The sequence below is a fragment of the Lissotriton vulgaris genome, chromosome 9 (assembly GCF_964263255.1).
Source record: "Lissotriton vulgaris chromosome 9, aLisVul1.2, whole genome shotgun sequence".
NCBI classification, from domain to species: domain Eukaryota; kingdom Metazoa; phylum Chordata; class Amphibia; order Caudata; family Salamandridae; genus Lissotriton; species Lissotriton vulgaris.
In genome coordinates, this window is record NC_141697.1 from 426,360,962 (window position 1) to 426,433,050 (window position 72,089).

Here is a 72,089-nt window from a genome sequence, read left to right on the forward strand (position 1 = left end):
GAGTGAAAACACTGTACAAAAAAGTACATAATACTGTAATCAAGTTACATAGATATGAACTACAAAATCAGTTAGAGCGTCTAGTTTTATTCCATCTAATCACCCACACCCAGCCTTAGAAACGTTGCTATTGCAACCACAGTCAGGCCTTCCACTGAGGTTTTTAAAATTCGGAAGGCCTCGCTACTGGACCTAGTGCCCAGATTAGAGCAAACAGGTTTCAACCAAATCTGTCTCGGTTTAATGTATGCTTGGCATACAAAACGAATGTGAGGCAATGTTTCAATCATATCTGGACAGAAAGGACACGTTCTACTATTTGTATTCCTCCATTTGGAGATAAAAGAATGTGTAGGCAAAGATCCCGCCCTGAACTGATGGAATAATTTCCTATCCCGTGTTGACATGATCAGGTCCCAGTACCCCTCATACTTGGGCTCGTATTATGTTTCAAGAAAAGCTTTGGACAAGAGGCCACTGCAACAAGATGCAAAACATTTCATATTAGTTAAGTTCCAGTAAGCTGCCTTTAGCTCCAATTTGCTAGGGAATGCACTTCCCGCTGGGGCGGACCATCAATGAGCCATACTCAGACCACATAATAGGTGTTTAATACCACTAAACCACCCAATTTTCCAGTTGACATCCAAGTCCCTCACTTCTAACAGGGCCTGAGCGTAATGTGTGAGCTCTGCAGTCACCCAAAGCCTCCTCCAATAAGCTAAAAGCCTGTAATGTGCCACATCTCTCACTGAATGACATCCCAATGGGCCAAATCCAGAAGAAGAGGTACTAAGGGAGTGGATTGGGGGAGGCCCATTAGGGACCTTAAGAATTTGTTCTGCCCCACCACTAGAGTTTCCAAATTGGCATGTCCCCACAACTCCACCCCATACAGGATTGATGCACCAATTTGTGCATTGTAGATCTGGAGCACAGGAGCTATAGGTTTAGTATGAGAGCGCCTGTGCTCCTTAAGCAATGCACCAGAAAGTTGTGCGTGTTTTACAGGCAGACAGTCTAATTGCGGCTTCCAGGTCAACTTTCTATCAATTAATACCCCAAGGTACGCAAAGGTCTCTGTTTGCTCAAGTAACCCTTCATTCATTCTGACATCGCCAATGACTTTTTTATAATTATGCAAGACCATATACTTCGTTTTGTTGACATTTACCATAAGGTCGAGGTCTGCACAAAACTCTTCGCATCTTGAGAGGGCACATTGAAGTCCCTGTCTCTTCTTCGAGAGGATGAGAGTGTCATCGGTGAGCATTAGCAATGGGGTTTTGACCCCAGCTAAAATCGGAGCATCTGTGGGGAAATCTTCAAAATAGTTAACTACCCCATTAATGTACATGGAAAAGAGGGTCGGTGCTAGGACACATCCCTGTCTTACACCCTTTTCGACAAGAATTTTTCCATAATACCATCTGCTGGGTCCCATCTATCCTGAGAAAAGTTAATGATGTGTAACTTAACCACATGAGCTAAACGTTCAGGCGGCATACCAGCTTTAGCAGGGTGTGCCACAGCTTAGGGCGTGGAACCAAATCAAAAGCTGACTTCAAATCTACGAAGGCAGCATAAATGGTGCCTCTCCCCAAAGTTACCGTCTGCCAATATATAAGAATAAACTTTAAAATCTGATCCACTGTGCTAATGCATTGCCGGAACCCCGCTTGCAAGTCAGAAAGGATGTGGCAATCCTCCATCCATGCCTGAATTCTGTATAACAACACCCGGGCAGAAACGTTTTGGATGCAGTCAATCAGGCTTATGGGCCTGTAATTACCTGCTAACGAACGATAACCTTTTTTGTGAATCGGAATATTTACTGCTCCTGCCCAAGAGCCGGGCAGCGATGCCCCTTTAGAGATGGCATTCAACAAAAATTGGATATACAGTGCCCAGGAATCAAGGTCTTGTAACAACAAGTCCGCAGGGATGCAATCTAGCCCGGGAGCCCTGCTTTCGGAACTTGGAGGAGAGCCTTTTCCACTTCTTTTTTGGTTATGTGCATAGCGGGGATAGGGGACAGCATTACAAAAAGGTCTTGAGCTACTGGACCACATGCAAACTGGTCTTTGAAATGGAGAATCCAATCTTCAGGCGCCACATAATTCATTGGACTTTTGCTTAGGTCCCCACTCCCCCACTTCACCAAGTGCCAGAAAGCAGTTAAATGTTTCCTGCTACATGAATTAAGTAGGTCAGCCCAATGTGCTTCATCCCAGTCCTTTTTAGCCTGGGATTGGGCTTCCTTATAGGCCGACCTTTTTACAATAATCAAGCCACCATCCTTGCTCCTGATGGCAGCCACTAAAGATCTGTAAGGTGCGCAGCAGGAAGAGTTGTACCATGTAGCAGATTTCTGGCATGGTTGTATAGCTAATTATTTGGGTTTGGCGATAAAACCTTTTTGTTAAGACCGTTAAAAAGCTGTTCGTGAACCTGTACTGGAGGAGAATTCATCATGTTCAGCATCAAGCTGAAGGGAAGCTATGGCATTAGTTACTAGTATGCTCATTTGGCTCAAATGTTCAACCTTATTCGCCATATTTGACCATTTAAGGCGCCGTGTGTCATTTGCTGTGAAAGTTTCCACACATTCCACAGATGGTATTACTCCTCCTTCCTGATTTGGGTACTGGTCCCGCAAGGAAAAAAGCAAAGGATTGTGGTCACTTTCTGAGCAAGAGTGTACCTTCATGTCTATCAGGTAGGTCCAAAGCTCCTTGTTAATACGAATATAGTCTATGCGACTAGTACGTTGGCCACTAACATAGGTCGGCGACCCATTTTATCTGATATAGTACGAGATACTGATAAAACCTAATGATAAGAATATCCCTGGAGTCAATATAAATTTCCTCTATCCTGTACTGCAAACACTGCCTAACCAAAAGCAAATTAAAACTATTGTGGGTAGGTAAATTATATTCATAGAATCCATGGGGATGGGGTATAGCTCGATAGTCACCCACCCCAGTAGACAGTGTTGGAGGGTTCGACGGGCGCGGACGGGCCCGCCCCAGGCCTGGGCTTCGCCCTGGCAGCGCCCGGGCGTGCCCATGCGCATCCCACGCTGCGGAAGCCGTGCTTCGCTTAAAAGCACCTCCTGGCGCAATAGCGTGACGTGGATGGCGCTCCCCGGTGGTGCCGCTAGGGACTCCGGGATGTGTAGTCCCGGCATGAGGAGGGTGGCCAAATGACTCTCTCGGCAGTGGTCGGTGAGAAAGCAGCGTCTCCGCTGGGCAGGACAACACAATGCACCCGAAAATCACCTCTAGTAAGTGGCACAAGGTTCCAAAGACTCCTGCACTGCGGGAGCCCAGCTTCGCTTAAAAGCACCTCCTAGTGCAATACCGTGACGTGGATTGCGCTCCCGGTGGTGCCGCTGGGGACTCTGGGATGTGCAGTCCCGGCACGAGGAGGGTGGCCAAATGACTCTCTCAGCGGTGGTCGGCGAGAAAGAGGCGTCTCCACTGGGCAGGACTAGGCAATGCGCCCGAAAATCAACTCCAGTAAGTGGCACAAGGTTCCAAAGACTATTTAAAATACCATTTTATGTTTCTGCTTCTCACACTGCGAGAAAGCAGTGGGGCGACACCCCTCCGCCCTAATGGAGGAGCCACCCTTTCAATTTTGAAACATTACAATTCTTACTTCTTTTTGCTCACAGAATCCCTGCAGTTTTTGCAGGCCATTGACATGGCCTATGTTCAATTTTTTTCTGCAGAAAGAGAGCGATGCAACTATCCCCAGTTGGGATGACCATGCATCCTTAAGGATGATGATACTGAAGTACACATTCAGGGAAAATGTTTCCTAAAAAAATTAATTCTTAATTTGCATCTGTACTGCAGAAGAAACACAGACTAACTGCAAACAGAATAATTCAAGGCTCCGAAGGAGGTGAAACCGGTGTGACCGAATACAGTGGCGGCTCACCAAGGGATTGCTGCGGGGCAATGGGGCAGGGGAGGGGCAGGGTGAGGGGGGTGGTAGTGGAGACCAACATACGACGGACAGGAGTAAGGTAAGTAATTAAATTAAAAAAACTATTTACCTTGCCTGAGCTGCATCGAGTGGTGATGCAGCGCACGCAAGGTAAATAGTTGTATTTATTTATTTACTTACCGTACTCTTGTCTGTCGTATGTCGGACTCCACCACCCCCCGCCACCCTGCCCCTCCTAGCCCTGCCCCACTGCCACACAGCATTCCCTCGGCGAGCCGCCACTGCCCGAATACTAGTTTGAACTTTGAAATACACCGGGCCCTATTCACAAAGGTAAATTGAGTTGAAAGTCTAACTTTACCACTTTCAGTATTCATAAAGGGCATTCACAAGTAGTAAAGTTAGACTTATTTCACAGTTTTGGGCTTAATAAAACTGAGGCCCAAAACTTACATTGATCTGAGACAAAAGTTTAACTTTACTACTCCTAAATGCCCATTGTGAATACCGAAAGCCACAAAGTAAGAGTTTTGTCTCAGTTCACCTTTGTAAATTAGGCCCACCCAGTTTAACTACCTTCACCAGACCTACATGACCCCAGGGCCCACTGCCCACATGTTTAGTAACTTATTAACATAGGACTTTGAACCGAGTAATGATGAGGAGGAGAACTGTATTATTGCTGGGTAATTCTGTAATTTTATATGTACTTTACTGTAACCAACATTTGTTGTCGAAAAACACGAATAAAGAGAAGTGTAAAAGCAGAGCAATACCTCGTTTTACTTTTTAAATGCAGTTTCTGAAAGAATATTCTAAGTCTTTGCAAAATATACTATTAGACATTTATTGAAAAGGCTTGCAGTATTAGCAACCTGTACTTGCTATTCTCTTTAAAGCCATCCACGTACTGCCACCTGCTGGTAAAATGAATAGCAGCCAAGCCAATTGTCTTTCTTTTTGCTTTTGATTCTGTATTTCTTCAATGGTGCTCACTTACAAACGCAAATCTGATAAAATGTCTTTAGCCCACTCATTTTACCACTAACCATGACACTAAATAAGCCTTCGGATTCAATCACATTAATTATATACTTTTGGTGCTTAGTTCTCAATGGTGACCAGAATAATGGTCCAGATACTTACTGGTGATATTCATTGCTCCCAATTCATGTCTTCCTTGGCATATTCCTCACCATATAATTAATCGTTTCCTCCTGCAGTACTGCTTTGCATATTCAAGCAAGCTTTTAAAAACTGCCATCAACATTGCTATATCCCCTACCTTTGACCTATCACTTCCCTAAAATAGGAGGAAACCTGATATTAACTTCCCGTAATATACCACAAAACCTCATGTTTACCAACATTGTAAAGATCTTATTGATCAGTAGAATTACATGTGGGGAGAGGGGAACTAGTACTGTAATGAGAAAGACCTGACAGAGTAATGAGCAGTACATGTAAGTAACCGGACTTCCTCGTCCGTCTTCTTTTTCCCTATCTCATGAAGAAGTGCCCAAGCATAAGGAATCTGAAGCATTGACTATGCAACACCCTGTGCTTTAATCAATAATGACATCATGGTTCTGGTACAGGGACACAGTCCTAAGAGCAGCACAGAAACATGTCCTTCTCTGTTACGAAGATCACACAATAATGGTGTTTCTGGATTACACACAAGAAGTTCAGGCAAAACATCACCTATTGACAAAGCAAAGCTGGAAATGTGAAAATGCTATATTACTTACCGGTAATCTTCATTACTCCGGGTCCCGTTGTCCCCGTCCCATTCATTACTATGTGGATATAACCATCTCCGGACAGAAAAAAAGAGCAGAGGCATGCTGGGACCCTAATACTGCCCCTCCCACCTGGAATACATAAGCAGTACTTACCCAGCATCCGTATGTACAACCAAGCCCAGACAGGAAGGCTGGCCGTCCGGGAGGGAGGGAACGCGTATGAATGGGACAAGGACAATGGGACCTGGAGTAATGAAGATTATCGGTAAGTAATAGAGCATTTCCCCCAGGTCCCTTCTGTCCTCGACCCATTCATTACTATGTGGAGAATACCAAAGCAGAAAGCCGGCCAACTGAAACCACAAGCACACACAGGAAACCACACCAAACGCAGCAACCCAAGAGAGCATCGAGAAGGACGGAAGGGAGACGCAGGAAGCAACCGGCCAGTAACCCAGAACAGGACAGCAAGGCCAAAAACAAGGACCGGAGACAACCAAGAAAAAAACAGAAGGCCAGGGCCACACAAAGGAGGCCGCCAACCACAAAAAACAGGAGACAGAGCAACCAGACCAAAAGGACACGGTCAAGGGTTGACAAGCCTGCCCACCCCAGAACCAACAGGAAGGCAAACATGACCCAGCACCCGCCCAGACACCGAGCAAAACCCGACCGCCCCGGAGACGGCCGAAGAAAGAAGCCCAGCTAGGCAACAGGCCCAAACCCCCAGACCATCAAGGAAGGAGGAAGGCACAGGCCAGAAACCGGCCCACCCCACCAAACCTAACAACACGACAAGGCACAGAGGAGGAAGCCAACAAAACCCTGCAGAGGAGGTCAGGTCTGGGGAAGAAAACACAGCACCACCAGGGTCACCAAATGACAACCAACAAGCACCGCAACACAGAGGGAAGCGCCCCAGCAAGAGCCCGGGAGCAGAACAGGAGGCCGACCCCAACCAAACCAAAAAGAACAGGGAGGGAGATAAATACCAAACACCAGAAGGCCAAAAGCCCCGCAAGGAAGAAGACCGCTAACCGAACAGGGTGGCCGAAAACCCATAACAGGCTGAGCAGAGGAAGCAACCCGAACCGAACTGGAACCGCAACACAGAGACCAGACAACAACAGAAACCAACCAGGCGGTGGACCGCAAAGGCCCCCAACACCCAGGGAAGCACTCAGCAAGGGCCGGAGCAACAGAAAAGGCCCCAGGGAACACAGCACCCAGACCAGAAACGCACCAGGCCCTACCCCAGCCAACGCCGAGGAACCAAGAGACAGCAAAAACCAGGGCAACAAACGCACAAGGAACCAGGAAGCCAGGACCGGAGCAAAAAAAAACACCGGGGCAGGAGGGCCCACAGGCCCCACCAGCACCGAAAGGAGCGTACGCAGAGCCCAGTGCAAAGAAAAGGGTAGGGAGGGCGACAGAGACCCCCAGCACTCCACCACCGGACCAACCACAAGGTCGGAAGAAAAGAAACCCAGGAAGCCAACCAAATGGAAACCGGAAGCAGAGCCTGGACAACCTGCAGCCAGGAGAGAAGACGCCACAGGCAAGAGGCACCCCACAGAACCGCACCCCTACCAAAGAGGGGGGGGTGAGGGGGGCACCAAAACAGACACACACCAGGAACAGAGCCCGGGGAAGCAAGGGAAAAACAAGAGCGAGCCAGGACACCGGAACCAGGAAAAACCAGGAACACCCAGCAAAACACGCCCCGGAGCCCAGGAAGACAAGGAGGCCCAGCCAGAGGACACACCAAGCCATCAGGAAGCCGGCATACCAGGAGCAACAGGAGGCAACCCCGGACACACCAACCCAGAAGCACTGAACACAGGGACCCCACACTGGAGGCACGAACCCCAGGGTACCAAAACGCAAACCGCCACCGGAAACACACCCCGGTGGGGGGGGGCGCAAAAGGAAAGGGAGCCGAGAAGCCAACAGCCACCGGTACCCCCAGGAGGCCCCAACCAGGAAAAAAACCAGGCCCGCCAAGCGGAACCACAGACACCAGGCGAGAGCAAGCCTGGCTGAGGAAACAGGAAGCAGGGAAGCTGCAGAAGCAGGGGAACAAAAGGCCACACCAAGGAAAACCCCACAAGCCAGGAACAGCCAGAGCCAGGAGCAACCAAAGACAACAGCACCCAGCCTGGAAGAGGCAAGAAGCAGAAGACACCACCCAGCCATCACCCCCAAAGCAACCCAAGCACACAGGAGGACCCGGAACATACACCGGAAGCTTCAGATAGGTGCAAGGAGAACACAACAGCCGCAAAGGAGACAACAACAGGGAAAGAAGCCTCCCAGCAACCCCCATCCCCAGAACCAAAGGAAGGCTAGACCCCAGAAAGGAAGTGGACACCGAACCCCAACGGACTGGAGGAGCAACCCCGAAGAGAGGCCGCAGAAGCATGGAAGCATAGGCACCCAAAAGAGAGCCAAACTGTCAAACGGGGACCGGAAGAAATAAGAGAACCCACGACAAAGCGGAAGTACCGAAAAATAAATTACAACCCAAATGGAGCTATACTTACAAATAGCCCTAATGCCAATTACCAACCTGTCAGTTGGCAGTGTAGAAGGTCCAATCGTTTATTATAAAAAAAAAAAAACTCTGCCAGAGGAGCTTCTCGCGACCTAACCCCACGAGGTCCGCCGAGAAGACTGCTGGCACATTATCAACAGATCACATATATACTGTTACATTTCGAAACCGTTACCTAAGAAGGAAAAATACAAGTTGGTACAGGTTGGAGCAGGGGAAAGACCATATATGGAAGACAAAGCTTCCTTAGTTTAGCCCAGCTTGTTATAGCAAGGTCGAGAGGGTGACTCCCTTCTGCTAGCTTCGAGAGAGTCCGCACAGCGCCTCCTGGAATGTGCTTATCCAGCCTACCCCCACCTACAACCTTGACAGGCCTAAGGTGCAGAAGCAGCAGTATGCTACAGTTGTACTATTTCTCAGGAGAACGGCTTTAGCTGAGTGTAGTGGTAGGTTTTCACTAATGCTGTAAGCAGACTAGGCCACAAAATGGCACCGGTCGAGTCAAGCTGTATAAGCTATGATTAGATGCAAAAGACGTGTAATATGGCGTTTACTAATCCCTAAGTCATTGCATATTGCGTGCTTTAGTGTTTGAATCCCTATATTGGCCTAATAGGTGCATCACGCTAATTTCTAAAATGACTACATGTTTTACTAGGCCTAAATCGAATTCTTTTAGCGTGATGTAGCTAACTAAAGGAAGTACTAATCCTGGAAGACTTCCTCATCAATGGCCATTAACTCACGAATCTCCTGTTGGAGCATCTGAGTCTTAGAAGGAACAGGAGAAGGGACGAACATGGCTGTCACTTTGGTAGCACAATAGGAGCAACAAGCCGGACCACATTGCATACAAAGGCAGCAAGTAAAGAGGATACCGGCTGCTCCAGCTACTATCATCAATAGTTTCCAACCCCAAGTCGACAGAAGCCCCCAGAACCAGCTAGAGAGTGACCAGGACCCATCTCAGTGTGCATTTCTGCCGCAATGCGATGCAATTTCTGAATAGCTAAATGAACCGTGGGGGCGGAGTCTGGAATATACACACAGCAGAAGCTGCCGATCACTCAACATGCTCCTCCTCGATCAGCCAAGATAACGTCAAGAACCATCCGGTTCTGGAGCGAAACGAGTCTCGTGGCCTGAAGCACTACAGTGATATTGGTCATAATCTTGGTGGTGATATTAATGACATTCTTTACTATTCTGGACAATCGTCTTATTTTTCTACTATTGAATATTGGCCCCCAGAAAGGGACCAATCTTTTACTAAAGTCTGTAAACTGTTGCAAGGAGGTGTCAGTTTGGTCAATCTCAGTCATTCCGAGCTGTCTTCGCTGTCTATTGGAAACTACTTTTGTGCTATGAAGTTGGTGCGTTTTATGGTAGTCTGATGGTGCTATGTATACAGGGGGTACAAGAAAGACAGATAGCACTGCCCCGCCCATCTCCGCGTTAACCAAGTGTAAGCATTTTCCCCACAAACAAAGTACACATTTGGTGGTGTCAACAATGGAGGGCTACTGAAGATTTTCATTCTAGTAAGTATAATTGCAGATACTATTTCCAACTTGAACCTGTCCAATTCCCTGTACACAAAAATTGGAGGAGGTATTCAAAATAGGGACGGGCATAATGCGCTCACTAGTGACATTCCTGGTGACAAAATGTTGAAAATACTGGGAATGATTAAAATTAGCTAAATCATAAAGTTCGTCCCTCAACCAAGTGCTATTTTCATTAGTAGTGCTCAAATTCATACAAGCATCTGGGTCCAATGATCCCTCCCCCCCATTTCCTGCTGGATCGAATCCCTGGTGTGTTTCAATGTAAGCTAGAATCATATTATAGTATTTTTCTGAATACTGTTCGGGGTTTTTCACATAATGGTTATACATAGCAGAGAACATTTGAAACCATGCTTCACAGCTACCTAGGTAGGACAAGGGAAGAGAAAGAAATAAGTTGTGTTTATGCATAACTGATGGCAAGAGCCCACAAACCCAACAATCGGTCATATTAATAGTACTATGGGTTTGGTGGAGCATTTCCACAAATACATTCTGTGCATAGGTCTGGCGGTGTCTTCCTTTATGTGGTGCTAAGTTGAACATCAGGTGTTCAGGCGGAGCAACGGTAGAGGGCATCATAGCTTGCATAGGATACTTGTAATCTTAATATATGAATATACTCATAAAGATGGCTAATATAACTGTTATCACTAACACAAAGGATATTTTTACACGCATGGTCCAAGCAGAAAACATTGGCTCATAAAATGCAAATATCGTGGTGCAATGGGACGCTCTTCTTCAGGTATAATACGACCAAAAGGGTACATTCCTAACTAAAAGTCCAAAACTAAACTCGGGCGCAGCAGTCCGTCCTGCCAGAGGGTTCTTTTCCCTGTGTCCGTCAGAGTCTCACAGGCAGACTCCTATCGTTCATCTCAAGAAAACAAAACGTTGTTGCCAAGGGAATCCGATGTACAACCTGGCCGTTTACATGTGTCAGTCTTTCTTTCTGAACAGAGCACAACAACAAAGTTCCAGCTCTCAACGGGTTCAGACCAGTGTCTCGCTCAGTACCTCGGACTCAAAATCTAGCAAACCCTTTCTATTCCTTATCTCCTAGCAGTGGTGTCTGAGGCACCATGATGTTTTCTTGGCCGTAGGTTGTACCGCACATGACCCGGGACTTCGTGATCAGAAAATAGCAAAGAAGGTACTTTTCCTTCATCGGAGCCTCTGCTCACTGGGATATCAATGACAGGATTAAGGGCAATTGCGGATTCAACTGGGACCGGTTCGCCCGATCCCGTCACTCCTTCTTCTTGCCTTTGCTCTGTTTCGCAGGCGTCAGAAAAAGGAACAAATGCAGTTTCCTGGGTCAAAATTCCACCGGAGTGCTGCTGATCATAAGGAAGCGGGAGTGGCAGTTGTTTAAGATGGGATACATGGATCCAGTGCTTCTTCCCATCCACCTTTACAGCCGTCCGCGTAGCAAGCAGGACTTGGTGAGGTTCAGACCACCTCGGGCGAGGCTGGTGTCCCGCTCGTACTTCTTGACTAGCACCCACTGGCCGGGTTCCAATCGATGTCCGGGGCCCTCTGGGGGAGGCTGCAGTACAGATGCTACCTGCTAATGAATAGAACAGAGCTCTTTAGTCAAGGTATATAAGTAATCGATCAACATAGGATATTCAACATCAGTGAAACACTGTGGTCTAGGGACCCCCCCCATATGTTAGCTGGTCGCCCAAAGATGACCTCATAGGGGGAGAGGCCAGAACGTGAATGAGGGGTAACTAAAAATTACATGAGAGCCAAGGGTAGGGTATCAGGCCACTTCAAGCCAGTACTCTCTTGAATTTTAGCCATTTTAAGCTTCAATATCCCATTGTACTTTTCCACTAGTCCTACTGACTGGGGGTGTCGGGCTGCATGGAATTTCTGTTGTATTTGTAGCCCATCACAGATGTGTCTAACAAGGGCCCCATGAAAGTGTCCCCCGTTGTCTGACCAAATCAAACGGGGCAACCCATATCTAGGGATAAATTCCTTGATAAGAGCCTTTGCTGTAGCCAAGGCGGTGTTTTCCTTAGTTGGGTAGGCCTCAACCCATTTACTAAAGGCACAAACTACCACCAAAACATACTTTAAGTTGTTGACGCGTTCCATGTGGATATAATCCATCTGGAGTACTTCAAACGGTAAAGTTGGGGGTGCAAAACTTCCACTCAAAACACTTTCTGCCTTCCCCGGATTGTGTTGCAAACAGACCATACAGTATTGGACAAAACGGACAGCCGTCCTTTGTATGTTAGGGTTATTCCATACTGGGTCTAACAAAGGACAAATTCCTTTAGCTCCAACATGGCTGGACTGTGGGCCATGGTTACAACGGCTTGTACCAAAGCATTGGGTAACAGCCATCTTTGCTTCTCTGTCAAATCAATCCAACAGTTATTTTCATCTAATCTTCCCACTTCCTTCTCCCATCGCTCTAATTCGACTGGAGTGGCTTCCTTTTGTAGCTCTTTCACGCTCTCTATGGTATCATCAAAAAATCAGATTCCTCCACCCATCTTGCAGAAGACGTTACATAGTCGATATTGTGGACTGAGACGTTTGCTTCGCGACCTGATCAGCAAAAGCATTCCCCTCGCCTACTTCATCCACCACTGCCTTATGGGCACTGCATTTTATTATGGCTAGCTTTTTGGGCAAGGTTAGGGCATCAAGTAATCGTAACACCAAGGGACCATTCTGTATTTTCTGACCATGAGAGGTGAGGAAACCCCGCTCCCTCCACAGCCGCCCAAAGCTATGGGCTACGCCAAAGGCGTATTGGCTGTCTGTGTAGATGTTAACCTCCAGTCCTTTGCTTAATTCACAGGCTCGTAATAACGCCACCAGTTCAGCAGCCTGGGCTGATCGATGGGGAACTCGAGATGTTTCAACTACCGTTTTTAGTGTGGTGATTGCATATGCAGCTATTGTTGTGCCATCTGCTAACTTGAAGCAAGACCCATCCACACATAACTCCCCTTGAGGTTCAGATAGAGGAATGTCAGTGAGGTCAATCCTACCCTTCGTTTCTTCTTCAGTTCGGAATATGCAATCATGTACATCATTTGCAATTTCGCTCGAAGGGAGTGGTAGCAATGTGGCAGGGTTTAAGGGGCACATCGCATAATTGTAATATGTGGAGCAAATAGTGTCAATTCATAACCAGTGAGGTGCGCACTCGTAAGATGCTGTGTCTTAGTTTTATTTAACAATGCATCCACCGCATGTGGCATCATCACTGTTAGGTTGGAATTTAGAACGAGTCCCTCCGACTGCCGGATGGCCACTGCAACAGCCGCAGTGGCCCTCAGACAGCTAGGAAGTGCTCTGGCAACATTATCCAATGTGGCCGAAAAATAAGCACAAGGTCTTTGCTTACCACCAAATCCTTGTGTTAACACTGAAAGCAAGCAACCGTCGACCTCATGCACATATAGTACAAAAGGTTTACGGTAATCAGGAGTACCCAAGACGGGTGCAGAACAAAGAGTAGATTTCAAAGAGTCAAAAGAATGCTGACATTCATCCGTCCAAGGGAGGGGTTCCTGCACATCTTTAGTGGTTAAATGCAACAAAGATTTAGCAAGAAGAGAAAAATTAGGTATCTATTGGCGACAGTAAGAGGTGATGCCAAGAAAAGCACGAACTTCACGTCGGGTGCAAGGGACATTCATGTTAGAGATGGTAGTAATACGCTCAGGAGTCAAACGCCTACCCTCCTTCGACAGTAGATGACCTAAGTAGGTCACCTCCTGTCAACAGTATTGGAACTTAGACAGGGACACCTTATTACCCTTTGCCGCCAGATGGTGTAGTAATTTAACAGTAGCATCCTTACAGCCTTCCTCAGTGTCGGACGCTATCAACAAGTCGTCCACATACTGCAAGAGCACGTTGCCTTCGGGCAAGACTAAATCGTCTAACAGAGCCTTAAGGGCCTGACTATAGATGCTCGGACTCTCAGTATAGCCTTGAGGTGCACAACAGAATCTGAAGCTTTGGCCAGATAACGAGATGCCGAAGATCTGCCTGCTATCAGGATGGATAGGGATACTGAAGAAGGCGTTCTTCAGATCAATGACCGAAAAATATTGGGCAGTAGGTGGGATCATCGTAAGTATAGTGGTGATATCGGTCTCCACAGGGTACTGCGGGACTACAATCTTATTAACCGCCCGCAGGTCTATCACAAAACGATTTGCATCAATATTCCCCTGTGATCCAGAATCAGAGGATTTCTTCAAAATCGGGAGAATCGGACTGTTACAAATATTGGCAGCCATCTTCTCAACTACCCCTTTATCAATGATTGAGAGTAAGGCTTGCTCGCCAGCCGGCGAAATTTTTTACTGGGGTATACGAGGTAATTTCACACCAGGTTTCAACTTAATATGGACGGGCGGGATGTCTAACTTACCGATATCCGCATCCCCTGTTGCCCATAGTGCGGCAGGGATGGTATAAAACTCAGGTGGAAGGGGTTCATTTTTAGCAAAACATTGTTTCATACTGTCAGTGTGGGGTGTATCGTTAAATAAACACCATCGGGGGGAGCAATAGATTTTTGCATTCAGCTTTTTCAACATATCCAGACCCAATAAATTCTCACCACAATGTGAAGTCAATAGGAAAGGCGAGTCAATAGTTGCAGGACCAATAGTGAAGGGGAGGGGTTTAGAGATGAGGCTTATCACCGGAAATCCTGAAAATCCCACAGATACATTATTTTGCCCGGACAGAGCCGCCCCTGGAACTAACGATCGAGCAACAGAACTATTCATTGCTCCTGTGTCAATTAGAAAATTATCAGAAGTCCCCATCAATTCCCCTCTCAAATAGGGTCCTTGTTGATTGACTGGGATCAAATCTTGGCCCCTACTCTGTCCCTGGCAGTCCTATGGGTGAACATACCCATCCTGATCTCCAAATGCGTAATCCTCATCATGGTATTGTCTACCTTGAGGGTTATCAAAACGGTTCCGTTCAGACTTGCCTTGAGCCGCCTCTTCCCTATGCTTATCACTCCGGCCTGGGCCACCTCGCCCCCGTCCTTGTCCCCGAACCGCTCCGTTCTGGGCAAGCAATAACGGACACTGAGCTTTCCAATGTCCTTCCTGTTTACAATTAGCACACTGATTTAACCCTAACGGCTGGACCGCGCCTGCGCCTTTGCCTGTTCCCACACCTCTAGATACGGGCCCTCAGACTCCTCTCCCTCCTCCTTGTCCTCGAACAACTTGCTGTAACAATACTCGAGTCTTAAGATCCTTGGCCTTTTTCTCCACTTTATCCTTGCTCTCATTCTCTCTCTGTTCATAATATTGGGTCATGCTTAATATCACAAAAGGAGTAGAGGTAGTCCAGGTACTCTCGGCTGCTTGTAACCGGGCAGAAATTTCAGGTATCAAGTTGGTCACAAATCGGTTTACAAACAGCCGAACCCTGCCTTCAGTGGCTAGGTCCTGTCCGCTAAAATCAATGAAAGTTCCTTCAAACCGTGTGAAAAAATCAGAAACGCTTTAGTCTTTCTTTTGTCTACAAGCTGTCAATTTATCCCAATCAACTTTACGGGGGGAATCAGTATGTGCATGTAAGCAATTATCTTTGCTGGAAGAGTAGTAATTTCATTTCTAGGCTTATCTCCGGGTTTGCGATCTCGGTCCCAGTCTTTCAACTCGTTCCAAGTTCCCCCTAGTTCTGCTGCATGATCAGTGTCATGAACCTGTCACCATATGTCGACTGGGACCAATAACCCGAAAAATAGTTCAACATCTGCTAAAGTCATTATAGCCGCGACTGCAGCTTCGGTTAGTTCTTTGTTGTAAGCGGTGGGGTTCTTACGGGGGTCAGGCAGCTGTGACTTTAAAGCAAGGACCTCACTTCACTTCCACGGAGTATACACCCATTGTTCCTGGACCCGCGCGTCTACTCGAGTTCTTGTAACCTGGTTATTATCATCACGCATTTCAGGCACTTCGGGATGAAAAATGGGATGCACTTCTTTCATGGGATGCTGAAAATCCCAATTGGGACATTTTACAAACGTTCTGCCTCAGTATTTTACTAAGGTTTCTACCTTTTTATACACTTCCACCGGACTGAGATCGAACTTGTGAGCTCGATCCAAGATGTCGTACAATATTTGCAGTGCTGCTCCTGAAAGCATTGTTCCCAGGCATCAATAAGATAGCGGGACATTTGGTGCAAAGCATGTTGCTGCATAACTGGTTCGAGATCCTTTATGGTACTCCAAAAGTCAGCTATTGTACTTACCTCTTTCCGCATCCATTTAACTGCCTGATCTGCTATAGCCTCTCTCTCGCTATAGCCCAAAGAAGCTCTTGTAAATAATCGTTGAGCGTTCAGTCCTTCAGGATCCCCTAATGGAATACGCTCCCTGTCCTCGGGGGTTGCACTAGCTGATTGAGACGTCCATATGGGACTTGGGGCTGCTAAAACTATACGGGAAGTTTCCGGGGGTTGCCGTGTGTCAGGGATAAGGGTAGCCGTGTCCCTCCATGAGGTAGGAGTGGCACGAGTAGTACCTAAGGAAATGAGAGACACGTCTGCCTCCGGGGCGGAGGCAAGAAAAGCGGTGGCAGGTTGGAGAGGCACAGCGGGATATATGCGTTGAGGCGCATACGGTGGGGGAGGCCGCACATTCAATAAATCCTCTATCTCATCTTCCACTTCATTTCGAGTCACATAACTTTTATCTACTTGTAACCTAAACTGCCTGTCTACATATTTGATGTTTTGCTCAGTCTGATTTTTATCATAAGCAATGGCTTTATGAGTTATAGTCTGTCCTTGCTGTATCTTCATTAATTTCTCAGAGCGTATGCGTCTCCGCTTTGCCTCTTTCTGCCACTTATTAAGAGTATCAAACATAGATTGTCTGCTATGTTTAGCAAACAGACGATCTTGCAGATACTGGATCTTTTTCTAATCAAAAGATCCCGTCTTTGGCCACTGTAGTTCTACATTATCTTTAGTGTACTTATTCCATAAGGTATTAAATAGGAGAGGTCCAATACCATGTTTCCAATACATATCATGGCTGGGGGTTCCCTCTGGAGGGGCTGGTTGGCTTTTATCCAATCTTGTACCGCCCTGGCCAATACAGCCAAAGCATAACTTACTAAGACACGGCATTGCCCCCCTTTCTAGAATTTAACTACTTCTAGCTGAAAAGAAAAGGGTCATTTACAACACTCTCATACACATGGCCATGGTTACACTCAGATTCAATCTCACACAGATAAAGTGCTACAGTTTTTACATTGACATAGAAAACCGAACAAACTTATTTCAGACAAAAAGGTGGAGCCCGTCATTCCCACCTATGGAGAACTCTTTCCAAACCAAAAAGACCCAAAAGCAAAATCAAACAATCTTGTCCTTAGACTGCCTAGAGATAGCCACACAGGTCTCTTTAAACCACAGACCGACCTACGGACCATCTGGCAACATTCATGGTTCACCTCCCGGACTATTCTGGCTAAGCCTGCTTTTTCAAGCACCGCTCCAGATCTGTACGAGTGCTACCCAATCTCAGCTACCAGCGTTTCCGAGAGCAGTCCGGCCGGGTGTGAACTTCTTCCACAAGTTACACCAAGGCGTCTGGTCTTAATCTCTAGTGTTCTCCAAAATTCAAAACAGGAGCGTCTGCCCGTGCAGTCTCAATACTGCCCGGTCAGACCCCCCTACCGAGTTCTCCGTGGCTTGAAGCCACCAAATTCCAAATTTAAATCCAAAGGATATCCAACACAAAACAAGACGAATGACTCACCTGATGCACTCAGGTTCGATTGTGCGTTCTTCACTGCCAACTCCTGTAGACCAACGTGGTCCGTTCTCGGGTTACACCCGTAGGACTCCGGCGTGGGGTCACTAGCAGTTGGGGCTCTCTCGATCGGGAGAGCGGAGCAACCCCCAAACTTTTCGTTCGGTCCTTCCCCCCCGATCAAGATCACCCTTCCCAATGTCCCGATCCTTTCTGATTACAGAGGGACGACCCCAACGCGGAGTCCCGGCGGAGTCGCCAACTGAAGTACCGAAAAATAAATTACAACCCAAATGGAGCTATACTTACAAATAGCCCTAATGCCAATTAGCAATAATCAGTCAGTTGGCAGTGTAGAAGGTCCAATCGTTTATTATAACAAACAAACTTTGCCAGAGGAGCTTCTCGCGACCTAACCCCACGAGGTCCGCCGAGAAGACTGCTGGCACATTATCAACAGATCACATATATACTGTTACATTTTCGAAACGGTTACCTAAGAAGGAAAAATACAAGTTGGTACAGGTTGGTGCAGGGGAAAGACCATATATGGAAGACAAAGCTTCCTTAGTTTAGCCCAGCTCGTTATAGCAAGGCCGAGAGGGTGACTCCCTTCTGCTAGCTCCAAGAGAGTCCGCACAGCGCCTCCTGGAATGTGATTATCCAGCCTACCCCCATCTACAACCTTGACAGGCCTAACGTGCAGAAGCAGCAGTTTGCTACAGTTGTACTATTTCTCAGGGGAACGGCTTTAGCTGAGTGTAATGGTAGGTTTTCACTAATGCTGTAAGCAGACTAGGCCACAAAATGGCACCAGTCGAGTCAAGCTGCATAAGCTATGATTAGATGCAAAAGACGTGTAATATGGCGTTTACTAATCCCTAAGTCGTTGCATATTGCGTGCTTATTAGTGTTTGAATCCCTATATTGGCCTAATAGGTGCATCACGCTAATTACTAAAATGACTACATGTTTTACTAAGCCTATATCGAATTCTGGTTCCTCACAGCCTACTAGGGTACACAACCCAGCCAAACCGTACGCCAGCAGAGGCACAGAGCCCACCCAGGCAATAACCCCCGGCAAGGTAGAGCCGACCTAGCACACTCTAGGGTAGACCACAGCACCAGCACCAACATCACCCCGAGGAGCAGGACTGCGCAGGAACATCAGAAAAGCGGGCAGAACCAGACAGGACCAGGACCCCAAGAGAGGGCAAGAACAATCGAGCCGACGTCCAAGGGAGGACCACGAACCCCAGATACACCACCCAGTGAGGCTACGTACCGCAGATGCAAAGCAGCGAAGAACAACAAAGCCCACAGGCACCCAACGGAGCAAAACACAGGAGCCCAGGAGGGAAAGGGCCAAGGGGACAAGCCGGCATAGTCCCGCTGCAAACGGCAGTGGAAGTGCAGGGCAGCCCGAGGTAGCCCAGGAGTAGAAGGCTGCCGAGGCAGAGAGCCAGACAGGTGCCAGGCCCCTGCAGGAGAGACAAGTCCAAAAGACAGCACACACGGAGTCACAACACCAGCAACACAGCACACACCGGCACAGCAGCCCAGCCACCCGGAACACCCAGAAGGGCAGGAGCCATGGACGAGGAACATCCCAAACAGGCAAGAACACCAGCCCCGCAGACAGGACACAAGGGCAGAAGCGGGGAAGCAAAGCAGAGGCAGAACACACACAGCGCAAGCAGGAGGCCCTAGGCACAAACCCCGCTGAAAACGGAATACGAGCCGGCGGACGGGCACCTCACACAAAAAAGAGGCACCACTAGGCCAGGAACCAAGACCGAGCCACACAACACCGGGTATCCGGCAACCCCACAGCCCAGCAGGAGAGAGGGGGCTAGGAAGAAAGAGGACCAGAGGCCAGAAACACAGGAATCCGGGCGACGCAGCTGATATTCGAACCCCAGCAGAGCTGGCGACAGCACGAGCCGCAAGACTACCCCCACCCCCAACATACGCAGAGGTAGCCAAAAGGAGAGCCACAGCGCTGCAGACACAAACCCCTGCAGCAAGAAACTCAACAGAGGAACGACAATAATTGGAGCCGTAGATTGAATCACAACACAGAAAAAGGACTCAGACACCCAACAGCCGGGCAGAAGGCGGAGCAAGAGACCACGGACCCCAACACCACGCAAGCAGTCCAGCAGCTCAGCACCAAGGAACAGCGCAGCCCATAGGCAAAGGCACAAGCCCCCCCCCCCCACTGCACCGGAGGAGCCGGCACCCAAGGCACCTAACAATGCGAAGAGCGAACCACCTACACAGCCCCAGACTTACGGGGAAGCTGCTAGCGTTCCGGACGGGATGTAGCTCAGCGGAAGAGCGCATGTCATGTAAGCATGAGGTCCCGGGTTCAAACCCCTGCATTCCCAGGATCCGCCGCAGCCCATCCAGGAATAGACAGAAGGCCAACCTGAAAGAAAAACAGACAAGAAGGTGAAGCACAGAGCCACGATGCGCCCAACCGCTAGCAGGGAGATTAACTCTTGACACTGCCGAACACCACACACAGCAGCAGCAGGAATGAAACTCAAAGACGCGTCATCGAGACAGCCAAGAACCAGTGAGTGACAGGGGTGTAACACAAACCACAGCAAAACCTGAGGCGCGAGGAAAACCAACCCCCATCGTGCAATATCTATACACTCTACAGTTTTTTAAGGAAAAACAGACATTTCCTACGTACGCGGCCCAGTCAACCCTGGGAGACCTCTGAGCCTGATGCTGCCGGCCTCGCAGGGCTCGTAAGACCTTGAGGAGAAACCCAGCAATGACACGTGGAAACACCCCAAGTTCCGTATGTACCCGCATGAGCGCGCGCGGCTCCGCACCAACTGACAGCTCGAGGAGCAAAACCGCTATGCTGGACTCACCCGGGGCAGGGGCCGGACACCACCAGCAGCAAGGCCCCCACCCCAACAGCAGGAAGGCACGGCACACAGGCGAGGCGGCACATCTCTCAACTCACCCAGCAACAGGAGACGAGCCCCCAACCCGGAAGCACTCCAGGAGCCGCACCAGCTGCAAAGAGCCCGCAGACAAGCAGCACACCTGCCTTCATTGTCACGACCCCCCGCCCACCCAGCCACGCAGCCGGGCGGGGGGAGGAAGAAAGGAACACCACTCCAGCCCAGCAGGAGGAGCAGAACAGCACACCACGTCCATTCTGTCGACAGACAGAAAAAAAGAACAGACGGAATGCTGGGTAAGTACTGCTTATGTACTCCTGGTGGGAGGGGCAGTATTAGGGTCCCAGCATGCCTCTGCTCTTTTTTTCTGTCGGGAGATGGTTATCTCCACATAGTAATGAATGGGACGAGGACATAAGGAACCTGGGGGTAATGAAATATACAATACATGATACTCTTCCCAGCAAAACTGTGAATAATTTAGGAAAGGAAATCAACATATGACTTCTGAGGACATTGCAAGGCCTAACAGTAGCCCATTCCACAACAAATATTGAACTCTAGATGGATCTCGGGAAGTAGAGGAAATCTCATTCAATTGTCAAAACTATGCCAGCATTGTGAATAATCGGGCATTGACCGCCCGAAGCAGGGGGCTAATTCAGAAGAATATTCCTTGGCTTGTCAAGCTAGCCTCTCAAGCACCAAATCACCATATGGAGACATGTCAAGCAGGAGTTATGAAAGGGATGAAGCCCTAAGGGGAGGGGGGGGGCAACAAAAAGGATGCAGGTCAGTCTGGTCGATGAGTGAAGAAACAGAGGTACCAGCATGAAAATACCAAGGACACATTTGCCAGACTTTTCAGAATCTTCTGCAATACTCTTGGAATCAAAGGCATTGGGGTACATGCATAAAGCATTCGCCTGAACAATTCAAGACACTGAGGATCCATTATGAATGAAATGAAAATAGATTTCTAAAGCGCATGGCTGCCCTTGAGCGTCCCAGCGCTAAATGTACACTCAGACGGAACTCCTCTGATCAACACCCTGAGATGTTAGTCGTTATGGGGGAAAAGAAAAGTTTTCAGAGTTTTTCGAAATCTGGCCAAGCTGGGTTCTTTCCTCATTGCTGTTGGGAGGGAGTTCCACAGCTGGCCAGCATTTATTGAGAGACGACGTCCCCCAGTCCTTGCTCTTTTTGCTCTCGGGATTACCACCAGGTTCTCCTCGCCAGAGCGGAGCGTTCTTGATGATTTCTAGGGGCGGATCAGGTCTTTTAGGATCGGAGGACCTGTCCCTTGGAGGACTCTGAACATGGTACAGAGCGCTTTGAATTTCACTCTCGCTCTTATGGGCAGCCAATGGAGCGCTTTCAAGGCCGGTTTAGCTGATGCTCTTCTGGGTGTATTAGTCAGCAGTCTGGCAGCTGCATTCTGTGCCCTCTGGAGCACGTTCAGGGTGTACTCTGGCGCTGCTAGGAAGAGGGCGTTGTTGTAATCTAGTCTTGACAGAATAAGGCCCTGTACTAGTAATTTTCTGGATTCTGGGGGAAGAAGAGGCATGGCTTTCCGTATTAAACGGAGCAGACCGTAACAGCTCCCTGCAGTTTTTTTCGCCTGAGTGTGCATCGACAGTTCCGGTTCTAACCAGACGCCAAGACTTTTTATGCATTCTTTCGGGGTCGGGGGCTCCCCTAGACAAGAAGGCCACATACATTTAGGGAGGGAGGTACAGAGATTTCCCAGAAGCATCACCTCTGTTTTAGAGCCATTAAGCTTGAGTCTCGAGTCTGCCATCCATGCCATGATGTTGGTAAGGCAGGCGGCAAACTTTTCTCCGTGGCTCTCTGCGAGCGATAGCGAAACAATCAATTGGGTGTCATCCGCATACGTTGCGAGTTTCACTCCAAAGGGTGCAACCTCCCCCTCCAGTGGGGCCATATAGACGTTAAAAAGCGTAGGGCTCAGCGATGAGCCCTGCGGGACACCACACTAAGGGGGGTGGGCACTGATCTTCTATTGCCCTCGCACACTTGATACGTTCGCTCACTCAAGAAAGACGTCAGCCAGGTGATCGCCAACTCTCTTACTCCCAGCTCTTCCAGCCGGTGGATCAAGATCTTGTGATCCACCGTGTCAAATGCGGCACTCAGATCCAGGAGGACCAGAGCTGCTGATCCTCCTGAATCTAAGATGCACCTGCCCTCTTCTACCATAGCAATCAGCGCCGAGTCAGTGCCCTGACCGGGCCGAAAGCCAGTTTGGGAGTGCCGCAGCAGCTCGTTGGTTTCCAAGAAGGACGAGAGCTGCCGGTTGACCCATTTCTCTGCGATTTTTCCCATCCCTGGCAGTAATGAGATTGGCCGAAAGTTGGAAAAATCGGCGGGGTCAAGCCCAGCTTTTTTCAATAGGGCTTTTACTATGGCCCGCTTCCAACTGGGGGGGACCTGGCCAGAGGCGAAGGAAGCGTTAAGTAAATCTACTGCCGGTCCCGCTATGACATCCATAAAATGCTTTAGGATGTGCATAGGCATGGGGTCCATCGGTGAGCCACTTTTTTGCGCGGCCAGCTCTTTACAAAAAGCTTCCCTGGTAATCGGGACAAAATTGTCCAGCACAGCTCTGTCGGCGGCCAAGCAGATCTCCCCTGAGACCAGTCTCTGTCGGGGCTTGGGGAGGCCGGCTATGATGTTTTGGATTTTATGGTCGAAAAACTGGGCCAGAAGATTGCAGCGATCCGAGCTCCCCTCTGGGAATCCTGAGGGCACTGGAACTTTGAGCAGCTCTTTGAGAATTTTATAAGTTTCACTCGAGGAATTGGCTGACGATTTTATCCTGTCTTCAAGGTAGGCCGCTTTGGTGGAATTGCGTGCCACTTTATAAGTTCCCATGGCTGCCCTGTACTCTTCTTTGGTATTTACTGCCCAGTTTTTTCGCCAGTCCCGTTCTTTCTTTTTACGCATTTTCCTCAGGAGACCTAACTCGGGGGTGAACCATGAGGATTTAGGGCCCCCAGTCTTCCTATTAGCTATTTTCAGGGGAAGTACAGCATCGAAAGCCATACCGAGCCAGTCGCAAAAGGCATCGTCGGCTTCTAACGGGTCCCTACTAAGTACCGGGATGGTCTGTGTCAACTTGCAGGTTAGATCATTGATAGGGAGTTTCGACCATACCCTCACTTGTACTCGTGCTGTGGCTGCCGAAGGGGGTGGGGGAGCTGAGGCAAAACCCACTTGAAAAGGGATCAGGAAATGGTCGGTCCACGGGAGAAGCAGGGGCGGCGACGTGGAGAGAAGGGGAATGTTGGAAAACACCGTGTCCAATAAATGGCCCTTGACATGAGTGGGCTCCTGGTTATGTAGGATAATGTTCCCCAGCCCAAGTTCAGATCTTAGATCGTTCGCTACTTTATCCTCCGGTGAATCGAAATGGAGATTCAGATCTCCGAGCAGGAGGAAATTGGGTGCCGATGCTATCAGCATTGGGGCCTTTTCAAGCAGAGAATTTGCGAATTGTTTGATATTGCCCGGAGGCCGGTAGATCAGCAACCCCGACAACGAGTCGTTGGGGGACAGTTGGATCTTAAAGCTGCAACTTTCCGCATCCGAAATGGACCCTTCATCGGCCCTACATGCCAATGTATCCTTATATATGATAGCCAGCCCACCCCCTCTACCCAACGGTCTGTGCAAACAAAAGATGCAGAATCCGAGGGGAAGGGCGTTCACCACGTCGAAATCAGAACTGTCCGATGTCCAAGTTTCCGACAGGAACAGAATATCTAACTTGTGATCTAAAATCAGGTGGTGGATATGTAAGGAATGCCTCGGTAGGGATCTACAATTCAGGAGAGCCAGCCGTAATGGTTCCCTGGGAGGGGGAGCATTCAGAGCCTCTTTGCTCCTATTGATGCAGAGGTTGCAGACTTTGAAAAGCGCATCCAACCTCAGTCCCCTTGGACAAAGGCAGGAGGCTTTGGGACATAGATGCATAAGTTGTTCTTGCGAGTATGTTAAGGGTACTCGCACTGCATTGGGCAGCGTATCTGGCCCTAGGTCCGTACTTGCCCGGACGGGCCCAGACGGGCTTGCCTCTGGCGCGCCATCGGCGCGCCCGCTGCGCCCGCCCGCTGCGCGGGCGAGTGAGTGCGGCCATTTATGAAGCGCGAGGGCCTGTGTTCGTCCTCGCACTAGAGCGCTAAGTGCCCTCTTCCCCTACCCAAGATGGCGGTTCCTTCCGGTTTTCCCTTGTCGGTAGCCCGAGGTATATAGGAGCCCAGTAACGGCTCGAAAATGCCCCCAACAGCCTATTTAGTCATACGCTATGCTAAGCAGTGTATTAAAAGAGTAAACACAAATTTATAACAAACTTCAAATTAAGAGTTTAAAAAGCGTGATCGGCTCAGCAATGCCGTGTGGTGTTCGGCTTAACTCCCTGTGTGTGTCAGGGGAGCCGCCTTGGTGTACAGGGTGCGCGCGAGGCTCCTGCCTTGATTTATAGCGCGAGGGCCTGTGTTCGCCCTCGCACTAGTGCGCTAAGTGCCCTCTTCCCCTACCCAAGATGGCGGTCCTTCCGGTTTTCCCTTGTCGGTAGCCCGAGGTAAATAGAAGCCCAGTAACGGCTCGAAAATGCCCCCAACAGCCTATTTAGTCATACGCTATGCTAAGCAGTGTATTAAAAGAGTAAACACATTATCCATACCCTTGGCAATCAAATCTGACCATAACAATTGGGTGAGGGAGTATTTTTTTAAACAGATATATTCAAGGGCTTCTGAATCTCTGACCAATTTCCTAAAAAATCTGGGAATGCAGACAAAGGGTCAATAAGAATGTAAAAATCCGAGTCAAACGGTTTGCTGCCCCATTCTCCCACCCTGGAAAAAAGATTGCTCTCAGACATTAACCGATTCTCCTTTGTCCATAAAGAGATTCCCTAAACTGCAACAGAGAGGAGTGGGGAGCCTATATCCTGCGATGGTTGGCATATGACTTTGTAAGCGGATTGCCGGTCTGCATCAGGACTGCCTGGTGTCTCAGGAGTGGTGCAAAATTAAGTGCTAATAGATTTTTTTTTTGCTGTTTTTTTATGGCATGAACGTGCCCCAAGGGCATCTGAGAGCTTTGCATGAGAACCAGTTACATTACACAAGGTCAGATACAATTTTTAGGCATGCAGAGATTAAATGGTTTGCCCAGAATCACAGGATGATAAGGTAACACCGGTACTTGAACTGGCCTCACCAGTTCCAAAGTCGGCAGCTCTGGCTGTAACACCACATCCTCTCCCATTATTCACCACCCCTCATTTTTTTCAGTTGAAAGAATGCTGTAAGACTGCTTTCTCCCACAAACCCTGAGGTGTCCTGTCTGCTATGGTTGCTCCCTAACCCAGACTGCTTGCATCCATTATTGGATGCATCCATTGTTGGAACTTTGGGTGGAGGAAGAAACAAAGCATAACACTGTTTAGGTTGGCTGGTACCAACCATAAATATAGGGACTGTCTTTTGAATCCATCTTTAGAATATGAGTATCGAAATCTTTGAACATTGGACTCCAGTGAGACTATAGGTGCTGCACCAGAGGTGCCAGGTGCATTCTGAATCAAGGAAGATGTGTCAGGGTTGATGCCATCTCTCCCTGCAATCTTAGTCAGTCTTGAGCTACCACCTCTGATTTTGACAGAAAGGATGAGAATTGTGAACCAAACGTTTTCTATCCTTGAAGTGCAAGAAAAACATGACCAAAATCTGTTTGAAAAGTGACTCTAATTAACTTAAGTTCCTGTCTTGGCACCAGCTAGGACTTCTTTAGATTGATGACAAAATCCAGCATCTGTCAGAATGAAGGAGACCCTCTGAATCTCTTCACATCCTTTATGAACAGAAGCAAAAGAGCTTAACTGATGCTACATACAGTATGGGAACAGTTTAATCCTCTCGGAACGGGAATGAATTATTCCCACCAGAGGAACCAATGTTTTCGTGAAAACTCTTGGAGCTGGCAAAAGACCATAGGGTGGTTCCTAGAACTAGTAGTGTTGAGCTTGAACATAGAACTGTAAATACTTCTGAACACTAGTGTGTATTGAAATATGAAGGTAAGCATATAACAGACTTGGAGAAGAAAGGAAATTGCCCTGGTTCATGAAGTGAAGAGTAACTTGCAAAGACATCATCTTGAATGCCTGGTATTAAATGAAAAATGTCCCCTTTTTCAAGTCCAACACTGGCCTAAAGGTCCCTTACTTCTTCTGTAGCAACAAGGCAATTGAATAGCACGCTGTTTCCTCCTCCTTTATAGCTGGCATCACCACTCCTTTCTCTATACGTTCCTGAATGACTTACCATAGAGCTTTCTGTTGAGGAGGCAAGATGGCGTCCAGGACGAACGTATGAGCAAGCTGCTCCAGCCGGACCTCGCGGGGGAGTGATGCTGCTCGAGCGAGGGCGCTAAGGAAACAGAATTGCTGGGCAGAATTGTTGGCCGCTTGTAGCTTACCGGAAAAACAGGAGAGACTCATCTTCTGTAGAGCTTGAATGCCGTTGCTGCGAGTGTTAACGGCAGCGGGAACCAGCGCACAGCCCAGCGCGAAGATCTTGCGGCGGAGTCGGTGGGCATTCCTGTGGAGGTGGCTCACCTGGCTCACCCGACCAGCAGTTAGTGGAGTGCCTGTGGGCGTTGGAAGACAGCGTGCGCCGGTCGGAGGAATGGCGCCGAAAGGCCGTAGAGGACGCGGACAGGGTAACGCTGCCACAGAGGTACAGGATGGGTCTGAGCCTGCTCCTGCTGTTATTATGCAAACGGCTTCTCGTTCAGTGAAAGGAGGCAAGTTTGCGGAGATAGGACCCGCGTCTGCTGCTGGGAGAGATAAAAACGCTGGTGAGGTAAATCATGCAAATAATGTAAAGAAAATACCTGAACTGTTTTTTGCCTCAAAGCTTAAAGAATCACAGCAACAGAAGCAGCATAGTGCTGTTAAGGATGTAACGTTCTAGTGGTCCGAGGGTCTCGGCTGAGCCCCGGAACCACGTCCACACATTGTTGCACCTTCAGGCCAGGCGTGGCCTGAAGGATATAAATAAATGGTCGGAGGTCGCTCGAGACTTCCGGTCCGACCAGAGCAGCCTTGTGTCCGTGTCTCATGATTTGCATTGAGCAGCACAAGGCCCCTATGCATGCCTAGCCCCTGCCCCATCAACAAAGTGCACCCAAGCTAGAGCAACCTACACTGGCGACGAGGGTGGGATAGCCCTGTCCCTACCTGAACACGACGTCTGCTACAGGCTCGAGAGCGGAGCATCGAGCGGGACACGGGTCCTTCCCAGGACCGACGGCGAACCTGTCCCCATCCAGGACCGCACAGGAGGCGATCAGAAGCTCCAAGCCCAAGCCCGGTAAGCAGCGGGGGAACCAAAGCTGCATTAGGCACCGGGAGGAAGGAGAAAACGAGCGCGAAGCCCGAGAACGCTGCGGAGGCCGCCGCAGAGCCCCGCGCATGCGCACAAGCAAGCCGGCACCACGAAGAGCCGAGCACACGCAGACACCGCGTGTGAGTCCCAGCGCAGGCCCAACAACTACAGGAAGCATCGGCAGAGCCGCCGATAGGCAGAGGAAGGTCGCGCCCTCACAACAGGCATAAACGGCAGACAACCGAGAAAAAAAAATAAAAAAAATAAAACAAGCAGTGGCAAAGCCAAACGCCATCACGAGGGATAGGCACACAAGCCAACAAGCATTGGCAACAAACTTGAAATCAAACAAGTGAGACGTCGACACAGCGTGCAACACCACGCGCCACCAACCAAATGTCCAACAATCCAGACAACAATGCAGTGCAGCAACAAGCCGCAGCACCGGGCAACAATGCCGTGCAACAACAGGCTACCACAGCACAGCTTCCACCCCTGCAACATGCGCAACACGCTCAAGTACAAGCATTGCCACCCTTCAGTGGACTAGCGGACCCCTCAACTGCCGCGCCCAGGTGGGCTGTATGGCTAGGGAGACTAAACAACTACTTCATAGCCACGAGGGAGAAGGACAACGAAGTAAAACGCTCCCTGCTAATTCACTTCGGAGGTGAGGAGATATACAAGGTGTTCAAGCATCTCCCGGACACCGGAGAATCTGATGACTATGACGCAGCAGTCCAAGCTCTCAACGCGCATTTTGATCCTCAACTAAACCCACATTACGAAAGGTTCAAGTTTCGACAGTCTCGACAACGAGAGGGCGAAACCATGGATGCATTCCACGCTCGCCTGCGGGAACTCGTCAGCACGTGCACCGAAGACGATCAGAACAAGGAAGTCACCGCCCAACTGATTCAAGGATGCAGAAACAAACCACTGAGGACGCTGATCCTCAGACAACCCAAGATCACGTTAGAAGAGATCCTCCTACTGGCAAGATCTCATGAATTGTCCGATGTACGATCATCTGCGATGGAGGCAGCACTCAACACCAGCACAAGCCCTGGAGTGACGGTGAAGACGGAAAGAGTCGATGCGATCAGAACATCCTCAAGAAGCGGAAGAGGCCGATGGCCAACCCGAACACAGAGAAGATCACAGTGTGGATACTGTGGACGAGAAGCACATGACGCAGAAAGCTGTCCCGCACGTGGAAAAACCTGTTCAAACTGTGGGATCCCGAATCACTTCTCTAGCGTGTGCCGAGGGAGAGCCAGAGGACGAGGATCGTCCAGCAAGAAGTCACTGTCTGGAGCAGTCCGACAACTAGAAATAGAGGAGAGACAATCGCCACGAGACATGAGGCCACAATACCGACGATACGACAGACTCGATGATTCATCTGAAGAGAAAGACGACGAATGCTACCTCGTCTCGTTCACGAGTGACCTAAAGCGGCGGCGAAGACCACAACCGAAGTGCAACATCCTAATAGACGGTTCCCCAGCCGTCGGAGTAATTGACACTGGCGCAACAGTCAACGTCATGGGAATCCAGCATTACAAGAACTTAAACCCAAAGCCAAGACTAGTCCCGTCAAAGGTCCGCATATTCACATATGGCGGGAAGGAGCCACTTCCGCTGCGAGGCAAAATGGTAGTCCAAGTGAAGGCAGAAGAACATGAAGTAACCACAACATTCCACGTAGTAGACAGAGAGGCATACCTCCTTGTCGGCAGCCACACGGCGGAAGACCTACAGCTCATCGCGTTCGCCAACGCTGTCAAGAGCACTCAAGTTGACGAACTGTTACTGCAATTCCCAACTTTATTTCAAGGATTAGGCATGATCAAGAGACCGCCAATTAAACTACATATCGATAAGACAGTACAGCCCATCGCTCTCCGGCACAGGCGGATACCATTCCATCTCAGAACAGCAGTGGAGGATGAGCTAGAGAAGCTAGAACAACAAGACGTGATTGAGAAAGTCACTGGCCCTACCCCGTGGGTTTCACCGATGGTGATCGCCGAAAAACCCCGCCAACCAGGAAAAATCCGCATCTGCATAGACATGCGCATGCCTAACAAGGCCATCAAACGTGAACGACACCTCACACTGACAGTAGATGACATTTTAGCAGACCTCAACGGAGCCCAGTGGTTCTCTAAACTTGATCTTAACGCCGGATACCACCAACTCCGGCTGGCAGAAGAAAGCAGATATATAACGACATTCTCCATGCATCTTGGGCTGCGGAGGTATAAACGATTAAATTTTGGCATCTCGTCAGCTGCCGAAATATTTCAGAACACGATCAAAGAGGTGCTATCCGGACTACAAGGGGTACTAAATGTCAGCGATGACATCCTCATCCATTCTAAAACCAGCGAGGAACACCACCAAAGGTTACGTGCAACACTGAAACGACTTTCAGAGCACGGTGTCACATTACACCGAGAGAAATGCAAGTTCTTCCAAAAGACAGTGGAATTCTTTGGATACATCTTTGATAACCAAGGAGTGAAAGTAGATCCACGCAAGTCCCATGCCATCAAGCATGCACCAGCCCCGTTAACAGCGTCTGAGGTGAGGAGCTTCCTAGGGATGGCGCAGTACTGTGCACGTTTCATTCCTGGCCTCGCAACACTCGCAGAGCCACTCCGTGCCCTAACCAAGAAGGATGCACAGTGGAAGTGGGGTTCCGAAGAGGAACAAGCGTTTGCAAAAATCAAGGCAGCCCTGTTGGACACAACGACCCTTGCATACTTTGACACAGCCAGAAAAACTGAAATCCTAGTCGATGCCAGCCCAGTAGGGCTTGGGGCCCTACTCACTCAAGAAGCAGAGCCGGGAGTATGGGCACCCTTAGCATTTGCCAGCAAGGCGCTGACAGCCACCGAAGCTCGCTACTCACAAATCGAGAGGGAGGCACTGGCAGTAAAGTGGGCCTGCAACCACTTCCATCTGTATGTGGCCGGGTGCCCTTTCCGACTAGTCACCGATCACCAGCCGTTAATACCTCTTTTCAGAGGAACCGCCCCACATCCGCCTCCGAGAATCGAGAGGTGGGCAATTCAAGTACAACAGTACCACATGGACCTGGTTTACCGGCCAGGAGAAAAGAATCCAGCGGATTTCCTATCCCGTCATCCAGCAGCGGAGACCATGGACTCAGGAGAAGAAGAAATGCTGTTTGAAGAAGAAATCAACCTCCTAGCACAGAGCGCGTGCCCCCAAGCCATGTCAATCCCATTGATATTGGAACACTACCGCCAAGACAAGGTACTACAGAAGGTGACAAACACCATCCAATCTGGAACGTGGCAAGGATTTCTGAAGGACAACCATGACTGGCCAGAAATCGATCGCACCAGATTAGGACACATATGGAAGATCCACAACGAGCTTAGCGTGGCTGAAAATGGACTAGTCCTCAGGGGACGCCGCATAGTGATACCCCTAAGTCTGCAAGAGCCCGCCACCACGCTAGCACATGCGGGGCACCAAGGTATACGAAGGATGAAGAGTCGAATGAGGGAAAAAGTGTGGTTCTCAGAAATGGACATCAGCATTGACACCCTAGTAACGAACTGCCGAGCATGCCAACTCACCAGCAACCAAGAAACTCCGGCACCCATCGTCACTGAAGAACATGCCCCAACACCATGGTCATGGGTTAGCATGGACTTTGGGAGCTTCCCCGATGGGCGTACAACAGTCGTGCTCATAGACTCATTTTCCAAGTATCCTATTGTGGAGCTAGCGGAATCCACCAGTTTCAAGAATGTCCAGCCCATCCTAGACAAAGTGTTCGCCATGTTTGGACGCCCTCAGATACTCAAAACGGACAATGGGCCCCCATTTCAGGGAGGTGAATTTCATGACTTCCTGAAGAACCTAGGAATCAGACATTATCGCATAACACCGCAATGGCCGCAGGCGAATGGTGAAGCCGAGAGATTTATGCGGACCATCAACAAAGTGCTGAGAATAGCCGGAATAGAGGAGAGTGACCCAGAAAAAGCGTTACAACACTTCCTCGGTGAATACAGAAGTACACCACACAGCACAACACAAAGAACACCGTGGTCATTGATGTTTGCAGGAAACCGACAGGATAGTCTCCCGATGACTGATGGGTGGACAGCAGAGCAGTACAAACCCGAAGAAATCCAAAGGAGGAGGAGAGTAAACAACGACAGAGCAAATAGAAAGAGGAGAACACGTAGCCGAACACTAGCGCCAGGTGACACAGTGTTGCTGAGAACTCGGCGGCCGGGAGGCAAATTCAGAACACCATATGAACCCGACCCCTGGGTCATCAAGACCACGAAAGGCACCGCAATCACCGCACAGAGAAATGGAGAAGAAGTAACCCGCAATATATCCTGGTTCAAGCGGATCCCTGCAACGTCAACAGCAGATGAAGGAGGCCTTGAAAGCTACATGGACATTACGCTCACTGATCAACACGAGAATCATACCCAAGCAGCACAACATGAAGGGGATAAGACTCCAGCGACTGCAACATCACCAGTGCAATCCCCGATGCAAGCAATAGCCCCAGCGAGAGGAAGAAACATGTACCATCTGAGGCCAAACCCCAGGCCCAGTCAGAAACTGGCGGACTTTGCGTATGATTCATGAGCAGCGTTGAACTTTGAGAAACAAGAACTAATTTGGGAAGGGATGTAACGTTCTAGTGGTCCGAGGGTCTCGGCTGAGCCCCGGAACCACTTCCACACATTGTTGCACCTTCAGGCCAGGCGTGGCCTGAAGGATATAAATAAATGGTCGGAGGTCGCTCGAGACTTCCGGTCCGACCAGAGCAGCCTTGTGTCCGTGTCTCATGATTTGCATTGAGCAGCACGAGGCCCCTATGCATGCCTAGCCCCTGCCCCATCAACAAAGTGCACCCAAGCTAGAGTAACCTACAAAGACTACGGAGGAAGGTTCCAGTGGTTCTGTCTTGCCCGTAGTGGCGGTAGCGAATGGGGAGGACACACCTGGGGATGTACCTGTGCAAAGTGGAGGCTCTACACTACAGGAGTCACAGAGCTGTGAGGTGTTGGATGTACAGGGGGAAATACTCATGGCTGAGGGAAACGCAATTGACATTAATATGGAGGAGATTAACAAGGCAAACTTGCAGAAGAATGCAGAAACAAAGATGAAGGATTCCGCTACAGGCTCAGCTCTAGTTTCAAAACCAATATTAATACAAGGACCTGTGATACCCGTGGCTATTAAGGAGGGCGCACCTAGCGGCGGGAGCATTAACAGTCAAGGAGGGGTACCTCATGCTACTGAATCAGACTCTGCTGATTTCTATTCTTCAGAGGATTTGGCGCAGCAATATGCAACATATATGAGCATGGAGGATGCAAGTATCCACAGCAGCTTTGATCAGGAGGATCAGGGCCTTGACCCTGGTACTGTTCGAAGACTCCAAATAAATCAGTGTGGGGAAGTGAAGCTGGGAGATATAGAAGGTGTCGAAAATAAAGGAGTGGCCCTTCCTGGAACAGAGATTGAGCCAAACCCAGAGGCAGAAGAAATATCTCTAGGCTTGATATATCAGACTATGATGCGGCATAGGGATGAAAATCGAGAAGATAGCTTAAGACTACAGAATTACTGCAGGAAACTACAGAACTCTGCTAGACGCTTGGTAAAGTCACATTCGGAGTTCGTGGAAAGAGTTAACGAAGCAGAAGTACGCATATCCACCTTAGAAGATGAATTAGCGCAACAGAAGAAGGCGATCGAGACCTAAATGGCTACCAAAGAGGACATAAACTGGAAACTGGTGGATTTGGAATACCGATCCCGCAGAAACAATTTGAGATTTTTGCAAATCCCCAAGGGGAAGGAGGGGTCGGATCCTCGTGGGTTTATAGTAGAGCTTTTAAAAAAAGCATTCCCCGAAACAACAAGATGGGACTGGGATTGGGAGGTGGAACGGGCACATCGTTTTCCTTTTTCTATCAGAGCCAATCAAAGAGATCAGAAGCCAAGAGCCATATTAGTTGCGTTTAACTGTTTTTTGGTTCGTGAGGAGATCTTTTTGAAAGCTCGACCTGATAAGATAAGATGTGGATTGGACTGTGAATTTTTTGTTCGCCCTGATCTATGCAAGCATGCAGTTGACCTACGGTGGCAGTTTAAACAGTTAATTTCTGAATTTCAAACCAAGGGTGCGCAGGCTTACTTGATGTTCCCTGCTAAGATGAAAGTAATTTTCAGGGAGCGCACACATTTCTTTGTAACTGCTGCTTCCGCTAAGGAATTTTTGGCTACAATATAATGCAAGAAGGTAGCAGCCTACTAAATGGTATTTGAGGTATTAAGTATTAAGTGTGCTCTGCCCTACTTTTTTTTAGTATTTTTTTTTTTTAGGCGTACCTCTCTAGAGTAGCACCTGTTTTTCTCTTGTTTTTGTCTTAGATTGTGTGGGATATAAGATGCTATTTAAATCCCCCGTGGGTGAAGGTTGGGGGTTGGGGGCAAGCTCACATCAACAAAACCATAAGTCCTAAAGCCTCGATTAAGGGTGGGGGAGGGGGAGGGGAAGGGGTTGTGGGGCACGAGGGGGTGTGGGAAAAAGGGGAAAAAGTGTTCACAGCAAATAACGCAAATAATGAGGAAATTACTATGTAGCAGAAACTATCAGTTGGAATCGAGATTTTTAAGAATATTTTTTGGATTTGAAAAGTTAATGGCCTTGAGGAAATGTTTGCTTTTTGAAATTACGATTAAAAATGGCAACTAAAGGATTAAGAATTTGCTCAATGAACGTGTCTGGCCTTAATAATTTCATTAAGAGACAAAAGGTGGCAGCTGAATTACGTTACTTCTCTCCAGAAATACTTTGCATACAAGATACACATATTCCATGGTCAAAAAGGGAGGTGTTAAAAGAATTGGGATACTCATTAGTGGTAGCGACAGGACAATCGAATATGAAGGAAAGGATTTGACACTTTGCTCAGTGTATGGAGCTAATGTGGACGATCCGGAAGTGCTAAATGAGGTAAATCTGGAATTGGCCACTTAACCACAACCAGTGGTGCTATGCGTAGATATTAATATAAAAATGAGGAACAGCGCACTGCAGGAGGGATCTGACAAATATAAGGGCTGCAAACCAAAAGTATTTAAGGCTTTGCATGATTCAGTGAGTGACCAAGGGCTAATGGACGTGTGGAGGTATTTGAGGACACAGGATAAGGGGTTCACATTCTATTCTCATCCCCACAAGAAATTGGTCATACTGGACTATTTCTTTGCCCCAGTGTCATTATTGGTTTGAGCAACTGTCTGTATTTTGCCTAGGATCGCATCTGATCATGCACCCATCGTATTTGAGATACAAGGAGGCTCAAATAGGCCTAAGTGCTTAAGTTTCACGTATGATCTGAAATTGGGGTTGAATAACGAATTTAAGGTGCACATGGAAAGATGGATTCAGTCTTTTTTTCAGTGTAATAAAGGGACGGCCACGGTGGGTATAATATGGGACACCTTCAAAGCAGGCTTCCGCGGTGAATGTATGAGCTTTAGTTTTTGGCAGCAAAAGAAATTTAATAAAAAAGAGCTTGCTATGCTATATGGGCATTTAATTCAGTCTGAAACTTTATTAACCAATGGTGTAGTTAGAGGCCTGAATGATGTATCAGATCTGGAGAATAAGGTGGCAATAGATACAGCAAAGGTGTTGGGTTTCTGGAGCTCAGAGAACGCAAGAAAATATTTAACATCAAGAATGGAGAAACACGAGTACCGGGAAAAAATTGGAAAGAGGTTGGCTGTTCAGCTGCGGATGAAGGAGTCAGCTAGAAATATCCAGGCAATGAAAGATGCCGCGGGAGTCTCATATTCGGATCCTCACCATATTCTTGAGATTTTTCAGCAGTATTATTCTGAACTATATGCACAACAAAATGGGATAGGTCAGGGCTTGGATTGGCTAGAAATATTGGAAGATGGCTTAAAAAGACTAGATCCTATAGTAGCTCCGGAATTGGAATCCCCAATAACTGAGGAGGAGTTGGAAACAGCAGTAAAGGGTCTCGCTTTCGGTAAGACTGCAGGCCCTGATAGAATACCTAGTGAGATTTACAGACAGTTTTATAATATTATTTAGAATGAGCTGCTTGTCGTTATGCAGTTGGCCCAGAAGGGCTTTTCTCCTCGCTCATGGTCAGACGCTACGATAGCGGTGTTTTGCAAGAAGGGGTAGCAGCCGGATTTAGTAGGGTCTTATCGCCCAATATCATTGCTAAATGCTGACAACAAAATGTATTCTAAAATTCTGGCCAATCGATTATCTGAATGCATGAAGTATTTAGTTTCTCAACAACAGCATGGTTTTATACCAAAAAGGGGAACCGTTGAACATGTTAATAAGGTTATCACGTAATCGATATGGCAGCTGTGAATAAAAATGATTTAGCGCTTATCGTACTCGACGCTGAAAAAGCAGTTGATCGAGTTCAGTGGAGCTATATGTGGAGACTTATGGATAAAATGGGATTTGGAAAAATTTTATTGTTGCATTACAGTTTCTTTATCTAACTCCTACGGCGAAGATCTCTGCTATGGGCTTATTGCCGGATTCCTTGAGCATTACACAGGGAACTCGACAAGGATGTCCGTGTTCCCCTCTTTTATTTGCCTTATATATTAATCCTTTTATTGAGCAACTCACTCGAAGCACCTTGATCCCACCTTATGGAGTGTCTGAGTATAGTTTTTCTGTTTTCGCATACGTGGATGATATCGCGGTGGCGCCAACTAATCCAGGTACTGCCATTGAAGAAATTGAGCGGCTGGCGAAGGAATTTGGCAGGGTAGCAGGGTATAAATTAAACGAGGCAAAGACGCAGATTTTGTGCTCGGAATCATTTTTATGGCAGGATGTAAGAGCGGTGAAAGAGGTTACATAGTTAGGTATCCAGCTAAAGGCAAACATGACTGAATAAGTGGATGGTAATTGGAAAGTATTGATGGCCAAAATTAAGAACTCTTTGGATAGGTGGGGACGACTACATCTGACTATTATTGGGCGTTCTAATGTTGTAATATGAATGTGTTACCAAAGGCTCTCTATTTGTTTAGGTCAATACCTCTAGAAATACCTAAAGATAGGATACTGGCCTTGCAGTCGATGTGTGGTAAATTCATTTGGAGTCCAGGTAGACCTAGACGGGCAATGAAATACATGACTTTACCGTACGCTAGGGAAGGGATGGGGGTGCCTGATTTTTTTTTGTATTATGTCACCTGTTTTTTGTTGAAGATGAGAGTATTGATTACGGGGGAGTCTGTGGCAGATGCTACCTATGTCCCCTCTATCTTTGAAATGCAGTTGGGCCCATTTGCGAAACAATCATTATTTATTGAGACAGATGGGAGCTACTACAAACGGACCCGCTTCAAGGTATTGGGGGGGCTTTTAAGGTTTGGAAATGGTTCGCTTCCTCAATGGCTATAGGGAAAATTTCTTATTATACACCTTTTTATGCTTTTAGTCTTCAGCCTGGGATCTTCTCTGATGATATGGCAGCTCAGTGGCAGAGGAATGGGGTGAGATTGCTAGGAGATATGTACAAGGAGGATGGGACGTGTAAATCATTTGAGGAGTTAAAGGACCAATATTGTTTTTCTAGTAGGAATTTTTTTTTTTTTTTAATTTTTACAAGTTCAGGATTATTTATTTCGACGAAGGGTGGTCTTTCAGAAAAATAAAGCTGTGGAAGGAATTAGGAAACAGGTTAAAATAGGAACATTATATCAATTATTGCTCACCGAGAGAAGTGATGATTTAGAAAAAGTTAGGCTGAAATGGGTGAGCGCATTGGAAGACCTGCGTAGTACGATCCATTTCCACCTATTCCCGTACTACTATCAGTGATCCGCACGAACCACAGTCGAAGACCCATACGAATTAGCATCGGAAATCAAACCGTACGAATTGTAAACCTGCTGTATAACCATACAAGTACGATCCAGTTCGGGAACCTAGTACGCGATTTGTACGGGCCAATGTAGTCGTGCATGAAGAATGATTTGTACGGAAAATATCGGCCTTTCAGCAAGCCGCATCAACACATACGAACCGTTTACCCCTCGATCAAGCCTACACGAACCCCCCACCCCCAACGGCCCATATAAGTCACCCGCACCTACAAGTACGACACGCATACACCCCGATCAAGCCTACGCAAGCCCCCCACCCCCCAACGGCCCGTATAAGTCACCCGCACCTACTAGTACGACCTGCACACACCCCGATCAAGTATACGCGAAGCCCCCAACGGCCCGAATAAGTCACCCGCACCTACAAGTACGACCCGCACGCACCCCAATCAAGCCTACGAGAAGCCCCCACCCCCCCAACGGCCCGTATAAGTCACCCGCACCTACAAGTACGACACGCACACACCCCGATCAAGCCTACGCGAAGCCCCCCAACCCCCAACGGCCCGTATAAGTCACCTGCAGATACAAGTCCGACACGCACACACCCCGATCAAGCCTACGTGAACCCCTCATCCCCCAACGGCCCGTATAAGTCACCCACACCTACAAGTACAACCCGCACACACCCCGATCAAGCAAATGCAAACACCCCAACGGCCCGTATAAGTCACCCGCACCAACAAGTACGACATGCACACCCCCCGATCAAGCCTACACGAACCCCCCCACCCCCCAACGGCCCGTATAAGTCACCCGCACCTACTAGTACGACCTGCACACACCCCGATCAAGCATACGCGAAGACCCCAATGGCCCGAATAAGTCACCCACACCTACAAGTACGACCCGCACGCACCCCAATCAAGCCTACGAGAAGCCCCCCACCCCCCCAACGGCCCGTATAAGTCTCCCGCACCTACAAGTACGACACGCACACACCCCGATCAAGCCTACGCGAAGCCCCCCAACCCCCAACGGCCCGTATAAGTCACCTGTTGATACAAGTCCGACACCCACACACCCCGATCAAGCCTACGTGAACCCCTTATCCCCCAACGGCCCGTATAAGTCACCCGCACCTACAAGTACAACCCGCTTACACCCCGATCAAGCAAACGCAAACACCCCAACCCCCAACGGCCCGTATAAGTCAAGCGCACCAACAAGTACCACCCGCACACCCCCCCGATCAAGCGAACGCGAACCTCACCACCCCCAATGGCCCGTATAAGTAACCCGCACCTACAAGTGCTATACGCACACACCCCGATCAAGCCTACGCGAAGCCCCCCACCCCCCAACGGCCCGTATAAGTCACCCGCACCTACAAGTATGACACGCACACACCACGATCAAGCCTACGCGAACCCACCCAGCCCCCAACGGCCCGTATAAGTCACCCGAACCAACAAGTATGAACCGCAAGCACCCCGATCAAGCGAACGTGAACCCCTCTACCCCCCAACGGCCCGTATAAGTCACCCGCACCAAGAAGTACGACCCGCACACCCCCCGATAAAGCGAACGCGAACCCCCACCCCCCAACACTCCGTAAAAGTCACCCGCACCTACAAGTACGACACGCACACACCCCGATCAAGCCTACGCGAAGACCCCCACCCCCAATGGCCTGTATAAGTCACCTACACGTACAAGTACGACACGCACACACCCCGATCAAGCCTATGCGAACCCCCCACCCCACAGCGGCCCGTATAAGTCACCCGCACCTACAAGTACGACCCGCACATACCCCGATCAAGCGAACGCGAACCCCCCAACCCCCAACGGCCTGTATAAGTCACCCGCACCAACAAGTACAACCCGCACCCCCCCCCCCAATCAAGCAAACGCGAACCCCCCCACCCCCCACGGCCCGTATAAGTCACCCGCACCTACAAGTACTATATGCACACACCCCAATCAAGCCTACGCGAAGCCCCCCACCCCCCAACAGCCCATATAAGTCAGCCGCACGTACAAGTACGACCCGCACACATAACGCAAACCCCTAAACCAGCACGAGGAGGTTGCAAACGAGTCGTACAACACCACAAAACATGTCTCCTGTGTACACACCATTGGGAAACAATGTCCTGGCCACATACAAACAGGCAAACAGAGGGCCCAAGTAACACCCACCCCATATAACACACACACCACTAGTTCAAAATAAGCCACACCCACAAATGGACCAATAAAAGGGTCCACACATACAACCCAACATCCTTTGCAACATATCTATTTGCAAAAAGAAGACCCTGCCAGCACATCAACAACTGTACCCATTAACCTACACACATACACCCTATCTCATCTACACCCACACCACCCCCTTCACTATCAGACTCACACACCCTCATCCATACACACCATCACCCCCTCAATCACATACACCCCACACCATGACCACACCAAAGAATCCAAAGTTCACTAACCCGGAGATGGAGATCCTTACAGATGAAATCATCAGAGTCGAGCCACAGCTGTTTGGCGCATTGGTCAGACAGACCAGCATAGCAGAAAGAACACGCCTGTGGGGGAGGATCGTGGACAGGGTCAATGTTGTTGCACCCATCAAGCGCACCAGGCAGGAATGCCAGGCCAGGTGGTATGATCTGCGGAGGATGGTCAAGAAGAATATGGACCATGACTACGCCTGTGCACAAGACACTGAAGGTGAAGGCCCCTGCAGACCTCCACAATTCCATCCCTGGGAGGAGAAAGTCATGACCCTGCTACCACCGGTGGGAGTGCACGGAATACAAAGAGCTGTTGAGCCTGGTGAGTTTGCAAACAACTCATGTAATATGGGGGGACTCCCAACAGTGCCCAACAGTATGGGGGTGGGTAGCCATGAGTCCCAGCAGTGCCCAACAGTATGGGTGTGGATGGCCATGAGTCCCAGCAGTGCCCAACAGTATGGGTTAGTTGCAAGGGGGAGGCTGAAAGAGTGGAAGGTGTGGGGTAGGAGGCTGCCCTCATCCCATATGTCCCAGGTACACACCGAAGCACCATGCTCAATGTCCAGGGAGTGTGAAATTACTGACAAGATAGTAGACAATGGGCCCTGGTGTAGGCAGCACAAGGCCCTCCTGTGATCATTGCAAACACAAACACTGCGACAAAGTCAGACATCCTGTGCAGGAACCCACAACCACGATCATGGCAGCATGCTTCATGCGGGCACAGCCAAACCACGAAGGATGGACGCTTGCAAATCACACTCAAACTACTAGCATGGCCTGTCTCACACACACCCCTTACATAAATGTATCCCCTGGGGACAGGCAATGGAGTGCAACACTGTCACAATTGTCATGTAGCACAACAAAACAATCACTCATATGATAACGCATCCAACTTTAACATGCACAGTGATGATTCACAAGTCCATTGTGCCTCTCACACAATGCACTTGACCCATCTTATGAACGTTGTGGATGCACTTAAGTAGCACCATGGACATGGGTATTAAGAAGGTGATGCGTCTTGGAGAAGTGCCACGTTCTAAAGCCATGAGCTAGAAGTGGGTGTACAGGTCCAGGGGGTTTGGAATTGGTTGGCCATCATTGAACAGCAACACCTATCAAAAGTAGCTGAATTGTATCTTAAAAATTACGCTCTGTCTCTTACATGAACATGCTGCATCTAAACCCCTGTGCATGCTTGACGCAGGCATAAGGATTGACACTGTAACGTGAATATTGCGTCAAACAGAGCACTGCTTTTTCTGTGTTGTGCTGGCAACACAAGCCACAGCAATGGCTGTGTCAGTCATTTTCAAGAGAATGGACCATGAAAAATACCCCTGAGTACATGTTAATTTGATCCCACCACATACACATACACAAGTGAACAATGACAACAATATAAAGCAGGTGGAACTGTGATGCTGACAATGGATAACAAAAAAATATGTTTCATGATAGTGCATTAACAGTGTCTGTCTCTCACACCCACAAGGCAACGTGTGGAAACCACCCCCAACCAGGGGGAGAAGGATCCCAGTCCCAGTCTCAGCAGGACCCTGACCTCATCACACCGTGGATGACCCCAACCAACCTGGCCCCTCTGGATCCCAAACCCCTGTAGCAACTGGATCAGATACATCTGTGCCAACCACCAGACCCATTCCCACCACATCCCAGCAGACAGGTCAGAGCCCTGCCCATAATCCACCAGAGAGCCAGTCTGAAAATAAGGGGCACCCTTTGCCAGGCACCCTGGAGGTGGTAGACAACATCCACCCTGCCAACAGTAGGGGGTCCCGTCTATCCAATGTGCCCACAAGCACAGGCCGTGCGCGTGGGGGTCAGGGTGGTGGGAGTGGCGCAAGGCGGAGGCGAGACGCTGGCCAGTCAGCTGCAGGGCCCGGTATGACTGAACTGAGTACTATCCTGGAGGCATACCGGCGAAACACTAGGGAGGTCAGCCAGGTAGTGGAGGCCCTCAACGAACTGAAACAACAGCAGGCCGAGCAACATGCCAGGCAAGTACGACATCATGGACGGGTGAAGGCAACACTGGATGAGCTCTTGACGTGCATCGGGATATGAGCCAACCACTCCGTCAGATTGCTGGCAACATGCAGCACCCTCCCTGTGTCAAAAGGCCACAAACGTCAAGGCAAAGTTCAACACCAGCCACAGGGAGGGAGGAGGAGGAGGAGGAGGAGAACTGTCTGACGGAACGTCCAATGCATCTTCAAGGCCTGCACGTGAGGGTCCCCAAGGAAGAAGGGTCGTCCACGGCTAAGACGTTGAGAGGCAGTGGGCCATGCACAACTCCCAGGACACCTGACCTGGCATATTGCCCTTGGGTGCAATAGCATCACCTATTTGACTCTCCCACATGGACTTGCTGGTCACAGTCTGCCCAATGATGCCACGCACTGTGGCCTGGACTCTGCTGACTGAAACTGTAAGGCATCTCATCTCCAGCAGTGAACTTTGGATTCCCCCCCTTTCTGTACAGCACCTACTCACGTTTCCTGCACAAGATCACCAAATAAATATAAGAAACATCATACGCATTGGTGTAGTAATCTTGTACCCAGAGTCTAAAACATATGTGTGTGGAAATGTATGAAATGCCAGAGTATTTAACAAACTGCAGCCATCCACACACTTGGATCTGAGTCTGGGTGACGACACACATAGGTCACAATATTCAAACAACTAGATACATGGATGGCAATACACACCTGTGATGGTTACTAAATGCTGGAGGGGGGTTTGGCTCACAATACTGTAATTACAGACAGGCACAGGAGAGTCACTTGGAGGTCTATAGATCAGGGTTAAAAAGGTAGGTGTCCATGGAGGGAGTACCTACATCTGTGTCCTAAGGTATGAGAACTATCATCAGCATGCTGCTGTACTGTGGATGTGATGAATGGCGCACAGGCGAAGGGTGGCAGGACAGACTGTGGGCAATGGGCTGTAGCACTCTCTACAAGCTCACCTGATTACGTGACCGCCCCCTATGCAGCTACAAAAACCAAACTCCTGTGACAGGTGCAACGCATCCAGAACACCTTGCCACGTCTGATAATTCTCTTCACCAGAACAGCCACATCACACCACACCCAAGAGAGGTGGTTTTGGTGTGTGTTCCCGGTGGCTTATTGACTGTCTGTGATGGCTATGTTGAAGTGGTGTGCCGAGGTTGCGTACTGCCACGTTACTGTAAGGAAGGCCAGGTGTGCTGCTGTGGTGTTGACAAGGTAACACAGTACAATATTGTGCTGCTGGAAGGTGTGTGCGTGCTGTACGAGGCACATGACCTGGTGGTACGTGGACACACTGTCATGTGGGGCAGCACATTCTTGCCAGTATGTGTTGCACACACAGGCAGAGAAGCTGTTATGGGTGAGTTGGAGGTATTGTGATACCAGGTGGATGATTGTCTGGTGTTCTCTGTGTGTAGGGTGGCTGGAGCATGCTCTACAAATGGATGGAAAGAGGAGTATCCTTTAGGCGTGTGTGGTTCAGGATAGGCCACTCTGTGCTGCATTGTGGCTGTGGATGCAGCAGGAGGAATGAATGAACACATGACGACAGAAGGGGTGAGACAACATACAATAAAAGCACATACCACAAGGGCATTTGCAAGCCACAAAGCGACATGTGTATGTGAATGAAGGAGTGTCTGGTTGACTCAGGGTCACTGCAAGCAAAATGGCAGAGTAATCACCAAAGATCATGGTCACAGGATCAGGCCCCTTAGGGCCAAGTGGGGCACAGGACACACAGTGTCAGCAGGTGTAGTCTGCACTTAGTGGGTAGCAAGCTAAACAGCACCTACACAGCCATCTACCTCACACACAATATTGTACTTTTGTCTTTACCAACCCCATGCATGTTGTCACTGTACACGTAACCACATATGAACAATGAACTTACATTAGGCCATATTGAATACATGCACATTAGAAAGACATGTGCGTTTACAGCAAGGAGGCAGAATGTTCTGTGGGAATCACACGTCATACACAACATGATGAATTACCTTGGGAGGCCATGCAGCATTATCCAATGTACATGGTCAGTGGCATTGCCCTGAAGACAAAAACAGTCATGCAATGATGTCACCTGTAATGCAGCAGAAAGATTCTCCACACGACTGCCAGGGACTGGCCGTACCTTTCATCATCAGAGTGGTGCGATGCTCAAAGGGTTCCACCTCCAAATAGCCCCTTGGTCTGAGTACAAATGACAGACACAAAAGGGTGATCAGGCGAGGGAAGGAGAGGATGGGAACTGCAGGGATGGAGATCTGAAACAGAGGCAAACAAGCATTAGGATTACATTCTTATGTCACTGATTGAACAAATACCTCATTAGATACACTGTACCAGTCACACCTGTGAAGTATAACCACTGTACCCAATTTGAGATCCCAGAAAATGCTATGACATAAGATCAGATGCTTGAACACGGACACATAAAACCTAGGACAGTCTGTCACCTATTTGATTCTTGTGTAACGCTCACAAGTCTGCTACCATGCAATGAGATCCATGTGGACAAAAACTAAGTCACAGTGTATGATGATGTGTCCCAAACCAAGAAATCAAAATGTATGGCAGTGCTACTTACGCAAAGTGTAATATCTGTATTTGGCCCTGTGTATCCGTAATGGCCATGAAGGCAAACTTGACATCACCCACAACAGCTGTAAGCATCACATATGATGAGGAAGCTAATGACCTAAATACAATGAAGCCCCTCTGTAGCCAGTTTTTTCCTCTTGCAACTGAGACTCACTATGCTAAACATGACAAGCAGGTGGAAATAAGTCAACAGCAAGTAATGAGGAGCCAAGCCATATAAAGAACCCTACCGTCACCATGAAATGCTGCACGGGACAAGAGAATCATGTGAATAACCTCACTCCACTGGTGCCATGAAATAATTTACATGTGCTTCAGCCCACCATTGTGATGTCATCAGCGCAACATACCTGGCATCATGTAAATGGAAACTGAACTTGAACTCACTTTGAAGGCTGGCGTAGCAGTATTCTCAACCTGCACTGAGGTAACGACATGACAGTGACATGACATACTGGCACAAGGGGCAATGCATCCATGCAAACAGACTCACAGGACAGTTGCCTTAACATGTGGAACATACACCGGGCCACACCTACACAACATGGTTTTTGGGAAACCAAACTGTACTGGCCCACAAGGTTGAGGGGATGATCCAGACACATCCTGCTGCACACAGTAAGGCTGCAATCCCCCACAGAGTCCGTGGTTGTGATCTCCCACGCAATGTCAAACCATGGTGTATGCAATGTTTCAGTGCCAATATTTACACACATTGATGCATGCACCAGAGTCAAAACCAACGACAGATGGCTGTCAGATGGGGTGACTATCCTGTCATGGGACTGGGGCTACATGTAATTGGAAACATGATGTTGTTGCATGTATCCATGGTCCAACAACATGCGCATGAACATGTACCACACAATTGAAACCATACCAACGCAAAACAGCCTTATATGAGTCCTTACCCAAATTGACATTTCCACATGTCAGTGCATGCTCCGTTGATTCGGATGACATTGCTATCATCATGAGCAATATCAGGCTGACCAAGATGACACCAACGGACAACGGGCAGGGCGGCCTGGGAATGAGAGGCACACAAGGGGTCAAATTCCGTATAATGTCATTCAGACATGGTCATGTTGAATAGACTGATGTTGAACTACACTTGTACATTCCAAGTTCACACCTAGCACATATGTGTGTGGCATTACATCTGCACCTGTATGACACTGCACAACAAACATCAAAGTGACATTGCATACAGTCAGCTGGACACACAGCATGCTACCCATGCAACTCAATGGTATATGCTTGAACAAAATGCACCTATGACTCACCATTATGAAAAGAAGTTGCGGATGAGGTGACTCCGGATATCATCTTCAACCTCCTCGTCACTGGCATCCTGGCCAAGGCCTTCATCCTCAACGGGCGGATGTTCCAGATCATCAGGATCTAGGATGAGTGGCACGGCCTTCTCCACTGCCATGTTGTGTAGCATGCAGCACACCATGAAGATGTTGCACACCTTGAGTGGGGTGTATTGGAGGGCTCCGCCTGTCTTGTCGAGGCACCTGAACCGGCTCTGCAGGAGTCCAAATGTTCGCTCTATCACCCGCCTGGTCTGCCCATGAGCATTGTTGTACCGCTGGTCTGCAGCTGTCCTGGGGTTGCATAGCGGAGTCATGAGCCACGGCATGTTTGGATATCCTGCATCTCCTGCAAATTGACATCATGGAAATGAGTGTGTAATATGATGCAGTTTAGGAAGTAATGTCATACAGACATACATGGGTAACAGAGTTTACCTACCAACAAGACATGCCCGATGGTTGTACAGCTGCAGCATCATCTGTGGTACCTTGCTATGCCTCATGATGAATGCATCGTGGCACGATCCTGGAAAACGTGCACAAACATGGGAGATCAGCATGTTGGCAAGACACACCACCAGGGCATTTATCGAGTGGTAATGTTTCCTTTTGCGGTACGCTTGCTCCTGAGTCTGTGGTGGCGCCAGAGTAACATGTGTTCCATCAATCGCACCAATTACATGTGGCATGTGTCCCAGGGCATAGAAATCCCCCTTGACATCTGTCAACTGTTCTGGAGTAGGGAATGTTATGAAGTCATCTATGCGCAGCAACATAGCAGCCAATACATCACGTAAAACCTGGCTAAACATGGTTTGGGACATCCCCCCACATCACCTATGATAAATTGGACCGTACCTGTGGCAAAGAAATGTAGGCCTGCCATCACCTTTACCATGGGTGTCAGCGCAGTTGGATACCTGTGTCGTGGTTGGAGATGTGGTTCCAGCCTGTCCGTCAGGTCCTGAATCAACTGTTGTGTGAAGAGGTAATGCCGTATGCAATCAGGTTCCCTCATGGCATCCAAGTCTGGCAACGGCCTTGGCAGAGGGGGTGCCCTGCACAACATATTTAGGAAAAAAAGTGTACAACTGTCAGACAAAGACAATTACAATGTACATGGCACAAGCAACACTGCTTCAACAAATCTAATCAAGTCTGGCGTGGGCTACACATTGAGGACACATGTGCCAGCTGGCTGCCACTCCTCCATGATAACTGATAGACCTGTTGTCTGTGGAATGGATATGACATGCATACAAATGATCTGATGGGCTGGTCTGAGTGAGCAGGACAATGTATCACGTCAGTGACACACGTCACGTGAACTGCATAAGGAGGTTGTCTGCACATCCAGACAGCTGACAGCAATGCACACACCCATATCACATGTGCCATCATTTGCACATATCAGACATATTGTGATTGAGGTGTGCATTTTCAAAAACTACTACATAGACATCATCAGACTGCAGAAATGTATGTTTGGGGAAAAATGGCCTATGATGCCATCACACATATGAGCGGTTCATTTGCACAAGTGGCATGGTGTGCGTACATGTGAAACCCTGTCATCACGGCAAAGACCCATCATAGATGCTCCTACAGCTCCTACTTGACAGTATACAAACAGCATGCACAATCTTGCACATGGCACACACATGACATGGTGACACAGGGTCATGCTGGGTGTCAATTTGACATCTGTGACAGTGGGCATGTTGCTGTCATCATGTGACAGTTGCCTATACTGAATGGTGTGCCATACCAGTGTTGATGTGCATCACAATATGTTCAAGACGCAACTCAGGTGAGAAGTGTTGAATGTATGTCAAACACATGTGCACCATGATTAATGATATGTCTCAACAACTCTTCACACATCAACTGTGCCACAAGATTAAATTTCCTGTGCTATTTCACTGTCTGCCACACCTAGGGCCTGCTGATGGAAGGATGCCATGCAAATGTATACATCCACATCCTCAACATGAGCCTACACCTACATCCCTGCCATGTGATTTCCTGGTGTCACTCTCCCAATGGTGCCATTAATGAGCTTATGAACGCAGCCTACACATGCATTCACTTGAGCATGTCAAACGCACAGTACCCCATGTGAACGTGCATGTGTATGGCTCGTTTCCCTATTGCATTGTAGCTATACGCGAGCAGAGCGCACCCCAAGTGAACGTGCGTGTGTATGGCTCGTTTCCCTATTGCATTGTAGCCATACGCGACCAGAGCGAACCCCAAGTGAACGTGCGTGTGTACGGCTCGTTTCCCTATTGCATTGTAGCCATACACGAGCAGAGCGTACCCCAAGTGAATGTGCGTGTGTACGGCTCATTTCCCTATTGCATTGTAGCCATACGCGAGCAGAGCGTACCCCAAGTGAACGTGCGTGTGTATGGCTCCTTTCCCTATTGCATTGTAGCTATACGCGAGCAGAGCGTACCCCAAGTGAACGTGCGTGTGTACGGCTCGTTTCCCTATTGCATTGTAGCTATACGCGAGCAGAGCGTACCCCAAGTGAACGTGCGTGTGTACGGCTCGTTTCCCTATTGCATTGTAGCTATACGCGAGCAGAGCGTACTCCAAGTGAACGTGCGTATGTACGGCTCGTTTCCCTATTGCATTGTAGATATATGCGAGCAGAGCGTACCCCAAGTGAACGTGCGTGTGTACGGCTCGTTTCACCAATGAATGCGTTGCATTTGCGATGGCAATCGCACCGTACTTGTGTGGGGATTCCAGAAAAAACATAGGGAACATCTAGGGGAACAGTGGAATGGTTAGAATGCAGCCAGGTTGTCAAGGAAACAGAGATTTTAAAGGGTTCTACAGGTGTTCTGGAAAATGCAGTTGGGCAAAACTATACAATGTTGCAAAAGTTGTTGTTGAGCTCAGGCTCAGTTTTCAAACCATGCAAATGTGTGTCATGGCCTTATGTGTCATGGGATTGGATGAAACATAGGATGCACACTATTCTGGCCTCTCACACAGTACTCCTTGGACTCACAGACCCTCTGCAGCAAAGATATAAGGCAGCATGTGGCTGTGAGAGGGCACTTGCCTGCACAACATTGGAGTGGACAACACAGCTGCTGTCTCTGTATCCTCTGGACCCTGATTAGCTGAGCATGGAGGGGGTACCTGCATTCAGTGAGGGGGAGAACAAGGCCCTGCTGGATGCTCTCCTGCCTAACTACAGCAAGCTGTATGGGGAGATGAGGAGCAGGTGAGTGGTGTGTGCACTACCTTGGACTGTGCACCTGTTGTGTGTGTGACACTACAGCCATTGTGTATGTATTGTTAAGAGATGCTATGTTGTTTGGAGTGAGTGCCGGTGTGTACAGTGTGGTCTCTCACATGCAGTTAATGATGTGGTGTAATAGTGTTTACTGCTCCTCAGCATTGTGCTAACTGTGACATGAACTGCAATGTGAATCACACTTTCTGCTGTGCCACACCTTGCATGTTCTTTTTGGATGGTTTACTGAGCTGTTGCAGTGTTCCCCCACGAATGACAGATGAATGTACTAACTGTAGAAGGATTTGTTCATGACCTGTGTGCTTGTTGGACAAAAGCATGCTTTGAAGTGATGTTCATTGAAAAGTCTGATTGATCTTTGTCACCTGGCAAATTGTGTCGGTGATGTTTTGTAAGACTGGTGCATGACGTATGCCACAGCTATACCCATGTTATCAGACAAGTATGCTGTGCCGTGTGCATGACTTGGACAGTTAGCTTAAGGCCTGTGTCACATCTTTCGCAGGTGTGACATGTGCTAAGTGATGTTGTATACACTGTTGACAATGACAAGCAGATGAGCTGTGCCAGGGTGTGCATGTGTGGTCTGAAGAGGGTTATTTGGTGTAGTGGGGTATGTGACAGCATGTCACGTGCTGCAGTGCACCCTGATGTGGCATATATTGCTCAGTGTGTGCCATGCTCAATGAGTGGTTTGCACCCCTTACGGCATCTGTAGCCTTTCAATGGCATGTATTGCATTGTTGTTTGCTCACAGGCCACACACACATGGACAATGATGCAAGTGTGGTCAGCATCCTATGCCCTGTTGTCGTCTTCTATTTGGTGCAAGTGTGTGTCTTTGGGACATGGACCAGGTGTACTGATGTTGTCTCACTTTATATTCGTGACAGGTATCTGCCAATGAGAAGGGTGACATCTGGCTGGACATCGCCAGGGCTGTCAGGAGTGAGGGGGGGCCTTACAAGAGGCTCAGAAACATTAGGAAGAGGTGGCAGGACATCCGGTGCTGGAACCGCCGCATCGCCAGGGTAAAGCTCAAGCTCGAAGTTCCACGCCGGCATGGTGGTTCCCGCCACCTCACCCCCCACATGCTCCGGGTCCTGGAAGTGGTGTTCCCAGACCTCCATAGGCAGTTGCAGGAGGGACAGCAGCAAGAAGGGGGTAGGTACATGTCTGTTTGTTGTCATGTGTGTCACATGCTACTATGGAGTGCTCCTAGGCATAGTAACACTCCCACAGTTGGAGTGGTGTGGTCAGACAGGAACTTTATGCATTGGCATTAGAATGGCCCATTTTCAGCAGATGCTTGTTTACATGCCTTGCCCTACTCCACATTTGACCAGCGCTTTAGCTATTAACTGTTTTTCACATGTACTCCTAAGGTACAATGTCTTAGTATGCATATTCCTTTGCACATCATCATGTTGGAGGGAGGTCTGTGACACCTGTTGGTACCTTACATGTTGCACCACCTGTGCACTGTGTCTGCCCTTCTTCATATTTTGGCACTGATCAGGAGTCTCAACATGTTTTTCTGCACGAGTCAGCCTCAGTGGCCTCTGTCCATGGTAAACTTTCTAATTGTCGTGTGTTAGCTACAGGTGCACACTGTACATGTATACTAATTTTTGCTTGTGCATACTCCCACTGGGCAGTGCGTGTGTGCATATTATCAAAATATGTTGCATGTTGTTTGGAATCACCCACACAATGTGAGTTTGGGTGTAGAAAGCTGTGATGCCAGTGTGAGGTGATGGAACACTTGGTTCAGGTCCCAGGATGGAATAACATGGCAGTTCGGGCAGGACTTTTCCCATGTGGCACAGGGTCAAAGCGATTCAAACATGACCAGGTCTGGATTTGGGTGGCAGGGTGGGCAAATGAACAGTGATTTATCATCAGCTATCCTGTTGTCGGGCAGTGGCTCATCATTGTGACTTTCATACAAGTTGTATCCTTTCCTGTTACTTGTATCCTACTATACATTGAGCGTTGTGTCTCTTACAATTGCGCAATACTAGGCTTAGCATTGTGCAGAGTTCAGTGGCATGTGACTTATCATGCATGCCATGTTTAGAAATGTGCCCAAATGATTTGTAGCTGATATGTCTGATGTGTATAGATGACTGATATGTTTTTCTTATTCTCCTTGCCAACAGCATCATCACCACAATCTGGAGGAGACACAGGCGTGGACCAGACAGAGGGACCCAGCATCAGTGCCACCAGCTTTGAGGAGTCAGAGGGAGGCAGTGGCACAGAGGGTGAGGAGAGTCAGACGGCAGGACCTCATGAGCACGACACCTCCTACCATGCGGACGGCTCGGAATCAGACTATCCGAAGGAGGGGGAACATGCAGCTATGCCATCTTCTACATCTTTGGCTGTCCCCTCCTCCTCCAGTACCATCTCCACCCTCCCAGTTGTTAGGGTACCTATGGTCTGTGCTAGCCCCCGTGTCTCCTTTGTTCCCGGCACCGCAGCCCCTGCCCCTGTCTCCCCTGCTGCCCTCAGTGCTAAGTCTGTGGACCTACTCCGGCAGATTCAAGTAGGTCAGACATCCATGTTGAATGTCCTCCATGTACATATACAAATCATGACACAGTTGTTGTCGTTCATGGAGGGCATGTCATCTGCCATGTCTGATCTACGTCGGAGTGTGGCTGCCATAGAGTATTCAATGACGGCAGCACTGTCTACCCTGCAGCATCTACCCCCCCCCTCCTTCAGACCCATCCACCTCAGCCTCTCCCATACCTGCCCAACGTACACGCAGACGCCACAGGTCAGACACCACAACAGACACACCCGGCACACCCACACAGCAGACAAAGCGCAAATCTGACGCACCCAATCTCAAGGGAATGTAGGCACACCAAATAAAAACGACTTGGCTGTTTCTACAAGAGAAACGAGAGGAAAGGTACGGTCACAGGGGTGGTTGGGGTAGTGCTCAGTGGAGTGCTACCCTGGATATCCAATTTGTTGGATTTAATGGCCTCACACACCCTTGCGAGTGTCATGCTTCATCATAGGCGTTTGCTCCTCGTTGGGCAGGCGGTGCAATGCCCAACGGGCTCACCTCAAAGAGGGGCTCTTTGGCGGAGATCTTTTTTCCAACTGCCTATGGGTGAAGTGAGAGTGAGGGGCCAGAGGAAGGGATAGTGTAGATAAGTGGATTAAAATATGGCACAAGGTACCGGAGATCAATTTATTCTGGTGGTCCCCTGCCACAAGTAAAAACAGTGGGTAGCCTGTGATCGCAGGAAATTAGGATTCCACGTCACGATCCAGGACTACATTACATATCGTGAGGTCAACATGTTTCTCGCCTTTGCACACTGGCTGCAATTCTTCAGGACCTAATTAATTACATCTATCTCTAAAAAACATGACCTAATAAAGTGTCAGTTGGTATTAGCAGTTGTACTACCTGTATGGGACAGCTCTTGCCTAGGGAAGACAAAAGAAATCATTACCATAGTTTAGTGACAACAATTGTCCCTTGTGACCGTGAACACGCAGTGTTATTGTGGATAAAGTGACATACAAGCAGTGACATACTAGTGGTGGTTTGTGACCAGTATGTGCTGACTTACATTATGATTCCACACAACACAGCATCCAAAGATTAAAAACTAAACTTTAAAAACAGCAGCAGTTTCTTCAGAGATCGTTTTATTAAACAGCTGACTGTTGGTGTTTAAGTAAGCAAAGGCAGTTTGCCGGCGGTAAGTTGGAAACACTGTGTCATCGCCGTGTGGGGTTGGAATAGGTCAGACTTGTGATCCTCGTTAACAATGTTGTGCCTCAAGGAGTTGCATTTTAGACAACCATTGTTGTTGCCGCTAAGTAGGAAAGGATGTCTAAAGCGGTGTGTCAAAAATGTGCTTAGTTGGTGTCAGTATCTGGTTAGAGGGGTTTCCTGATTATCAATACTGGGATTAAGTAGAAGGTCGAGGGGGGGGTGGGGCGGGGGCGGGGCGCTTGGTCACATACCCATTGTTGGTAGTTCAAGAACTTCGGGTTGCATGTCTATGGTCAGTGGCAGTAAGCGCTCCCTCGCGGTACCAATGTAATGTATTGGCATTCATTAAATAGACAAAGGGGAGCCTAACCTGTGTATTAAAGCGGGAGCCGGAGCCCTAATGTTCTCCCTACCTCGGTCCCCAGCCGTTTGCATTTACTTGCGGTGCCCATATCGCGTTAACGACTCAGCGCTATAGGGTCAGTCTAGAGACACAGAGTCTTGCCTCGCATTGCCCATATCGCGTTCAAGTGCTTAAAAGTCGGATTCAAAGGAGACCTCGCCAGTGTGTAGAGCAGCGGTGTGCGAGTCGCGCAACCGCATGTCTGTATCTAGCGACGGAGTGGATCACTTACTTCTTACTGCCTCAGTCAGTGCCGGTGTGCCTACCCATCGCCACCGGGATACGGATAGTACCGATTCAAAGCGTGATGGTCTGTTAAATGTTTGTTGGGGGCGTGGTCACTGTTGGAGGTACTCCCAATTGTTACGTCATGTGGGATCGGGCGTAACCATGGGGGCCATCTTGGAAGGGACCAGTATTCAATGGTATTGGTCTAATGCATACACTTGTTTGTAGAAAAACAGGTGTTTGCCAAAGATTGAATGGGGACTACGTGTAATGGAATACTCTCATTAATCTTGAAATGTATACATACTATCAATGTTGGAGGTAGTCCTGCCTGTTAAGTCATATGGGATCGGGCGTAACCATGGGGGCCATCTTGGAAGGGACCAGTATTCAATTGGTAATGCATACATTTATTTGTAGAAAAACTGGTGTTTTCCAAAGGTTAAATGGGGACTGCGTGTAGTGGAATACTCTCATTAATCTTGAATTTTAAACATACTTGTATCACAAGATTAATTACTTGTAGTTCACGCTGGACAAGAGACAGGGTTATCTGCACAACCTCGTGTTGGTATGTTTATAGTTACAGTGGAGAGGTATATGAATGGTAGTTATTTATAGCGCACTCCACGGGATGTCCTCATTAAGTCCCCGTTTATCTGAGGATAGCCTATGTATCCACCTTTGTTCCTTCTGGAACAAGTTCTGTTTAGATTTGTTGTTTGGTGTCTCAAGGATAAGCCATCTCAGTGAATCAGCAGTATGGTTTTGGTCTACAAAGTGCTTGCACATCTTGGTATTATTTTTTTTGCAACGAAAGTTGCTTCTGTGTTCTGAGATGTGGATCTTTATAGGGCGTGTGGTCATGCCCTCATATTGTAGATCGCAAGGGCATCTAAGATGATAGATGTTGTTGGAGGTGTTACAGTTGGTGTGGCATCGCAGTTCCCACAGGAACGTCTCAGTCAATTGAATGGACTTGGTAATACTGGTAAAGGGGCATACACTACAGGAACCACAGGGGTAGTGTCCCCTTACTGGTGGGAGTTGCCAGAGTATATTTTGCCTGTGGGTTTCAGCTTGTTTAGGCCTGGTGTGGACTAAGATGTCCTTTATATTTTTGGACCTTTTGAAAGCAAACCTGGGGATCGCAAGGTTGAGGGATCCTGTGTTGAGGTTCTGCCAGTGTCTCTTAATGATTTTCTTAATTTCATTTGAGATTGGAGAGAAAGTTGTCACACAAGTCAAGAGATCATTGTCTTGGGGGTGTTGGAGTATTATACTCCAGGAGGGCCTCTCTGTGGTTATTCTGTGCCCGTTTTCGTGCCTTGTAGATCTCTCTGGTTGGATAACCTCTGTCTTTCAGGTTTTGGGATAGGATGCTGGCTCAGTTTTGTAATCTGTTAGGTTGGTACAGTTACGCCTAACCCGCAGGAACTGGCCAAAGGGAAGGTTCAGTCTCAAGGCTCTAGGGTGGTGGCTCGTAAAGAGGAGTAGACTGTTCCGATCCGTTGGCTTCCGATACATGGTGGTATCGATCTTACCCCTCTCTAGTCTGATGGTAAGATCCAGGAACGCTATCCTGGAGTTGGATACAGTGATGGTAAAGGTAAGATAGGTGTTAAGGGTATTCAGCCAGTTGAAGAACTCTAGGTAAAGATCTTCAGTCCCTGTCCAGAGTATAAGGATGTCATCAATAAACCTCCTCCAGAGTTTGATGTTAGAGTGGTATGGGTTCATTGGTCCATTGATATGTTTTTCCTCAAAGTTAGCCATGTAGAGGCAGGCCACCGAAGGGGCAAAAGTTCTACCCATTGAAGTTCCCTGGGTCTGATGGTAATGTTGTCCTTTAAATTCAAAGAAATTCTCAGTGAGGGCAAGGCTTGCACACTCCATAATAAAGGAGGGTGGCGTAAGAGAGGTCCATTCCTCCATGTTGAGGATCCTCTCAATCACCCCGAGTGTGGCCCTCTGTGGGATGTTGGTATAGAGGGCCTCCACATCGAGGGTGATAAGGAAATCAATTTGGATATCTTCTTGTAAATTGTCAAGAAGACGAAGAACGTCCTTAGTGTCTTGGACATAAGACGGAATTCTCTTAACTAGAGGCTGCAAGAAATGGTCACAAAATTGTGAGAGGGGCTCTAATACTGAACCAATGCCCGATATAATTGGGCGTCCAGGCACTGGGGTTGTCCCCTTGTGAATTTTCGGAAGGGTGTAAAAGTAGGGTACCCTCGTATCTTTTTTCACAAGGAACTCAGCCTCTTTTTTAGAGATCCACTCTTGACATTCTGCAGATTCGACCATTCCTGTAATTGTAGTTTTGAGTCGTTCAGTGGGGTTAGATGGAATGGGGGTGTAGTAGCGCCTATCCCCTTAGCTGTCTTAGACACTCTATTTCATCATCCGTGGTGTCCATTATCACTGTCGCTCCGCCCTTGTCAGCCTGTTTTATGGTGATAGTCCCATCGTTGGCCAAGGAGTTCAACATCTGCATTTCTGATTTGGAGAGATTGTGATTTCTCTGGACAGGTTTCAATGCTCCAATGTCTTTTAGCACGGCCTGCTCATATGTGAGGATTTCATTAGGGACCATCCCACTATGAGGAGTGAAGGTGGATGGGTTGTGTAGGCCTGAGTCAGTGGGTGTCTCCAGTGGTCTTCCATCAAAGAAAGATCTCAATCTGATTTTCCTGATGAATTTCTGGATTTCACAGTTCAGTTCGAAGTTGTCTATTTTGGGGGTAGGGACAAAACCGAGCCCTTTTTGAAGGACTTTTTCCTCAAACTCAGTGAGTTGGTGTGACGATAGATTCACTACCAGACTCATTTCCGTCCTGTCTTGCTCCTGGTTTCCATCCCTTGGGCTTGTGTATCTTTCCACTGTACCCTCTGGTCTGGAGCGTTTCCTCGCCTGCGCCCGCGCCCTCTACCCCAGCCTCTGTCTAAAAAAAGGCTGCTGGTTTATGCCATGGAGAGGGAAGTGAGGGGGGTACTGCGGTACAAAAGGTGTCATGGGATGTTGGAAATGTGGAAATTGCCACATTGGAGGCCCCTGATAGGGGGGATGTGGTTGGACGGGTTGGCCCCGTCTGCCCCCTCAATTCCCCTTACGGGGTCCTGGTTGCCACTCGTCCCCGCTTGAGTTGCTGTCACTATTAGATCCTCGTCTAGAGGAAGTGGTACCTGAGTCGGAAAGATATCCTGTCCCTGGAGGAACAAAGTCGTCTTTAAGATAGGGATAAACCTTCTCTTTGGAGAAGCAATCAATATCCTTCTGCAGCTTGGCAACTTTTTGTTTCATTAGAAAGCCTTTGTGTTCTGAAATTTCATTGTTAAGTTCTGCCAGCTTAGTTTTAAAACCAGGGTTCTGTCCGGTGTTTTTAAGGGCGCTCTCTGCTGCCTGGATTTTACTAGGAAGTTCATCTGCCAGACATTTAGCAGTATTGACCAGAAGGATGAGGTGGTCATGTGTGCACTTCCACGAAATTAGCGACCATTCTATCTTGAATTGGCCGTCCTCCCAGAAAATCCTGGGGACATTTTTAACAATCTGGCCATTTGGAGCTATTTTGGCCTTAAAGTACTCAGCCATGAGTGCTCCGTGTAGAGTGATTCTAACCCACTCTCTCTTCATGTCGGAGAGTGATTTCCAATCTGCGGAGTTACTCCCTGTAGAGGTGTCTATATCAATGCCCAGAATGGACGGAAGTCTATGAATAGCTGCTGCGTCATCATCACCGAAGCTGAGTCCTTGTCCATCCATTGTGGGGCGGCAAGGAGTCAATGGTTAGATGGGAAGTAAAAGAAGCAGGGGTTATGGATACTTAAAAGAAAAGGAAGTATCCGCCCAGTTCTTCGGATAGTAGCCAAGAGCTGAAGATTATGGGGGACAGAACAAATCTTACCCGCCTAGGAAGTCAATCCCCACGGTTGTTAGCCGTGCAGAGTCTATGCCAATAGAAGGGGAGAAGGTGGATCAAGTGGAGATCCAAGGGCTCAAATTACCATTCACGTAAATTAGAGAATGGAAGGTCCAGCCAAAGTCAGAGCCCCAAGGAACAGAGACTGACCAAAAACGACGTGGCTGTTCCTACAAGAGAAACGAGAGGAAAGGTACGGTCACAGGGGGGGTAGGGGTAGTGCTCAGTGGAGGGCTACCCTGGATATCCAATTTGTTGGATTTAATGGCCTCACACACCCTTGCGAGTGTCATGCTTCATCATAGGCGTTTGCTCCTCATTGGGCAGGCGGTGCAATGCCCAACGGGCTCACCTCAAAGAGGGGCTCTTTGGCGGAGATCTTTTTTCCAACTGCCTATGGGTGAAGTGAGAGTGAGGGGCCAGAGGAAGGGATAGTGTAGATAAGTGGATTAAAATATGGCACAAGGTACCGGAGATCAATTTATTCTGGTGGTCCCCTGCCACAAGTAAAAACAGTGGGTAGCCTGTGATCGCAGGAAATTAGGATTCCATGTCACGATCCAGGACTACATTACATATCGTGAGGTCAACATGTTTCTCGCCATTGCACACTGGCTGCGATTCTTCAGGACCTAATTAATTACATCTATCTCTAAAAAACATGACCTAATAAAGTGTCAGTTGGTATTAGCAGTTGTACTGCCTGTATGGGACAGCTCTTGCCTAGGGAAGACAAAAGAAATCGTTACCATAGTTCAGTGACAACAATTGCCCCTTGTGACCGTGAACACGCAGTGTTATTGTGGATAAAGTGACATACAAGCAGTGACATACTAGTGGTGGTTTGTGACCAGTATGTGTTGACTTATATTATGATTCCACACAACACAGCATCCAAAGATTAAAAACTAAACTTTAAAAACAGCAGCAGTTTCTTCAGAGTCTCTGATCCACAAACCTATGGCAAGGGTAACATGTTACTCACCTAATGGTCAAGGTGTATAGGTGTCAACAGTACCAGGTAGGTTTGACATTGAGGGGGGAACCAAAAGGGTTTTAAGGCTAAGTAGGGAAAACAAGCAACAGTGCAAGCTGTGACGTCTGTCCCCACGGGGAGAGGGGACAGACGTCACGCGTGCATCCACAGACCCACGACAACAGACTCACAGCCCTCTACCTCCATCCCCAATTTGTCCCCGGGTTCAGGTGTTAGTTTTTCTGAACTGGCTGAAGTGTGCAGCCAAGTATATTTAGCCACATTCAACGAGGCACCAGCCAGTGTAGAGGAATCCACAACACCTGCACCCACTACACCTGTCCTTCCCTCTCCTGTCCCTGCGGTGCCGGAGGATTCCCCAGATGATGCCCCCACTGTTTCCACAGATGATTGAACTCTATGTGCAGGCAAGTTTGGGTGTGACAACATCCAGGATGCCACAACCTTTTTTCTACGTTATTTGGACTGGCCATTGGCCTTCTGTGAGCATGGACTCATATTTACGTTTTATTTTTTGGTGTGGCTGAATAAAGCTTTTGATTTTTGGTTCTGTACTTTTGGTTTTCTGATAATGGCTTTGACTGCTGTGTGCCTGGGAGCTGGTGTGATGTTCAGATTTGGGTATTGTAACATGTGTCTATTTCCTGATGGTAATGAGGTTCACCATGGTATTTTTCTGCTGGGCACTGCTGGGACTCATAGCCACACACACACTATCCTGGTGGGCACTAATGGGCACTGTTGGGGGTCTTAGCCACACACACCCCATACTGGTGGGCACTGCTGGGACTCATAGCCACACACACACTATCCTGGTGGGCACTAATGGGCACTGTTGGGGGTCTTAGCCACACACACCCTATGCTGGTGGGCACTGCCGGGGGGGCTTAGCCACACACCCTCTACTGCTGGGCACTGCGGAGGGTCTTAGCCACACATACCCTCTACTGCAGGGCACTGCTGGGCACTGCTGGGGGTCTAAGCCACACACATCCTCAACTGCTGGGAATTGCTGGGGGTCTTAGCCACACACACTCTATGCTGGTGGGCACTGCTGGGGTTCTTAGCCACACACACACTATGCTGGTGGGCACTGCTGGGGGTCTTAGCCACACACACCCTATGCTGGTGGGCACTGCTGAGCACTGCTGGAGGTCTTAGCCACACACACCCTATGCTGGTGGGCAGTGCTGGGCACTGCTGGGGGTCTTAGCCACACACACCCTATGCTGGTGGGCACTGCTGGGGGTCTTAGCCATACACACCCTCTACTGCTGGGCACTGCTGGGGGTCTTAGCCACACACACACTATGCTGGTGGGCACTGCTGGGGGTCTTAGCCACACACACCCTCCACTGCTGGGCACTACTGGAGGTCTTAGCCACACACAGCCTCTACTGCTGAGCACTGCTGGGGGTCTTAGCCACACACACACTATGCTGGTGGGCACTGCTGGGGGTCTTAGCCACACACACCCTATGCTGGTGGGCACTGCTGGGGGTCTTAGCCACACACACCCTATGCTGGTGGGCACTGCCGGGGGTCTTAGCCACACACACCCCATGCTGGTGGGCACTGCTGGGGTTCTTAGCCACACACACCCTATGGTGGTGGGCACTGCTGGGGGTCTTAGCCACACACGCCCTATGCTGGTGGGCACTGATGGTGGGCACTGCTGGGGGGGATTAGCAACACACACCCTATGCTGGTGGGCACAGCTGGGGGTCTTAGCCACACACACCCTCTACTTCTGGGCACTACTGGGGGTCTTAGCCACACACACCCTATGCTGGTGGGCACTGCTGGGCACCTCTGGGGGTCTTAGCCACACACACCCTATGCTGGTGGGCACTGCTGGGCACTGCTGGGGGTCTTAGCCACACACACCCTCTACTGCTGGGCACTGCTGGGGGTCTTAGCCACACATACCCTCTACTGCTGGGCACTGCTGGGCACTGCTGGGGGTCTAAGCCACACACACCCTATGCTGGTGGGCACTGCTGGGGTTCTTAGCCACACACACCCTATGCTGGTGGGCACTGCTGGGGGTCTTAGCAACACACACCCTATGCTGGTGGGCACTGCTCAGCACTGCTGGGGGTCTTAGCCACACACACCCTATGCTGGTGGGCAGTGCTGGGCACTGCTGGGGGTCTTAGCCACACACACCCTTTGCTGGTGGGCACTTCTGAGCACTGCTGGGGGTCTTAGCCACGCACACCCCATACTCCTGGGCACTACTGGAGGTCTTAGCCACACACACCCTCTACTGCTGGGCACTGCTGGGGGTCTTAGCCACACACACATTATGCTGGTGGGCACTGCTGGGGGTCTTAGCCACACACACCCTATGCTGGTGGGCACTGCTGGGGGTCTTAGCCACATACACCCTATGCTGGTGTGCACTGCTGGGGGTCTTAGCCACACACACCCTATGCTGGTGGGCACTGCTGGGGTTCTTAGCCACACACACCCTATGCTGGTGGACACTGCTGGGGGTCTTAGCCACACACACCCTATGCTGGTGGGCACTGCTGGGGGGGATTAGCCACACACACCCTATGCTGGTCGGCACTGCTGGGGGTCTTAGCCACACACACCCTCTACTGCTGGGCACTGCTGGGGGTCTTAGGCACACACACCCTATGCTGGTGGGCACTGCTGGGCACCGCTGGGGGTCTTAGCAACAAACACCCTATGCTGGTGGGCATTGCTGGGCACTGCTGGGGGTCTTAGCCACACACACCCTCTACTGCTGGGCACTGCTGGGTGTGTTTTCCACACATCACTTAGATGTGACATAACATACACATACATTTCTGACGTATGTTCCACATGTCTAACCATTCCACTGGTGATATGCGCTATCGTACCGTACCCCGAGGTTGTTGACGTAGGTGCAGAACGTCTCACTATTACACTGGTGATATGCGGTAGCGTACCGTACCCCGAGGTTGATGGCGTAGGTGCGGCATGTCTCACTATTACACTGGTGATATGCGGTAGCATACCGTACCCCGAGGTTGATGACGTAGGTGCGGCACGTCTCACTATTACACTGGTGATATATACGGTAGCATACCGTACCCCGAGGTTAATGACGTAGGTGCGGCACGTCTCACTTTTACACTGGTGATATGCGGTAGCGTACCGTACCCCGAGGTTGATGACGTAGGTGAGGCACGTCTCACTATTACACAGGTGATAGCGTGTGGCGCAACGTACCCCGACATTAGAGACGTGCGATGGCGATATGTGCGTGTGGTGCCACGTACAGGTATACTTCAGTTGTTGGGGTTCGTTGTACTCACCGTCTGCGCCGTCGTCGGTTTCTATGTACGAGGTGGTGGGCTTACAGGACTGGGATGACACGGACGATGGCGTTCATGTCTTGTTTGTCGCGTACCGGGGTGCGGTTCGGGCCGGACTCTGCTTTCACGGCTGTTTTCAGCTCTCGTAGCAAAAGAGCCATACAGAGTGTCTTCAACACGGATCCCTCACTTCCTGGTATGTTTTTCTTATTCTCCTTGCCAACAGCATCATCACCACAATCTGGAGGAGACACAGGCGTGGACCAGACAGAGGGACCCAGCAACAGTGCCACCAGCTTTGAGGAGTCAGAGGGAGGCAGTGGCACGGAGGGTGAGGAGAGTCAGACGGCGGGACCTCATGAGCACGACACCTCCTACCATGCGGACGGCTCGGAATCAGACTCTCCGGAGGAGGAGGAACATGCAGCTATGCCATTTTCTACATCTTTGGCTGTCCCCTCCTCCTCCAGTACAATCTCCACCCTCCCAGTTTTTAGGGTGCCTAGGGTCTGTGCTAGCCCCCGTGTCTCCTTTGTTCCCGGCACCGCAGCCCCTGCCCCTGTCTCCCCTGCTGCCCTCAGTGCTGACTCTGTGGCAGATTCAAGTAGGTCAGACATCCATGTTGACTGTCCTTTATGTACATACACAAATCATGACACAGTTGTTGTCGTTCATGGAGGGCATGTCATCTGCCATGTCTGATCTACGTCGGAGAGTGGCTGCCATAGAGTATTCACTGACGGCAGCACTGTCCACCCTGCAGCATCTGCCTCCCCCTCCTTCAGACCCATCCACCTCAGCCTCTCCCATACCTGCCCAACGTACACGTAGACGCCACAGGTCAGACACCACAACAGACACACCTGGCACACCCACACGGCAGACAAAGCGCAAATGTCCACGCACCCAATCTCAAGGGAATGAAGGCGCACCCACAGGGAGAGGAGACAGACGTCACACCTGCATCCACAGACCCACGACAACAGACTCACAGCCCTCTACCTCCATCTCCAATGTGTCCCCGGGTTCAGGTGTTAGTTTTTCTGAACTGGCTGAAGTATGCAGCCAAGTATATTTAGCCACATTCAACGAGGCACCGGCCAGTGTGGAGGAATCCACAACACCTGCACCCACTACACCTGTCCTTCCCTCTCCTGTCCCTGCGGTGCTGGAGGATTCCCCAGATGATGCCCCCACTGTTTCCACAGACGAATGAACTCAATGTGCAGGCAAGTTTGGGTGTGACAACATCCAGGGTGCCAAAACCTTTTTTCTACGTTATTTGGACTGGCCATTGGCCTTCTGTGAGCATGGACTCATATTTACTTTTTATCTTTTGGTGTGGCTGAATAAAGCTTTTGATTTTTGGTTCTGTACTTTTGGTTTTCTGATAATGGCTTTGACTGCTGTGTGCCTGGGAGCTGGTGTGATGTTCAGATTTGGGTATTGTAACATGTGTCTATTTCCTGATGGTAATGACCCTATGCTAGTGGGCACTGCTGGGGGTCTTAGCCACATATACCCTATGCTGGTGGGCACTGCTAGGGGTCTTAGCCACACACACCCTATGCTGTTGGGCACTGCTGAGCACTGCTGGGGGTCTTAGCCACACACACCCTATGCTAGTGGGCAGTGCTGGGCACTGCTGGGGGTCTTAGCCACACACGCCCTATGCTGGTGGGCACTGCTGGGCACTGCTGGAGGTCTTAGCCACGCACACCCCATACTGCTGGGCACTGACATCGGTCTCCTGAGGCGGAAAGCCGGGAGCGCCAAGACGCATTTTTAAAAATTATCTGTGATACTTGTGTATTTTACTCTATTCTTCACTTATCCTCATCACCCTTGGCACTCTAAACAGCGGTAGCGCTGCAACAATACCCCCCAGCTCCTTCACCAATTTCGAGGGCGAGGCGCGTCCTGAGACACGCCCCCTCTGCTGGCCACGCCTCCTACCAGGCGTATAAATAAAGCGCCGTCGCTTTACAACCTACTGACATCGGTCTCCTGAGGCGGAAAGCCGGGAGCGCCAAGACGCATTTTTAAAAATTATCTGTGATACTTGTGTATTTTACTCTATTCTTCACTTATCCTCATCACCCTTGGCACTCTAAACAGCGGTAGCGCTGCAACGATACCCCCCAGCTCCTTCGCCAATTTCGAGGGCGAGGCGCGTCCTGAGACACGCCCCCTCTGCTGGCCACGCCCCCTACCAGGCGTATAAATAAAGCGCCGTCGCTTTACAACCTACTGACATCGGTCTCCTGAGGCGGAAAGCCGGGAGCGCCAAGACGCATTTTTAAAAATTATCTGTGATACTTGTGTATTTCACTCTATTCTTCACTTATCCTCATCACCCTTGGCACTCTAAACAGCGGTAGCGCTGCAACGATACCCCCCAGCTCCTTCGCCAATTTCGAGGGCGAGGCGCGTCCTGAGACACGCCCCCTCTGCTGGCCACGCCCCTCAACGCCCTGACTCCCCCGTATAAAGCATGTGCCTGGGCAGGACGCGCAGCGGGAGCGCCGTTTGCGCGCCGAAGGCGCGCCTAAGGCAAGCCCGTCTGTGCCCGTCCGTGCCACGGCCGGGCCCAGGGCCGGACACGCTGCCCAACCTAAGGTACGTACTGACCAACTACCTACCTATACCCGAGCTGATCTGCTTGCTCTTAATCACAACAAAAATCACTGTCTCAACATCATCAATGCCGAGACATGGTTAGGACCCGTATGCTGCCACTATTGCAGAACTCTCCTCACCCCGGTAAAACAGTTACCTAACACGAATAACTCAACTTTGCTTCGAGGAGCCCTGATCAACGCAAGGTCCATTTGCAAAAATAGTGAGCACATTCATGATCTCATTACGGAGAACGACATTGACATGCTCTTCATAACCGAAACATGGCTGAAACCATGGTGCAACCCGATCATAGCCCAAACTGTCCCCCAAGGATACCTCATTCAGAGGATCGACAGACAAGAACTCAGAGGTGGTGGCTTGGCCATCATCCATCGAGACTCACTGCAATGTACCATCACTGAACTCCCTGACGTAAAAGGGGCAGAAAGCATGGGTTTCTGCATCCGACTAAATGAGGAAAATACCTTCGCGGGAGCCCTCATTTACCGCCCCCCAGGACCCTAAAGCGGTTTCTTCAAAAGTTTCGAAAATGCTCTCAGCACGTTCACCCTAAAATACGCAAATTTCACCGTTTTGGGTGACCTAAATTTCCATCTAGACAAACCCAACGACCCCAACACCATGTGGCTCAACGACTTGACAAATATTCTAGGACTGAAAATACTGACCAAACTGCCCACGCATAAAGCAGGCCACATACTAGACTGCATTTGCACCAATACCCAATCCCTAACCGTCGAAGACCCGCTGATCCAAACATGGACCGACCACTGTCTAATTCCTTTCACTCTAACCACCAATAAGAAAAGGTCTAACACCGCCAACCAAAAAATCGAAGTCCCTATGCAAAAAGACTGGAAAAAGCTTGCCAACTCACCAAATCTCCTGCTCACCGCAGAGAAATCTAAACCTTCACTGTCTGGAGACACAGAATCCGACTACAAAATATTTTGCAACTGGATCTCGGAGTGCTGTGGTCCGGCCAACTCAGAGAAAGTTAGGAAAAAGCAGAATAGAAAATCAGCACCCTGGTTCTCCCCCGAAATAAAAGCAAAACGTACAGAGATCAGATCTCTCGAAAAGAAATGGCGTCAAAACTATGATCCAAAGGAAGCTCTTGCCTATAAAACCGCGAGGAAAATATATCACTCCATGATAAAAAACGCCAAAAAAGACCATTTTCTTCAAAGAATTAACCGGTCCAACAACAACCAGAAACAAATCTTTAAAATTGTTGACGAGTTTATGAACCCCAGAATCCTCAAGCAAGAAATACCACCCTCACTAGCTCTCTGTAACGACATAGCTGACTATTTCGAACAGAAAATACTTAAACTTACTTCAGACTTCCCTGACCCTCCTGAACCCCCCCCCTACTACGCAACATTACCAATCAACAACAAACCCCAGTTGAAAAATTTTACTCCCATCAGTCTCGACGAATCCCGACAAGCCATCCTCTCTAGTAAATCAGGTTCCCCGTTCGACCCATGCCCCCCAATGCTGCTCCACACTCTGGTGGACACCGTAAATCCAGCCATAAACTCCATTATAAGCTCATCCCTGTCTACTGCAGCCATTCCGGTTGAATGGAAGCTCGCGGCAGTCAAGCCTCTGCAGAAAAAACCCCTATCTGACCCCACCACGCTTTCCAACCTTCGCCCCATCTCGTTGCTCCCACTACTGTTTAAATTGACCGAAGCGGCAGTCAATAAACAGTTGACAAAACATCTAGAGGAAAACCACCTATTCCACCCCAACCAGGCTGGTTTTAGGGCAAAACACTCCACAGAGTCAGCCCTCCTACATACTGTAGAGACCCTCAAGATGGCACTGGACCACGGGAAAAAGGCCGTCCTGATCCTGCTCGACCTGTCGGCGGCCTTTGACACGGTCTCACACCCCGTGTTGATAGGCCGCCTGACAGAGTCAGGGCTAGCAGGAACCGCCCTCGAATGGCTGAAAAACTTCCTAAACCATAGGAGACAAGTAACCGTGCTAGGAAATTACTGCTCGGATGAAAAAACCATAAAAACAGGGGTACCACAAGGCTCAAGCTTGAGCCCGGTGTTGTTCAACCTCTATATGACCCCCCTGATAGAACTCATCACTTCCTTTAACATCAGCACGATATCTTACGCTGACGACACCCAGCTTATCCTAGTACTGGATAACAACTCCTCCAAAGCAGAGGAAAACTTACGAAACTGTCTGACGGCAACCTTTGATTGGATGCGAACGAACCACCTCAAATGTAATTCAGGTAAAACTGAAATCCTCCCTTTCGGCCAAAACAACCTCTTTTCCCCCTCCAATTGGTAGCCTCAAGACGCCGAAATTCCCCCTAATACCATCACGTCAGTTCGTAACCTAGGGATAAGGTTTGATGAAGCCCTATCCTTTAAGCAACAAGCAGGTACAGTGGCAGGGTCCTGTTTCAATATCATTAAAGGTCTTAGAAGATTCTTTGACTTTCTTCCCCTAACAGCTAGAAAGACTGTGGCAGTAGCCCTCATCACATCCCGCTTAGACTACTGCAACAGCATCTATGCAGGCTCAAACAGAGCTGTTCTGCACAAGTTGCAGATGGTTCAAAACGCCGCCGCCCGCCTGGTGCTACGACTACCCAGGAAATCATCTGCCTCAAAAGCACTCAAGGCCCTCCACTGGTTACCCATCCACAAAAGAGTGCTATTTAAAATCCTGCTCATTACGTTCAGAGCCTACCACCAGTCAGGACCGACATACCTGTCCCAAAGGTTTGGAAGATACACTCCCCCACGATCACTCAGATGATCCAACCTAAACCTACTCGCAGTCCCCAAATTCAGACTAACCACAAAAGGTGGAAAATCTATCGGAGTACTGGGAGCCAAAGCTTGGAACAAGCTCCCACCACAAATGCGCCTGATCCAGTCCGAAAAATTGTTTCGTAAAATGCTCAAAACATGGATCTTCAATATCGAAGACTCAATCTGCTTAGCGTTAATCTAAACCACATTTTACTCATAGACCAGGATCTATAATTAGGATCTACCTAAGCAGCTTCCCTATTTCCTCTTTGTCGGGACAGTGATGTCTAGCACCAAGATGCTCCCTGGAGTGTAAGTGCGCTCTATAAAAGCCTATTCACATTCACATTCACATTCACATTCACATTCACATTCACATTCACATTCACTACTGGGGGTCTTAGCCACACACACACTATGCTGGTGGGCACTGCTGGGGGTCTTAGCCACACACACCCTATGCTGGTGGGCACTGCTGGGGGGTCTTAGCCACACACACACCCTATGCTGGTGGGCACTGCTGGGGGTCTTAGACACACACACCCTATGCTGATGGGGACTGCTGGGGGTCTTAGCCACACACACCCTATTCTGGTGGGCACTGCTGGGGGTCTTAGCCACACACACCCTATGCTGGTGGGCACTGCTGGGCACTGCTGGAGGTCTTAGCCACACACACCCTATGCTGGTGGGCACTGCTGGGGGTCTTAGCCACACACACCCTCTACTGCAGGGCACTGCTGGGGGTCTTAGTTACACACACCCTCTACTGCTGGGCACTGCTGGGGGGCTTAGCCACACACACCCTCTACTGCTGGGCACTTCTGGGGGGCTTAGCAACACACACCCTATGCTGGTGGGCACTGCTGGGGGGCTTAGCCACACACACCCTATGCTGGTGGGCACTGCTGGGCACTGCTGGGGGTCTTAGCCACACACACCCTATGCTGGTGGGCAGTGCTGGGCACTGCTGGGGGGCTTAGCCACACACACCCTATGATGGTGGGCACTGCTGGGGGTCTTAGCCACACACACCTTATGCTGGTGGGCACTGCTGGGGGTCTTAGCCGCACACACCCTATGCTGGTGGGCACTGCTGGGGGGGATTAGCCACACACACCCTATGCTGGTGGGCACTGCTGGGGGTCTTAGCCACGCACACCCTCTACTGCTGGGGGTCTTAACCACACACACCCTACGCTGGGCGGCACTGCTGTGCACTGCTGGGGGTCTTAGCCACACACACCCTCTACTGCTGGGCACTGCTGGGTGTGTTTTCTACACATCACTTAGATGTGACATAACATACACATACATTTCTGACGTATGTCCCACATGTCTAACCATTCCACTGGTGATATGCGCTATTGTACCATACCCCGAGGTTGTTGACGTAGGTGCGGAACGTCTCACTATTACACTGGTGATATGCGGTAGCGTACCGTACCCCGAGGTTAATGACGTAGGTGCGGCACGTCTCACTATTACACTGGTGATATGCGGTAGCGTACCGTACCCCGAGGTTAATGACGTAGGTGCGGCACGTCTCACTATTACACTGGTGATATGCGGTAGTGTACCGTACCCCGAGGTTGATGAAGTAGGTGCGGCACGTCTCTCTATTACACAGGTGATATGCGGTAGTGTACCGTACCCCGAGGTTGATGACGTAGGTGCGGCACGTCTCACTATTACACAGGTGATATGCGGTAGCGAACCGTACCCCGAGGTTGATGACGTAGGTGCGGCACGTCTCACTATTACACTGGTGATATGCGGTAGCGTACCGTACCCCGAGGTTGATGACGTAGGTGCGGCACGTCTCACTATTACACAGGTGATATGCGGTAGCGTGTGGCGCAACGTACCCCGACATTACAGACGTGCAATGGTGATGTGCGCGTGTGGCGCCACGTACAGGTGTACTTCAGTTGTTGGGGTTTGTTGTACTCACCGTCTGCGCCGTTGTCGGTTTCTATGTACGAGGTGGTGGGCTTACAGGACTGGGATGACACGGACTATGGCGTTCATGTCTTATTTGTCGCGTACCGGGGTGCGGTTCGGGCCAGACTCTGCTTTTACAGCAGTTTTCAGCTCTCGTAGCGAAAGAGCCGTACGGAGTGTCTTCAACACGGATCACTCACTTCCTGGTATGGATGACGTGGTCTATTTACATTCGGACCTAGCGTGAAGCGTCTGCCGAATGCAAATCGTATGGACTTGCGATGTGTACGGAGTTTGTTACGAGTCGTACGGAGTGACGCTTTGGGTTGGGATCGTACTTGCAGAATCGTACAGGGACGTTTATGAGTACGATTCGTACGGGGAAAAACGCTCCGTACGAAGATTCGAAGCGCTTTTTACCAGATCGGAATCGGCCCCCTGATATTATATTTAATCCCATCTACATGCTGCCACCTGCAGGCAGGGTCGGACTGGTATATAAAAACGGCACAGGCACCAAAATAAAAGTGCCCCCAATTAGTGAATTAGAAAGTTTTAAACATTTAAAGACGCGCTGTAAATGGAACATTGCATGGAGTTGTGCTTGCTGCAGGCAGTGTTTGTGGTATTATCAGAGAAACCAGCAGTAAAAATCGGTGCACCAGACCTTAAAACAGGCCATCAAAAGGCCACACACTGCCCATTTGCCGTGTACCCCAGTCCCACTTTGCCTGCTGGCGATAGGAAGATCAGGCAATGGTCTTTCGTTTTACCTTTGATTCTTTACATTATTCGACGGTTCTCACTCATTAAAGTAAGGCAGTTAAAATGTCTTTAATTCCACTCATTTTACCTCTAACCACAAAACCAAGTTATGGCTTGAGATCCAATCGTTTTTAATTATTTACTTTTGATGCTTAGCACACAATTTCAGCCGTATAACTAAAAACATTAATCAAAGACTCAAAAATAATCTTTTGCTGCTAATTAGTAGGCTGCAATTGGGCCAAAGTCGCACTGAAATAACACAGAATGCAACGGAAAAGCCAGAAACTGAATATGTGTCACAGTTTGGCAAAAGAAAATGCAGCTATACAGAAAATCCAGAAGTGAGGGAGCGCACAGGAAGCAGTGGGGAGAGGGAAATGGAGAAGCAAAACACAAATGTATCCATTTCCGTTAGCTTTTGGCACAACCTGCTGTCCTAATTTAAGAAGTCTCTAAAATGAGCACTCTGCCTATTCTCCCGGCTGTGTGCATTATGCGAGGATGCGGCCCTACAATTAAAGGGTTGGGAGATTCACCCAGTCAAGTGGCCTGATATGCAAAACACTCCGAATGGCTTCTATAAATAGATCAGTGATTTCAACAATGCTAATTCCTAGGGCATGGAGGCCAAGTGAAGGTTCAATTTAGAACAAACACACATTTTAATCTGAATTTTAATGTGCTCAAATATCAGGTCCTGGGAGCATTTGGAAAAAAGTAATTAGCATGCTGCTAGTCTCATGTCTCCAAAAGTCTTATATTTAACATAAGATTATCTAGCCTGTGTCTTTTTAATTTTACATGCTGCTGAAAGAATCTAAAATCTGCAAGCATTACGTGAAACAAGCATTGGAAAAGACAATGGGTCTGGTCATGGCAGGCTGGTGGCATAGCTCATTTAAAACAGTTTTATAGGAAGCCTATGCTACAAAATATGTTTTAAAAAAGTGCAGCCTCCTAAACGTTGCCGCCATATGTTTGCCATACAACATGCAAAATTAAAAAACACTTATGTGCACCGCCGGTCAGGGAACAGAAACCAGCCCTGCCAATTTCTCTCGACCGTCCCCCAGAGATGGGGGTGGGGAAGTGCTAATGAGAAGCACCTGCCCGGAGTTGGGGGACAGGACCGGGGTGCTAGTGTCAAGCACCGCTGCCAGGGGGCCGATATTGCAGCACTGCTGCAAAACTGGCCCCCAGTACCAAAACCGCCCCCCACTGGTCAAAAAACAAATCCCACCGTCTGTCCCACCGGGAAAACACCTGTGCCCACTACGGCCAGTCCGGCCCAGCCTATGTGGCTACTAGTATTTTTGCTACTAGTCGTACCATTTGCAAAGGAGATATATGGAATAAAGTACCCCCTGCCGTACGTTAGATGAATATTGCAAGTCACTGAGGAGTTCCATGACCATATACAGTGACGAGGCCGAGTTTTTTTATAAGGATAGGGAACTCCGAGAGGACCTTCGTTCTTCAAAATGAACAGAATCTATTGGTGAAGTAGGCAGACCCATTGCCCCAGGCTATGAGTGGTGGTCGTCAGAAGGAAAATGTGAATGACAATTTAACTGAGTAATGAATGAGTCCAACTGACCAAAAGCCCATCTATGTATATCTAACATGTATGAAATTTTTGGAAAACAATACTCTGGTGAGA